Here is a 51,247-nt window from a genome sequence, read left to right as displayed (position 1 = left end):
AACAGCAGAGGTTCATCGTTTACTAGAAAAATAGGGACAATCTACTGTTAATCTCGCTGGCTTAGTAAGAAAACTTTTGACAATGTGTGTCCAGCATATCTTGTATTTCTTTTGACTAAATAAGATTTGAAGAGAAAATAGTTTGTCTTATTCTTTATGCTATCTCTATAAAATCAGTCCTGAAGTTCATCTAATCCGCATCAAGTTTTCATCTCATCTCTATAACTCATCTGCATTCCTTCAGCATTCTCGTTTTAAGCCTTCTATTCTTTTCTCAATGGCTCATTCTTCTAACATTTCTCTAGATCCATCCATGAGGCATTCTGCATCTCAACCTCCTGTTCTTTCTGCAGCTACCATTGGTGCCATGTTGCAGCAAGAAAATAATAATCTGACTAATAAGTCAGATTCTGATGCTATTTATGACTTGGTGAGTCTTGGGACTCGCTACTCTTCCTCTATTGTGGCTTTTTCTCAGCGGCTACAAGCCAAAAATCACGAAGTTGAAAAGCTCAAAGAACAAATTGTTGTACTTCAACAAATTGTTCAAGAGTCTCACACAAGGGAAGGAATCATTCGGCAGAAGAATAAACAGTTGAAATCTTTATTAGATTCTTCATTCCGCTTGCCGGTTCCCATGAATAAGAATGACATGATATTGTATGAAGAGAATGAGCGTCTCAAACATGAGGCTAAGAATCTCAAATTTATGTAAAAGTATTAAAAAAAAAAATCTATCTCTATTTTTATTGACTCAGGTCTATCTTTTAAGAGATATTCATAGCATGCATCATACCTATTTCTCTTCTGATCATACATAATCTATCTTCTGGTAAAGGTTTTGTGAAAATATCTGCTAACTGATCGTGTGTATTTGTGAACTCTAACATTATATCACCTTTTTGCACATGATCTCGAAGAAAATGATACCTTATTTCAATATGCTTAGTTCTAGAATGTTGTATTGGGTTCTTTGAAAGATTTATAGCACTTGTATTATCACATTTGATTGGAATGTGATTATACATGAGTTTAAAATCTTCAAGTTGTTGCTTCATGTAGAGAACTTGAGCACAACAACTACCCGCAGCAACATATTCTGCCTCAGCAGTAGATAGTGCAACAGAATTTTGTTTTTTACTAAACCAGGAAACTAATGCATGACCTAAGAAATGACATGCTCCACTAGTGCTTTTTCGATCTATTTTACAGCCAGCATAATCTGCATCTGTGTAGCTGATTAAATCGAAAGATGTGTGCTTAGGGTACCATAACCCTAGGTTAATTGTACCACTAAGATATCTAAGAATGCGCTTAACTGCAATTAAATGTGATTCTTTTGGAGATGATTGAAAACGTGCACATAAGCACACACTAAACATAATATCTGGTCTACTGGCTGTTAAATATAATAAGCTACCAATCATACCTCGATATATCTTCGAGTCAACTGGCTTACCGGATTCATCTTTATCAAGTTTAGTTGATGGGCTCATTGGTGTTCCAATTTCCTTAGCATTTTCCATCCCAAACTTCTTCAGTAATTCCTTAATATATTTTGATTGATTGATGAATGTCCCACTTTTTGCTTGCTTAATTTGCAATCCGAGAAAGAATGTAAGTTCACCCATCATGCTCATCTCAAATTCTTCCTGCATAGTCTTAGCAAAAACTTGACACATATTTTCATTAGTAGCACCGAATATTATATCATCAACATAAATCTGAATCAAAAGAATATCATCATTTTCATATTTAATGAAAAGAGTTGTGTCGATTTTTCCTCTTGAAAAACCTTTTTCAATCAAGAAACCACTGAGTCTCTCGTACCAAGCTCTAGGAGCTTGTTTAAGTCCATATAGTGCTTTTGTGAGTTTGAAAACATGATTTGGGGAAATATGATTTTTAAAACCTGGAGGTTGCTCAACATATACCTCTTCATTTATAAAACCATTTAAGAAAGCACTTTTAACATCCATTTGAAAAAGTTTGAAATCTTTATAACAAGCATATGCAAGTAGCATTCGAATAGCTTCTAATCTTGCGACAGGTGCATATGTCTCATCATAATCGATTCCTTCTTCTTGATTAAAACCTTGGGCTACAAGTCGAGCCTTATTTCTAGTAATGACTCCAGACTCATCTTTCTTGTTTCTAAAAACCCATTTTGTTCCAATAATAGTATAATTTTTGGGTCTAGGAACAAGTGTCCAAACATCATTTCTTTCAAATTGATTCAACTCTTCTTGCATAGCTAGAATCCAAGATTCATCAAGAAGTGCGTCATCAATATTTTTGGGTTCAATTTGAGATAGAAAAGCAGTATGATTACAAATATTTCTAAGAGATGATCGAGTACTTACACCTTGTGAAGGTTCTCCCAAAATTTGTTCCACTGGATGATCTTTCACAAATTTCCACTGTTTGGTTGCATCTTGTATTAAATTTTGATGATCTTTCCTGATGGCTCCATGTTGAACTTCCTCTATTGCTTTCTCTTTGTTGAGATTGAGACTTTCTGTGTTATTTATACCTTCTATTTCTTCATCAATAGATTTCTTGGAGAGTGGAGAATTAGATTCATCAAATACTACATGCATAGATTCTTGTACAGTTAAAGTCTTTTTGTTGAATACTCTATAAGCTTTACTATTAGTAGAATACCCGAGAAAAATACCTTCATCAGATTTTGCATCAAACTTGCCTAAATTATCTCTGTCATTCAAAATAAAACATTTGCATCCAAATACATGAAAGTAACCAATGTTGGGCTTTTTCTCATTCCAAAGCTCATAGGGGGTTTTATCTAATTTAGACCTTAACATAACTCTATTTATAACATAACATGCAGTACTTACCGCTTCGGCCCAAAAATAACTAGGCAAGTTGTTCTCATTGAGCATTGTTCTTGCCATCTCTTGAAGAGATCTATTTTTCCTCTCTACTACCCCATTTTGTTGAGGAGTTCGAGGAGCAGAAAAATTATGAATAAAACCGTTTTCATCACAAAATGTTTCAATATTTTTATTAACAAATTCTTTTCCCCTATCACTTCGGATACTTGAAATAGTATAGCCCTTTTCATTTTGAATTCTCTTGCATAACTTGGTAAAGGCATTATGTGCCTCATCTTTATGAGCAAGAAAGATGACCCAAGTATATCTAGAGAAATCATCAACAATAACAAATGCATAATATTTTCCTCCTAGACTTGCAACTCTATTTGGTCCAAAAAGATCCATGTGTATCAGTTGCAATGGTCTAGTAGTGGAAATATGTTTCTTAGTTTTAAAAGAAGTTTTTGTTTGTTTACCAAATTGACATGCATCACAAATTTTGTCTTTAAGAAAATATGTTTTTGGTAAACCTCTCACAAGATCATTTTTTGAAAGTTTGGAAATAAGTTCCATGTTGGCATGACCTAATCTTCTATGCCATAACCAACTAGTTTCATTTTGAGCTGACAAGCAAATAGCATCTTGTGAGGTAATTTCTTCAAAATCAATTGTATAAACATTATTGTTTCTAAAAGCAATAAAACAAATATTACAATCATGATCATTCAAAATAATGCATTTATCCATTTTAAAAGTAACTGTAAATCCTTTATCACATAATTGACTTATGCTCAAAAGATTATGTTTTAAACCTTCAACAAGTAGAACATCTTCAATTATGAGAGAAGATTCATTACCAATTTTACCTATTCCCACGATCTTCCCTTTCGAGTTGTCTCCAAATGTCACGTGTCCTTCTTCTTTAGATCTAAGATCAAAGAACTTAGTCTTGTCTCCCGTCATGTGTCTTGAACATCCACTATCTAAAAACCACTTATTTTTGCTTGTGGATGACTTCATGCATACCTATAAAAACAATTAAAATGATTTTTCTTGGTACCCAAGTTCTTTGGGTCCTTTATTTATTAGTATTAGAAGAAACAAGATTTTTAGGTACCCATATGGCCCTAATAGTCATTGTATGATTTCTTCTAATAGGACAAGTATGATAATTATGACCATTTCTATTACAAAAATTACAAATAGCATGTGACATATATGAAAAACTTGAATGATTATAATAATATCCTTTTTTGACAAAATTATTTTTATGAAAAGAATTTTGAATATTAGTCTTTGAGGTAGAATGATTATCAAAGAAATTTTTATAAGGTTTGTATTTTTGTTTTGGCATATATCCCAAACCTGCCTTGTCAAAAACACATCTTTGACTACCAAGAAGTTTTTCAAAATTTCTTTTTCCATTCGTAAAGTTTTCAACAATATTTTCTAAATCGGTTTTCTTCTTATTCAATTCAAGATTTTCATCTTTCAAAATGATACTTTCTTTTCTTAAAATTTCAATTTCGTTTGTTAAAGAAGAATTTTTCTTTTTCAAAGCAGTATACTTGATACCCAATTTTTCAAATTCCTCATAAATCTCTTCTAAAACATTTTGCAATTCTTCATATGAAGGATTTTCAATATTATCAAGATTTGTTACCTCAATGTCATCTTTAGCCATAAGACAAAGATTTGCTGATTCTTCATTGCTTGCTTCACTATCTGAGCTACTTGAATCATCATCCCATGTAGCTTTCATTGCTTTCTTGCCCTTGTTTCGATCTTTCTTTAGCAGAGGACAATCTGGCTTGATATGACCAGGTTTATTGCATTTATAACAAATTAAAGTGTCGTTTTTACCTGAATCTTTCTTGGAAAACTTTTTGAAAGATTTCCTCGGAGGAGTTCTATTTTTCTTCAAGAACCTCTGAATTCTTCTTGTTATCATCGCAACTTCTTCATCTTTATCGTCATTTTCCTCATCTTCATCACTTTCACTTTCATGAGGAACAGCTTTAAGTGCTAAACTCTTCTTTGGCTTTCCTTCTTCTTCTCCTCTTTTCAATGTGTACTCATGGGTGATAAGTGACCCGATGAGTTCATTGACTTCGAGCTTCTTGAGGTCTCTAGCTTCAAGAATCGCTGTAACTTTTGATTCCCAACGTTTTGGTAAAGAGTTGAGAATTTTTCTTACTATCTCTACCTTGGAATAAACTTTGCCAAGAGCTGTCAAGCTGTTTATGATGTTAGTAAAACGAGTGTGCATACTAGAAATAGATTCATCATCATTCATCTTAAACATTTCATATTCATGAGTAAGAATATAAATTTTTGATTCCTTGACTTGCGAAGTTCCTTCATAAGTTACTTCCAAGTTATCCCAAATTTCCTTTGCCGTAGCGCAATTCATTATTCTATTAAACTCATTTCCATTAAGAGCATTATATAATAAATTCATAGCAGTTAAATTTAAAGTATAAAGTCTATCGTCTTCACGATCAAACTCTTCTTCTTCCTTTTTGACCTTTACTCCACCAACCACTTTTGTTGGAATATAAGGTCCATTTACAATACATTTCCATATTTCTCTACCTTGAGCTTGAAGAAATATTCTCATTCTAACTTTCCAGAATGAGTAATTATCTCCACAAAAGAGTGGAGGCCGACTACTAGATTGACCTTCACCAAATGAAGCTGCAATGTTAGCCATAAGATCTTAACTCAAAAGATAGTTAATCTTATAATAGAGCTCTTAGCTCTGATACCAATTGTTGCCCAGATGACTAACACAAGAGGGGGGTGAATTGAGTTGTATTAAAAAAAAATTAACAATTATAAATCAAATATATAATATAAAATATAAACAAAATATGAAATAACAATAAATATAAGGAGTAAGGGTAAGAGAGAAGCAAACTCAGTATGTTAACGAGGTTCGGCCCCACTGCCTACGTCCTCGCCTCAAGCTACCCCTTGAGGATTCCCAAATTCACTATTCAACCTCCTTCAGGTGGAGATAGAAACCTATTACACCTTTGAACAACACCGCTACAAAGGATCCGTGTAGAACACCCTCTACACTTGCAATCACCTTACACGTGGTGATTCAACTATTCCCTGTGTAGAATACTTTCTACACACACAAGGGTTATACACACCCTTTTTCTGATACAAAAGCTGATAGTGGGTAGGTTATCAGAAAACACTCCTCAACGAGTGAAATAAAAACAATACAGCTCAAGCTATATCTCTCAAAATGAACAAGGATTAAGGCTCAATGTTTAGAGAAGAGAGAATGAAAGCTTTGAATGAATGTTGTATGCTCTTGGTGTTGTGAATGTGAAGCTCTCAAATGATCTATTTATAGGCATATGAGACTTCATATTCAAATTTAAAAAGATTCACATGTCAAAGACAACATCATTCACTTTTTCAAAAAATTCAAATAAAAGGTTCTTCTTTTTCAATTGTCAAAGACAACATCATTCACTTTTTCAAAGAATTCAAATAAAAGGTTCTTCTTTCTCAATTGTCAAAGACAACATCATTCACTTTTTCAAAAAAATCAAACCTAATCTTTTACTTTTGGCATATGACAAAATGAGCACACTTTCATTTTCAAAAAATTCAAACCTAATCTTTTACTTTTTGTATAAGTCTAAAAAAGCATCAATCACTTTTGAAAATATTCAAATAAAACATGCACATGTGAAAGATGACAATCAATCATCTTTAATATTTTCAAAGTTCAACCCTTTAATCAAGGCATGCACATGCAAAAGATGACAATCAATCATCTTTCAAAATTTTCAAATTTAATTTTCAAAAATATTCATGCACATGTGGAAAATGTATTTTAATGCTTTATGATAAAATATTAATTTTGAGCATTAATCCTAATTTCGAATTTTGAAGAGATTTACAACATTACTCTATAATTTTAATGTGAACTTGTTCCCTTCTTGCTCATGCTTGTTTCCTTGATGTGCTTGACTCCATTGTGTAGACAACTTGAGCTTGAGACTTCTTTATTCTTTGAATTCATTTGTTATCATCAAAATCCATGTGTAGATTTATAATCACATGAAACTTGAAATCTTGAGTTCAACACTTTGGATGTGTTTTTGGTTGTCTTCTGCATAGGTATGTCTTCTTTTTTATACCCAGTTGAATTCTTAACAAAGCCCTTAAAGGGAAGAGATTGTTGTCGCCCCCTCTAATTTTCTATGTAATACCATTTTCTGTGACTTACCCACTTCTTGAGATTATATCAAAGGTAATTATTAAAGGAAAAAATATAATATATTAATTGTAGAACTTTGGTCGACTCTAACGTTGTAAGTGGCGATTTAGCAGTTGAATGATGGACATGGGCAACTCGTGGGTGTTGATACAGAATAATGTGTTTCTGTTGTATGTTTTTGTGTTGTTTTTGGATGTGTTTTTTATTGGTTTGTTGGATCTATGGTTGGTTGCTAATTTTTTTGTTTGATGCTCAAGGAAAATTGTTTGTACCTAATAAGAGACAAAATAAAAAGTTTGTATAAAAAATGAAAGAGATTGAGCATTAGAGTGCACCAGGCCTTCTACATCGATTTCACCAATCCAGTTGAAATAGCATGGTGGGTAAAGAGGTAGATGGAAGGCCACACAGTCTTCTACATCGATTTCATCGATCTAGGTATGATACACATTGATCATTTGGATATGTAGTTGTGTCTGATATTTTCATTTACTTAATGTATTGTTTATTTCTGTGTTATAGGGACATTATGGTCTCGAATATCCATTCAACTCGTCATTTATGATGCTTCAAAATTAATATCCAAATCTATGCCTTTTATTTTTTAAAAATGTTTTTTCGTACATGCATTTGAGTATTTCTAACACCATGCCTAATTGCAGCATCCATCAACTATGTCACATTTTGGACCAACTAAACCCTATCTTCCCTCGAGTAATATGAAGGAGTTGAAACAATTTCAAGAGCCTATCTAGGTAGATGCCTTTTATTTTTTTTAAATCTTTTTTCGTACATGCATTTGAATCTTTCTAATATCGTGCCTAATTGCAGCATCTATCAACTATTGCACATTTTGGACCAACTATTCCCTACCCTCCAACGAGTAATCCAAAGGTGTTGAGATGATTTCAAGAGCCTATCCAGGAAAATACCTTTTATTTTTATTTTTCTAATCTTTTTTAGTACCTGCGTTTCAATCTTTCTAATACCTTGCCTAATTGCAGCATTCACCAATCATGCCCTACCTTCTATTAAGTAATCCAAAGGAGTTGAGACAATCTGAAAAGACTCATAATGCATAAGTGATTCATCAATTGCGCATAATAGCGTTGAAAGTGAAATAATATTAGAGGTACATCACACAACTGATCAAAGTTGTCATATTACTAACAGTATTAGACTTTTAACCGATAAATTAACATCCAGTGTATATAATATAAATGTTAATCTCAACCATTCATTTCCATTTTTGGAAACTACATCTATTGTAAATAAAGAGGCGAAGGTGGAGGGGACTAATGAAGTATCAGATGATGATGATGAATGAGTTGAAGAGCCAGAATCTTGTGTAGAGTTTGCCACTGAGAAAGAGCTTCTGGGCTATTACAAACGATATGCTAAGTAATCGGGTTTTGGTGTGAAGACATTTAGGACGAAGAGAGAGGTAGATAGGAGTGCAAAATATGTGACAATTGAGCATGTGCATGGCGGCAAATACCATCCTAACCACAGTAACCAGTTGAGGCCATGATCAACAATTAAAATGGATTGTACGGTAAAGGTAAATGCTCACTTGGTGAAGAGGGTATGAGTTATGACCACCATTAAGATTGCTCACAATCATAGTACTGTCAACCCACAGAAGTCCATATTTCTTAGATCTCACAAGTGTTGTGGGATGAAATTGTGGAGAAGTTGTTGTGAAAAATGAAAATGATTTTTTATTTGGAATTTATGGGAATGAAATTGTGTAACCTGTTGATTTCTTTAAAAGATTTTGTAAAATATTATATGAATGTTGTTTTTCCTTATTAATATTATCCCAAAATGATCCAGTACCATTATTAGCCATTTCATAAATCATAAAATTTAACATCCATTACCATACACATCCATAATGATATTCATAGAGAATATAATGTTATAATTACGGTCTAAACCATCCATTTACAATCAGCAGTAACATTATACATCTATAGTCCAAACTAACAAAAAAATTATTATAATAGATAACTACCAGTACAAACACAATAATATATGTGCACATCTATTCTATATGATCCACTTTCGAAATTCATCCTCTTACTTGTGAAGAACATTCTCTCTCTTTATTAGATCTTTTTCTTTATGAGCTTCATACTAATGCAACAATACATCATCCTCCCTCTTTTGAACTACATACTCTCTTGTCCAAGTTTTCTCCTCTATCAATTTTAACTATATATGTCCATATGAAAAATTGACATCTTATTTCTCCTTGCATACAATTCAAAAATTTTAAACGTTAAATATGAAAAATTCAAAAACAATTTATTGTGTTATTCTTCAGGCATGCATAGAATTTCTTTCCAGAATTTTTGTTAGTTTAGGAGGCCTTTTGTGAGAGCTGTGATTTGGTGATTCCATTGGAAGCACATTAACTACACATAATAATTGACTCGATGCCATAGGTGATCTAATTGAGAACAAAACTAAATGACAATTAAAACAAATAAAATGTTCATGCTGGAAAAAACAAATTTGTCATCTCTCTAATCCTTTAATTGCCCCACAAAATTCAAAAAAGTTAGTCATCAGAAATTCAAATGCATAACTTCCAAAATATCCAAACTCCTAAAATCAAAAACTTTTTCAACATGGGTCTTGCAAATTTCCCTAAGTGTGAAACATATGGTTTCATCACATTTTCATAGCATTTTATCTGTCACTACTATTATGGTTAGATATTGAACTTTCAATCTCACAATGCCAAAGAACAACAATAATCTTAACAACAGCAACAACAATCGCACAAACATAAATTTTAAAATGTATGGATGTCAAGTACTTCAATACTACACATCATATTCAAGTATTTGGACATAAAAGTTCATTATTTAAATTTACATCTTAGTTTTATCACTGAAACACTTTTTTTTCTAGGCTAGAACATCTTCTCTGACACAACAATTTATCGACTACTACTAGCGAAGCTCTCTCTCTCTCACACACACACATGCATATACATGCATCAACTGCTACACTATTAGAAACTTTTAAAATTAGAAGAGGACCTCAAGCTAAGAGTTGTGATTTGGCCACCTAGATCGTGTTTGCCACGTCAAGTGTGCGGTGTAGAAAAAAAAAAACCGATAGCCGAATAGATTTTTCCTTAGGCATATAGTAATGGAAAGATCTATTTGAAAGGCCGGTTCCCCACAACACACTACACGCACATGTACGTGGCAAATCTGGTCTACTTAATATGTTAAGTTTTGTGTATTCAAGTTCTCTCAGTTTCAAAACACACTTAAGTCCTCTCTCTCTCTCTCTCTCTCTCTCTCTCTCTCTCTCTCTCTCTCTCTCTCTCTCTCTCTCTCTCTCTCTCTCTCTCTCATTGCTTCCCTTTGCTCTCTCAATTTAGAAAATTGACTTTCCCTTTCGACCGATTTTAGGGCAAACCTTCTCATGCAACCATATCGAAATTCTAGGGCAAACTTCTTTCCCCATTGCTTCCCCCTTCGTCGCGTTTCAATATCACTGGAATTTAAAAAGCCATTCAACCTTTGAAAACCCAGTTGAAACCACTAAGCTGAAGGTTTGTACGAAAATCAATGGTGATAAAAATAAAATAAAAAAGGAAAAAAAAAATCAACTCAATCATGCAAATATATTCAAGTTGAGAATAATAGAAGAAGAGATGAAGCAATGGATGCTCCAAGGGAACTAATAGAGCTAATCAAGATTGAAGAAGCTCCACTTGGAGGAGGTTCACTGATAGGAGCTGGAGAAGGGATTTTTTCAATTGTCTGGCAATAAAGACTCTTCGCTAGTGGGTGCTGGATCTGGGGTTATATCTATTGAGCCCAAAGATAAAGGAGAAACCATCCATGTTTGGTTGCTTCTATCTGCCAGAATGACAGAAACCCCTTGAAAAGATTACAGAAAAGTTGAAAGTTTTTCAATTTTCACCTAAATTTTTAGTCTATATGTACAAAAATGGTAGAAAATCTCTTTCAATCTTTTCCACCTCATACTAAATTTGTAGTCCATACATACAGAAATGATAGAGACCCTTTGAAATGGGGTTACTGTTTCATATTCCAAAATGCGCATTTGAGGTAAAAAAGAAATCCAACTCGCAGGTCATGTGCAGTGTAAGGACTCTGAATAGAAGAACTTGTATAACATCACAATGAACAAAAGTGCAAGTCTTATGACTTATGACGTGTGCTCGATATGGCTTTAGGCGCTCCATCAGAGATAGGCAGAGACTCGCAAGATTCAGGATAGTTTAACCATGATCTTCCATGCTAAATAGAAATAATAAGAACGACAGGTTGGCCTTCCATGCTAGATAGGAACAATAAGAACGTCATGTTGATTGATAATTTAACTAGAATATTCTTTCTTTTATAGTAAGTGATAAAAGGGAGGGTGATCTCGTGAGTTTTACGTCATCTCTTTATAAAAGAGTCATTCTACAGTTATCGCTCGTCCCTCCCGCTCACCCATCTCGCTTGAGGTGTCATGCCCATGTTATGCCACATGTTATTATATTAAAATATTAAAAAAAGAACAAAAAATTCAGTCAGCATCTTCCTTTCTTCACTTATTCTTTTTCCCTTTACCATTAACGGCAGACTGCAACTCCCCTCATCTTCATTCTTACTCTTCTTTTTCTTCTTTTTATCTGTTTCATTTTGAAGGGTGTTTTGGTCCTCTTGTTGCTCTAGCTCCTGATCCATTCTGCGCTTCTCCTCCTTCTTCTTCTTTTCTGATTTAGAATCCTCCAGAGCTTCACCATTTGAAACAGCAGTTGGGTTATCTTCGGACCATAGGCTAACCATTCTTTGTAGCTGCAGCTTTTGATTTCTTTTTCTTACTTTTCTTTCTTGATGCTTATGTAGGAACTTCTTCGATTTCCATCTTTGCACCTGCAAAATGCAATCTTGTTCAGTCACAAGTGGTATCACCAGGAGAACCAAAAACTATTGTAATTAGGTGGGTATCCCAATGTACTGAAACAATATGCTTCAAACACCAAAACATAATGCAAGTGGTGTCCTTCCCTTCACCCTCACACATCTGGATTGGAGCTAGATTAATTTCGATCAATATGAGCTTCTCTCTTCCTACTCTCTCTCTCTCTCTCTCTCTCTCTCTCTCTCTCTATATATATATATATATATATGATTGGTTTGGGAGAGAAAGAAAAACTAGTCAGTATGAGCTTCTTTCTTTCCCTTCACCCTCACGCATCTGCCTTGCGAAGGATTGGTTTGGGAGAGAAGAAAGAAAAATCGGCGAGAGGGAAGAAGAAGTTATGTATTCCGGTGTTTTTATTATTATTTAAAAACAGGTAACGTGGGCATTCCACGTCAAGTGGGAGAGAGGAACGGGAGGGAGGAGCAGTGGAAGTAGCATTTCTCTTATAAAAATAAAAAAAATAGTAATTATGATCTAATCGTTATGAATAATGTGCACATAATACAAAATTTGTTAATGCGTTCGTAACACACAATTAAAAGAAATGACTAAGAGGAATGACTTTTGTCCTCTTGACATTCCACATCTTATTTAAAGTCTATGCAACGAGTTTTACAAATAAACTAAGGGTATATTTAGATAACGAGATGATATGAGAATTCTGTTAATAATAGTTAAATAGTTTGAAAATAATAATTAAATAATTTGACTTAAGATGTTTTATTAAGTTTTAAAAAAGGAGAAATAAAATGCTGAATAAAAATATTATAAAGTTAAAATATTGTTTGAATATAATTTACTAATATGATTTTTGTTTTGAAATTTGAAAAAGTTGTATTATTTTTTGTATTTTATTTAGAAGTTTGAAAAAATTATAATGATTAGGTAATGATCAGATGAAAAAATTAAAAATTAAAAATTAAATTACATTTTATGTTTAAGTGATGTCTACGAAGGAACTTATGAAAAACTTTAAGATGAGTTGATCATTTTATTTTCTAATCAAGTCCTAACACTACCAACACAAATATAAGAAAACAAAAATATTGGAAGTGTATCGTGAAAAATAGTGACTAAACAGGGGTCATTGCTTATATCATTGTTTGAATTCTATATCTTTTTTGTATACATATCATTGTTGATGAAAAAAACATGAGTTGCTACTCGAAATATACATACTCAAAAAACTTTTGTATCATTTTTTCTTAAAGTTTTCTCATAACATACGGAACTTACACTATGGAATTTAAAATTGAAGAAATATTTTAGAAATACGATGAGTATTTTAGAGATAGTTTGAGAATATAAGTGTTTTTAACTATTCTTATGTATTTTCAGATATTTTATTTTTAAAGACAAAATTCACTTAAATATAAAATACATTTTAATTTCAAATCTCTAATTTTTTATTTGATTATTACAATTTTTTCAAGTTTCTAAAAAAATAAAACATATTTTTCAAAATTTAAAACAAAAATTATATTAAATTATTTTTTTAATTTTTTTTAGAAAATAGAATAAAATATTTTAACTAAAAAATTATTAGATATTTTCTGTTTGCTACAAGCCTACAAACCCTTACCGTTTTCATTTTTTTTTTAAAATTGTCATTTTAATTAAGTAATGTTAGATAAAATTATAAAATGTGTAAATATCGTACCGTTGATAAAAATTAAGATCTATTATTAAAAATTAATTTTTTTTTATATATAAATCTATCATTTATACATTTTTTTAAGTAATTGAAAAAAAGTAATCGCAAGACTTGCAGTCATGACTCGAACTATCCGTTCTCTTTGTAATAAGTTAAACAGTTACGAACTACGGCAGAAGGGCATCCACATTTCTTTCCGTCAACGATCGTACCCGTAACACCATAATCGACCAATCCATTCTCTAACCGAACTTCCCGAAGGAAGAAAAGGCGGCCAAAACCTCCGAAAACTCAAAACACTCATCTCAAGAGCTCTTACCAAACAAAACCCTAGTGCTGGAAGGAGGTTCGTCGCATCGGATTTGGCTCTCTTTCTCTATCAGTCGGGTCAAATCCCATGTCTCAGGTACTTTTGGTTCTGAATCTTCTGAGCCTGCTTTCCTTGAGCTCCGGAGCTACCTCGTTGTCTCTAGGATCCCGCTCGATCCTTCGGGCGATCGACAACGAGAACGGTGGTCCTCACGATTACGCCGTTGATTTGAACGCCTCGAATTTCGATTCGGTCATCGGGGACACCCCTGCTACCTTTGCCGTCGTTGAGTTCTTTGCCCACTGGTCAGTACGCAAAAAAATGAAAAAGATTGTTTGTATTCCGTGTAGCAAATTGTTTAACTAACGTTTAAGATCTATAATTTGAAGATTCCCTGGGTTCGTTTGCATTAAAGTATTTAAATTTTTTAACGAAGCTACTGTCGTGGAAATGTTATTTGAGCTCATTGAAGCTATTTTGCGCAATTTCTTGGGTATTACTTCGGTATTACTTCATAGTTCGTTATTTTCATTGAAATCTCCATAATGAAACAGGCAATACGTATTAAAATTTGAATAATTTCAAATACGTTTTGTCGTTTTTTATTATTTTTTCAAAACGTGTTTTACAACCTTTGTCACTCTCTCTAATTCTCTCTATTACATCTTCTTTCTCTCTCTATTTCTTGGTGCGTGTAACAGCAGATCAGTGATTATCTTTTTGTTTATTATCAAAATGACCTTGCCGTTTTTTCCTCTCTGCGTTTATTGAAGAACTTGAAATTTGATATTTTTATTTCATGTAGAGTTTGACTTTAAATTGAACATAATTTGATTGGTCTTTCAGGTGCCCAGCCTGCAGAAATTATAAGGTCTGTTGTGTTAAATTTTGTGACGAATAGTTCCTAAGGAATATTGTTTATCAGTTGAAATTGATTGAGAATAAATTATGCAGCCTCATTATGAAAAAGTTGCTAGGCTATTTAATGGACCTGATGCAGTGCATCCGGGAATCATATTGATGAGTAGGGTAGATTGTGCACTGAAGGTATTTATGCCGTGTTCTCTTGATCACTGTCTTCAGAGTTTTATTTTTTTTATGCCTGCATTGTTTTAGTACGTTTTGTATTTATGAACAGTAGTACTGCCTTTTCCCTGAGCACTAGTAGTTGTTGAACTGTTTCAGCGGTTTGAAACCCACTATAAAGTGATAACATTGGTGAAGATTGGAAAGGAAATACCTAAATTAAGCCTTATATGTGTTGTATGGCTCACGATGTATTATTTTTGAGTGGCAAAGTTCTTGAGTTATCTAGAAGTCACCTATGTGATTGTCATTTTGGTTAATTATGATTTTTATTTGATTTTTTAAGGCATTTGATTTATTAAGAGCACAGAGGGTCAACTGTTCCCTCTCTTCTTACATATACAACCAATTCATCACTATGATTCTCCTCCTCATATTATCCATAGTTTGAATCTTCTCTATTGAGCTGACCAACAAAGATGCCACCCATGATGGAGCTCTATTCCGCCAAATGCCTTTCCAAGGAAAAGGAGTACAGGCGGGTACAAAGCATTATAAAATGTTCTGTACTCAGACTTCCTCCTTTTTTGGATGGGACCCACTAGATCCTATCCTCACCACCACCACCCCCCTACCTGGTAGAGTACCAAAGGTTAAAGAATGAAGAAAATAATCCACTTCACCATCTTATGTTGGTCGAATAAGAATGATACTCCATCAAATGTCTATCTAAATTAAATTCAAAATTTTAAAGAACTTTCAGATGGTTCTTACTTGCCTCATATGGTGTATTTGGAGGGAAGCAATGGCCGAGATTTTGAGGACTTGAATGAATGTTCGATGAGCTCAAATCTTTCTTTTTCAATACTATCCTCCTTTGGACAGCTGCTATAGACTTTAATGACAACTTTCATTAGTTTCTTATCTATTTTTCTCCTTCTAGACATGCCTCTCTCTTGTATTGATAGATTTGTTTGTTAAGGGATAAATTATATACTCAATGGAGGGCTAAAGCAGTGGCCACCCAATTAAAGTAGACAGCTGCCCTTCAGATCAATATTTATTAAACCATGGTTCACCTTATTGATAGATTTTGCCATATATATGATTTTTCATCTTTGTTCTTATCATCATTCAGGTTTTGGCATTGTTCTGTTAGCCCTCTCTTCATGTAGTTGTTGCATTTCCATTATTGTTTGTTTGAATGATACCTGAATCTTAATGTATGGCTTGATGATTAGTCCTTCTACTTTCACTTGTTTGGCAGCACAGATAAACACTAAACTTTGTGATAAGTTTTCTGTTGTTCATTATCCTATGCTCTTTTGGGGTCCTCCTGCTAAATTTGTAGCCGGAGGTTGGGAACCTAAACAAGAGAAAAGTGAAATACGTCTCATTGATGATGGACGGACAGCTGACCGACTGATTAATTGGATAAACAAGCAAACAGACAGGTATGGGGTATTCAGTTGAAGGCAGTATAATTCACCATATGTTTTACTCAAAGGAGTTATAATGTTGGAATTTACTCAATGAGTGTTGTGACGTATGTAATGTGTAGGTAACTTTAATGGTTTTCATATCCCGGGTTTTTGAAAGATCTCATACTTTTTTACGTTTGAGGTCCATGATTTAATTAATGGAAAAACCAGTCCTTCAATTGATGAGCTTAAAATTAAATAAAACTTAAAAAGTGTTCAGACATTCTTGACATGCTTAATCATTATTATTTTTCTTTATGGATATAAATTTTTATGCTTTACCTCATGGCTTAGTAGGCCTTGGATTTTACACCTACCAACCATATAGATTGTACAAGAAATGAGTATCATTTATTTTTATTTTTTAGGTAGAAATGAGTATCATTAGACAAAGATAAAATTGGTAAATGACCTATGTGCCCCTTTGAGCGCCCGCCTCCCCTCGCCCCCAGCCTATGTTCCTCCATCCTTTTGTTATTTGAAGAAGAATAAAAAATCATCAAATTTAATTATGTGGATCATACATTTGATTCCTTTAGGGAGGTAATTCTATGGAATGTAACTATTGCATCATTTGCCAATACATTATTTTCCATCTTGAAAAGATAAAAAAGTAATTGCAACCGTAACAGGTTCAATAAATTAATATATTTGTCTGCAGGGATTAGGAGAAAAAAAAAGTAAAACAAAAGTGAGAAAGAATAAGGTACCAGAACATAAATATAGATCTAAAATTTTTTAATGAGACAATAAAACATGAGAAGGACCCTGTCTTGGCAAATAATGGTATGATCTAGCCTTGAAAAAAAAGCCTTCATGAGTCCTCTGTTGAGCTTTCAAGTAGACTTCTCTTTGCCATCAAAGGCCCATGTGTAGGGTATGCATTAACATGTATTATTATTCTAGCTGTTGAGCTTTTAGGCAGACTTCTCTTTGCCATCAAAAGTCCATGTTTAGGGTATGCATTAACATGTATTACTATTCTCTCTTTCTGAGCTATATGCTAAAAGGTTACTATAGCAAAATGTAGTGTATAAAAATTGAATCACCTCTATGGATAACAGGACTATACATTTACTTGTGTTAGCTGTTGATGGATTAGGCTAAACCACTCCGTACATTTACTTTTGATAACTGTTGATGGCATTACATTTCTTCGTTTCAAATAACTAAACCATAATTCTCATGAACAAATTTGTCCATGTGCTAGTATTTATGAGAAGGTGCCTGATGTTCTATCAGACATGACCAACCAAGCACCGGGGAGATGATAATGGGCACATAACATTTTGTTTTGTAACTTATAATGTGAATTTTAGCATTGAGTTTGTGCTTATTACTGCATTCTCACGTACTTATAATTTTGCAGCTCTTTTGGTTTGGATGATGAGAAATTTGAGAATGAGCATCTTTCATCAAATGTATCAGACCCTGTGCAGGTCCTTAAGAGAACATTAGATATAATTTCTCCAGTTCTATTACAAATTAAAGTTTCTTCTATATAAAAAACATATTGACTCCTGCACCACATGCTTTTGTAAGATTGCACGTGCTGTGTATGATGTCGAGGAGGTAACATCAACAGCCTTTGAGATTATTTTAGAACACAAGGTATAGTTTTTGTTATATAGTCAGGCTTTATTTATTTGGGCCCATGATTGCCAAAGATTTACCCATCTTTTTTATGCCTGTGTTGCAGATGATCAAATCAGAAACCCGAGCTTCACTAATAAAATTTCTGCAACTTTTGGTGGCTCATCATCCTTCTAGGAGGTACCGACGTAATCTAGTATGCCAGTTTTCTTTGCCAAATATGATTCTTCCTTCATTATTTCAATCTAGATATATATGGCAGGTGCCGGAGGGGAAGTGCTGATGTACTGGTGAACTTTGATGATTTGTGCCCATTAGACATGTGGTCACCTAGTAAGCAGGGAGATAATAATGGAGAGGGCACACTGGGAAATTTTCAGATTTGTGGAAAAGGCGTACCTCGAGGATATTGGGTAGATACTCAAAGGCTGTATTTACCCTTTTGAACTTTGATATCATGCTATACTCTGCTTATATAACATATCAGTATCATCAGTTGTTCAGTTGGGGTCTACAAAATAATCTTATACCTAAATTTGGCTGTGGCTGATATCTTTTGAGCCATTTTTACAAACAATAAGATATATACGTGATTTCTTTTTTCAATTACTGATTATATTTTCTTCACAATTATTGACATTGTATGGTGATGAATATTAGCTGTAAAGAAGCACATGAGGCCTTCTACAGCCATAAATATAAATAGTTTAAGCAGTATAGAATGCCCTTCCAGCTAGATGTTTGCCCATATAAGAGATGGAAATATGACTACAGGCAAGTATTGTTTGTCTTCATCATTGATGCAATTAATATTGAACAGAGACTTTTAGATGCAAAAAGTGGATGAAGGGACTTTTCTTTGATTACTTCTAATATAATTAGCTTTTTTCAAGTTAAAGCCAGTGCTGGGTTGGGTTTTACTGTGAAGGGGCTTAAGTTTTATATTAGGGGTCAGTGCTACTTTTGTAGTTGAGTCCTTCTAAGCTTTTTTTTTTTGTTTTTTTTGTTTTTTGTTTTATAAGTAAGTCCTTTTAAGCTTATTTTTGGAGTTAATTAGGTTTGGTTTCAAGTAATATGCTCAGGGACCATAAAATCTACATTTTTTTGCTCAATCAAGGGTTGTGCGTGTAGCAAAAGAAGACAATTAAGACAATGTTTTCTTTTTTTGTTTCCCTTGTGTCTCTATGGCTTCAATTGTGAGCTCCATAGTTACAAATATTCTGCATATTTCATGGCATTAACACCAATCTTGCTGGAAATTGCAGAATATCATATCTGCAAGGTTTTTAGCCATACATTCAGGCATCTTTTGGTCCATCATCACTTCTGGGTGTTGGACCTACCTCCTGGGCTATATCAGTTTATTGTCTATATTGTTTCCTGGGATGTATCAGGCTCAAACTATAAGCTTGTTGATTAACATCTTCTTACCTTTAATATGTGATAGGTGAAGTTAGATTTTCTGTTTGCTGGGAAAGTCAATATTGCATGCCTAAAAAACTATGCCCTGTACCTAGTCCATTCTTTATTGACGCTGTTCCCATTATCTTTCCTCTATTTGGAAAAGTAAATGAGATGCTTGATAAAATCACTTTAGACAGTCCAATTGACTTGATGTTGGAGATTGCTGGTTGGCGTCCTTTGGACTTTCTGTTTAGCAGTGAGTTTTGTCAGTGCTTAATGACTCTTCACATTGTATACAACTTAATAATGACCAATTCTTATATATTTTTTTATGATTTATTCTTTGAAAACTGTCTTTCTGCCCGGTGGTTTATTCTGTGTAGTTGCTAATTTGGAGATGTTGAAGTTCCTGAGGAAGTTGAAATTGCATCCAAATTTGATATGGTTTTCTTGAAGTATATGGATGGTGGATTTATTATATGAGGGGAATCAGTGCTCGAGTAATTTATTAAGTCCATAGTTTGGGATGCTCTTAAATACCTAGACAGTAAGATCATCTAATTACTTCATCTATAGGCTATAGCTGGCCGGTACATTTATTTCTTTGGAAAATTCACCTTTTTCTTTGGGTTGGTTACCGTATTGGCTGTTGACTCAACTTTATCACGATGTAATATTGTATTTGTTGAAGCAAATTCCTAACTTTGTCGACAATCTTTTGTGTTCCCTTCCAGATGTTCTGCCGAGGCAGCAAGAATGATACAAGGGGCTTCAGGTAGTGGTCTCCATTTTTTTAATAAGCAATGGAGGTTTTTTTAGTAAAAGCTAAAGTCATAGGCCAAGTACACAGGTCTCCAAATTTTGGAATTGGTTCAATTTGTTAGTCATCATACACAGCAAGTATAAACTTTCACTTTTTTGTGTGCCTAGAAGTAAGTTTCATATTTTAAGTAGCTCAAAATTACAACATGCAGTTATCTTTGCTCCATGCACAATGAGATATTCTTTTTTCTTTTTTTGCTTCATGATAATGGTGATATTCTAAGAGCGGATTTCAATGACCAACCTTGTTTTTCAGTTTCGGCATCTAGGAGGTAGCTAGTCTATGGGGATAGGCTCATTTTTTTAATTGCAATTATAGCCTCCTCTGCATGATTATTTGTCTCCATAATTTTGCTTTCAGAGGCCATTATCTCTGGATCCATTGTTACAAGTGCGCGTGGGCACGTGCCCACGTAGAAGGCAACTTTAAATTCATCACCGGGCTATGTATTTATTGATATTGACAAAAAAAGGCAATATATTCCTTTTATCTGCACAAGTTTCACTCATCTTATTCATGCAAGTATTAGGCCTTGGCTTTAAACAGCAAGAAGTGTTGTTATGAAGTGACATCTATGTTAGGCCATCATTTGGTGGCTTGCATATGATGTCATTTACGTTCTTGGTTACTAGAAGTTTACAACCCCACTAACTATGTGTTTTTCATATTGACAACCCCAATCACTTGTGCAATTTCAATGTTGATTTTTGTGTTGGGCTTATTTGTGTGGAGCCTGGTTTATTATTGTGGCGGCCCGATTTGATGACCCGGCCTGACAAGAACTTGTTACAGTTTTTTTGGTGAGTTTTCAATGAGGCTTGGGCCGATGGGTCCTAAACCGGTCTGACCTGACCCTTAATCAGGGTTAACGCGCTAATACGCCATATTGATATATATATTGGTTGATATTGCTTATAAAAAAATATATATTGTACTATTCCGTACGGCCGCTCATTGTATTGCCGCATAGTGTATTCAACTTTCAAGAGAATAAAATCCTCTGCAACTCCGTGGATGTAGGCACTTAGCCGAACCATGTAAATCTTGTGTGTCGTGTGTGATTGATTTTGCTTTTTGGGTTTACTTTTTCTTCTTATCATTCCCAATATTTTGTTCTCAATAAAAGCTGCTGCTTTTATTTTTTGTTGTTTGGCTATGCTGCTAAAAGTTATTTTCCTTTTTCTCCCTTTATTTTTTAACTCCTCCCGACTATGATATTTCCATCCAGTGATTCTATTGAAAAGTAGCTTTCTTCTCTTTCTGCAGTTGTGGATTGTGGGTTCTGCTGCATTCACTGTCTGTGAGAATTGAGGATGGAGAGAGCCAATTTGCATTTACAGCTATATGTGAATTTGTACACAACTTCTTTGTCTGTGAGGAATGCCGCCAACATTTTTATGACATGTGTTCAAGGTATGCTACTGAGAATTGTGCATATTTACAGTCCTTTTAAGTTTCTTTCAGCTAACTTAATCTGAAAATAAGTAATCTTGATTTCCAGTGTCTCTAGTCCTTTCAAAACAAGCCGTGACTTCGCCCTTTGGTTGTGGAGTGCGCACAATAAGGTTAATGAGAGATTATTCAAAGAAGAAGCATTTCTTGGGACTGGCGATCCTAAATTTCCTAAAATGATTTGGCCTCCAAAGCAGCTTTGCTCTTCCTGCCGTCTCTCTCAGAGCGAGAAAAATAATGGTATTGATTGGGACCAGGAGGAGGTGTTGAAATTTTTGACTAATTACTATGGAAAAATACTTGTATCGCTACGCAAGGACAAGAAAAATCTTGGGAATGATAGGTTTGATGGGTTTCTTGAAGATTTGGCGGTCTCAGCAAATGCAGTTGCCGTGCCTCTGGGGGCTGCATTGGCAATTGCTGTCGCTAGCTGTGCATTTGGGGCACTTGCATGCTGCTGGCGTTCACAGCAGAAGAGTCGGAAGTATTTCTACCAACTGCACTCTTTTTAAAGAACATATGATAATTAGGAGACTAATGACCTCTTTCAAAGAAGTGTAAAGGATCATCAGACCAAAGAGAAAAAATAATAAAAAAACAGAGGGGAGATAGAGAGAGGGAGAGAGAGTTGGTTGTTAGGGGCTTTCCAATTTTCTTATCTTGTTTACTTTCCACAACATTGCAGGCCAAGGAGAAGCTGAAATTAAGGTGTTAAGAGGACAAAAACAGACAGACTATAAGGTGCACAGCCCGGGTGAATTCAGTGTGTGAATAGGGGGAATCCTGATCAAAGCCTTGTACAAATGCCCTGCCTGAGGTCCTCTTCTGTATCCTCCTTTAAGCTGTATTTTTTTTAACATTTATAATGGACTGTACAGAATTTTACCATATTCATAATTTTTGGGATAGAATCATCCTAGATCTGTGTACTTTTTAAAAAACTTGTTTTTGTTAAGAAAGATGGGAAAAAGTAATATTTGGAGAGAATATATCATTTTAATCCAATGCCCTTTGATGTACTTGAGCATTACATTATTTCCACGAATCAATGCAGTAGTCTTCGGGATCTTGAATGGGCATTTGCTGCCAATTCTCTCTTCATTTTTCTTTCGAAATTTCATAGTAATAAAGTTTTGTATTAGCGCCTTGTGGAAATAATGAGTGCCTTCAAAATATCCCGTCAATTGGCAAATCCTTTCCTATCAACACTGATTATGTAAACATCATCCCTGTGCACTTTCCTTCTGTAACGATGATGAATGTACATTTCCTTTGCATTCCAAGACAAAGCCAAGGCTGCACTCCTTCCGAGCAAATTAACTATGCATTCTTTTCAGAGTTTTGTGAAACTGTATGGGTCAAAATTCTCGAACTTGTAAGGGAGCTCTTGATTTTTAGTGAGAGTGAAGGAAGAAAAAAAAATAGATGTTTTAGCAAGAAAACAAGGTTCAGGAGTAGGGATTTTCATAGAAAAAACCATATCATACGAGTGGATAGTATTGACCTGCTCAAGTTTGCCATTGACACGGATTCCATGGAAGATGCTAGGATTGAATAGCTTATCCAAATTTCTCTAGCCATGTTATGTCCATAACAAAGAAATGATGCAAATAAAGATATTAAAGCAAAACAATAATCCATTGTCTCGCACCCTTAACTTGTATCTACTCAAGTTGGTATTTGAGTCATAATCCCCAAACTTGGTATTTACAGAATGACATATACAAGAACATTCTTCACCTTTACTAGCTTGGCTTCTATTTTCTTGGTATAAAGTCTGTATATTGGCTTTTGGGATAAACTGTTTTTTTTTTTGGGCTGTAGAAAGTATTCAGACGATGAGCAGCAAGAGCAACAGAAGAGAGCACATCTTAATAGCTAGCTACATCATAATTGAAACTTGATCCTCCATTTTTTTCTTTCCTTTTTGGAATTACAGCACACCACACTGATTAAAGCACTGCATCATAATTTCCGTTTTTCTTATCCATCTTGCACACATTTTCTTGTTGTGAAGCTTCTTCAATTCACCAGCTACACGTGAAAATGAATGATATGAGGCTGAGGCTGCAGTGTTGAAGGCTCAGCTTCTTCATCCGATGAAGATGAAATTGAAGGCTCCTCCTAATGAGGAAATTGAAGTTGGTAGATGTTTCATAGTTAGTTGCAATGAACTTTAAACAGTAAAAAAGGAATCAGAAGATCATATGGGAATGAATGTACCTGATGATGATGTCGGCGGCGCTGAATAGAAGTTACTGCTCTCATTATAATGTAGATCGGAAGAACAATCCCAGCAGTTCTTAGAAGTAGCAACTACATGCAAAGAAGGAAAGATGATTGTAATATCTGCAAGGGAAGTTCCACCTTTGTCTTCATGAAATGAATTAGCAAGCCCTAAATTCTCTTACCAGAGATAGTGGGAAAAAGTACTCATTGTTTCCACTTAGAATGAGGGGAAGAGTATGGCGTAGAATCAGTAGAACCATGAACTGCACCGGAGAAAATGAATGGGATTGTAAGAGGCATCGGTCAAGTTAAAAGGAATAAATAAAGAGGATGTATTACGACTTGATCTAAACTATATTGAGCTAAGGTTTCTCGAAAGTGAAAAACTTAATTAGAATTTATGAAGAAAAAAATACACTTTCCACCCTCAAACTATCAAGGGTATTGCTCTTTACACTCTAAACTATTAACATACATTGCACCCGGAGTTTGAAAAAAATGACACTTTACACCCTACATTCAAATCTGATGGTCAAGATTGTACCACATCACATATTTTTCATTGATCTCAATGGGTTATATATTCAATTGGGGTGCAAATTGTCAGTTTTTAATAGTTTGGACTACCAAATGTAAAACTTTTGGTAATTTGAGGGTGCAAAGTGCACTTTTCAACATTTATAGATTAGAGGAATAAAGTTGATCATCATACACAGAGAGAGAGAGAGAGAGAGAGAGAGAGAGAGAGAGAGAGAGAGAGAGAGAGAGAGATTACAATGACAGCAACTGAACGGAAACATATCAAGCTTCTTGTGGTAGAGGCTGAATACTCGTCGTAGTCAGGAGTGAGTAAATTACGGTCAGTTGAAACCATTGCTATGATGCGTGGACGATGCAAGTCCCTCCTAGATATCTCCCAATTTCCCCTGGTTAATCCATCATAGTCAGAAAAACACATTGGTGTGTGAAGTTGAAAAAGAAGAACAACGTATTCCAGATTACAGCCATTGAAATAAGAAGTTTATATAAAGATTACCTGAAGTTCATTGGAACACTCCCCAATTGAAACAGTGGGGGAGGAGCAGTATAACCAGGCTTAAATTGCTGCAATTCAAGAATTTAATCTTAATACGATAGCTTTGCATGTAATGGTTGGCATAAGGCATGGATAAAATGGAGAACAATCCAATAATCCAAAACTAACAGTGATGTAAAAAAATCTTGGATCACCTGTTGGCATATCTCACAGATAGTGTCACCCTTCTCATTACACCACCTCTGTACGCATCTGCGGTGGGCATACTGCAAAAATCAGGTAACTCATGACCAAGTTTCTCACAATAAACTACTCCTAAAGATGGGAATTGAAATCATCACATGAATGCCACAAGAACAGTTTGCAGTGCAACCAGTTATACCAGTTGCATTCAAATAATATTATAATCATTTGAAGAAATCATACTATTACGTGATAAAATCAGCCATTGTTGAGTTTGTGTTCCTCGCATTCTATTAAAGAGAAATAAGATAACATCTGTGAAACTTCCCAAACACCAATTTCCGAAGAAGAAGAGTTAAGGAAGAGACCAGATTGAAAGCTTAAAGAGCATTATGGTCAACTTACACCATGAGGTAGGTAATTTAGGCGCAAACTTGCAGCTAAAACAATTGATCTCGAATCAAATCACCATGCTTTAACATTTCTCTTTGATGATTTTAATCGAGGCAAGTGGCAATGCACCTCTATCCAGTGCATGCTAGACTGTCTTAACCTCGATCAGTAACAAAACAACACGAAGGCCCTATATCAATCCAAGAAAGGGAAGTATTGATGCTGAGGCTTAAGTGGGATGGTGTATGTGATCATTGTGATAACAGTGTGCTACATTATGGGATAGTTGCATTAAGATTTTGTTGTCAACAAGCACATACATCTTAAGCAGGCAGACCCAAGAATGGTGTTCCTTGAAAGTCAAATTGAAGCCAAAGTTTCAGGTTCAGTCAATCAAGACGGGAATTTCAAAATGAATATGGATAGACTTTTTTGTTCTTTTGCTTTTAATGTTTCTGGTTGGTACTTGGTAGGGTCAGTGAGGTTGGAGTTGACTGTGTCAAAAATCTGATGATGTGCTCGCGTTTTTTAAAAACTAGTAGACTAAAACCTGATTGAATCAAAATCATAAAGAAATTCTACACAATTTTGGTATTGACGTTCAGATGGCTTCAGATGCAGAAAGGTACTGGATGGTGACAATTCATCTAATATATGATCAAAATTCTAAAACAGACCATACGAAGAACATAAAAGGAAAGAATAGGATGCTTGTATACAATATTGACGTTATCAAGTTGGAATTAGAGAGAGCCCAACTGACCTTCAAGCTGCCACAACAAGAGCAGGGCGTCTCCATATTTGAATCCTCATCCTCATCCTGGCATATCCTGCACTCCACCAATTTCCCGGGAGATGATATATTTTCACCAACCACCTTGGAAGCATTATCGATTTTCTTCTCGTCAGTTACAGAGGATGCGGCTTTCATGGACCAGTTTCTGCTCTCAATTGCAGCCTCTAACGTAGACTCGGTGAGCAAACGATCAACCAGCAAGACAAAGTGATCCCCCATCCTCGAATTCTCAACACCCCCACAAAAGACTTAAAAAAAAAAAAACTCAAGAGGAAATAAGCTTATATCCAAGCCTTAAACACTCCTTGCACAGGCTCTTATCTTTTCGAAGAACTCCTGAAAATCAGAACCATCGCAGTTAAAAACAAAGCAAGTTACAGGAACATGCAATTACGCAGGGATAACAGTATCTATAACAACGAAGAAACCCCTTTTCTGTTTTTGGATTCGAAACCTTCATCTCCCTGCAAACAGAACAGGAAAAACTATGGCCCCACTACTGCTATTACAACTACAAAACGAGAGGGCAGTAAACAGAAACTGAGAGACTATTGAAACAGAGAAGAGAAAGAGTTGGCCAAACCAGAAACCATGATAAACAGGTTTCAATGAAATAGGCTACACCATCGAGAACATATAAAGCTCAACAAAATTGGCATAAGAGGAAGAAAACCAATAAACACGTGAAGTTTTAGGAGAAAAGTTTGAAATTTAAGGAGGGAAGAAGGGGAAAAAATTAACAAGGTGTTGTATATCTATGAACATCAAAAGACTTTAATTATCAATCACAGAAAAATGAAGGAAACCCAATAAAGAAAGCGTCTCCAAAAACTTTCGAAGGCAAAAAAAGCAAGGAGAAAGTACCCAGAAAGGGAAACATGAAGAAAAAGAAAGGGAAAATGAGAGAGACCTAGACTCATATAAAAGGACAACACACTTTATCAGACCAAGAACTTAAAAAAGCAAAGGTATCAGCACAAGGCAAGGAATTTAACACAAAGATGCGGAGGAAAGGAAGGAGGAAGAGACTTACAGGATGGGAATCGTATTTTCTTGAAGCAAAGACAAAGGTCTCTCTCTCTCTCTGTTTATCTATGTTGTTTGTAGGAAATCTCTGTTTTGGAACGAAGCAAGAGATTGAGTGTCATCCTCCTCGGAACCCAATTTATAAGCCGAAATTTACATCGACGGATAACCATAAAATTTTGTATCTCTGGCGCCGTGTATGCAGATTGCAGCATACAAACATTGGTTTACTATATTTATGATGTCTTGTCTTGCAAGGGAGAGAGAGAGAGAGATTCCAAGTTCGCCACTGCAACGATCGTCCTTTTTACTACACCGTTATTACCGTTTAGACCGCCAGAGTGTATTATTCGATTCTCGAATCTCAAACCTTTTTCTTAGCTTTTTTCTTTGATGTTTTTATATTCTTTTTTAATAATCCGTTAATTTACATAAATATTAGTAAATGTTGTAGCGTCTACTTAATATGTTTCCGTCTCTCAAACCCGGGCTCATTTTTCTTGTTTTTCTTCACTATAAATCTATATAAAGCAAGGAATATAAGATCAAGTCAATGCAATGGAAAAATGTTGTGATTTATACGAATCTTAATGAGGTGATACTTAAGAGAAAATGATGATCATCATCTTGCATCACTTACTCGTTACCATTCATAAAACTTGAAGTGCAATTTTAAACTGTGGTGTGTGCATGCAGCCCTTTAAGTGCAAGCCTACAGTTCAGAAAATATCATACAATGTAAAGGAAAACTTCTTGTATATGTATATATATGTACATATATGCAACTTCGTACGTATTATAGGAATCTATGAATCTATCCTTTATATATCGTCAAATATTTCATTCAGAATTCACGTTTTTCATGTGGTTGATTTAGGTATTATATATGAGGTCCTCTTTATCTGATCATATTAATTTTTCCAATTCCTATGGTGCAAACATGGGAAAAGTTCAAAATTTTTGGCTTAGATACCCAAATTGGACCTTTGACTGCTGACTACTTGGATTTCTCAGAAGTTTCCGTACTATGCCACGTGTTTGGTTGGGTGGACTCTATTTATTTTTTCTTTTCACAAAATTCATTGATCTGTATGACTTCTTTTGATTGGTTTGGTTGGCAACCATGGAAAAGGATAATAGCATATCTCATCGATGAGGTCAAGATCATAAATATAATCCCCACTTTTTTTTTTTCTAATATCTTTTACTCTGATTATTTTCTTTCTGCATTACACCTCACTCTAAAGTACAGTTTGGACGGTGAGTTAAGATGAAAATTGAATAAAATATTATTATAATATTATCTTTTAATATTATTATTATTTTAAATTTTGAAAAAGTTGAATTGTTTATTATATTTTATATAAAAATTTGTAACTATAAGATGAGATGAAACACTTTTAGTATCCAAATGGGTCTAAATTGCATCCTCACAAAAATAAATAAAAAATATATATCTTAGTACGTCCTAAGAGAGACACATGCCATTACTTCATATTTGAGTTGTGTCACAGATCGGATCCCCTTAATATTAAAACATATATTTAAGCTGATGAGATGTGGTTGAACAACCACTTAGAGCTTGTATCATTGCATGGGAGCAATCAGCTGAGAAAGGTGTGTTTTCATAGTATAATAGAAATAGGCTTTTGGTATATGTAAAAGACGAACATCATGAGGGACGTATGATCAATATATAGAGTAGGTGAGTTTGAGATCCATTATTTGCTAAAAGTGGAGTATTAGTTCTGCCTAACATTTTTTCCAAGCCTAAAGATTCATCTCCGAAGTATTTTCGTGATGGGTATTGATTATGATATCTTACCAATTATACCATCAATACCACTAGTAAAAAAGAACCATATATAGTAATAGCATGTGTTAAATAGAGAATAAATATTTTGGTGATATTTTCAATATAGGGCCATATTTTCAAATAAAATGGATTGGAAGTCTTATTTGCAAATAATTAGATTGGAATTTTTTTTAAAATGTTTGGAGTTAGGCCTCCTTGTTGATGTATGTGGCAATATGTGACATGAGTCATGAATCTAATATGAATACGACATTATATCATGAAATTAGTGAGTTTGGTTTGATTTTAATAGGTTTAGGTTAAAACAGATTGATTCATTAAAACATGATTAATAAACGAATCACCCGCTTAACCCAAAATCAACCTAAATACATTTATTTTAAAATTACAATTATACCCTCTAAACTATAAGAACTAAAAAACCCTAACTTATCACTCAGCTCTCATTCTCTTTCGCCATCACCACTTCCCAATATGCTTATGTTTTTATTGTTAGGATTATTCTTTTGGATCTGTGTTCATATTTATTATTGTTAGGCTTATAATATTTATAATATTGATTTTATTATAGGTTAAAATTTTTTTAAAATATTGATTTTTTTTAGTAGTTAGTATTATTTTCTTTGAGATATTGTGACTACTAATAAATATAGATTTTAACTTTTACGTGAAATTATGTTAATCTAGTCAAATAGGTTAAGTAGGTCAATTCAACCCATTTACATAAAATAGATTGAGATGAGTTGTGTTGTGTTGACCAATTTTAAATAATTATTAAACAGATCATATCATGTCATCCGTTATTTAAATGGGTAGCGTTAGGATTTAAAGGTCTGACCTGTTTAACTTAACGGGTCGTAATCAAGTTGACTCATATAGTCAAATATCCATAACTTGGCACGATACGAATACAACTTGTGAGCATGAATTGCCACTTCTACTTGTTGATACACTTAATATACCATTGATGTGAAAAACTTTCATATAAGTCAATATAACAAAAGGGTTATTTCCAAAATTAGCAACCAAGTTTTTATGTTTCTATAACTCCATACTATAGTTATTAGTTTTTGAAGTATTAATACTGAATTTCAAAAAGCTTGCAATTAGACACTTCTATTGGTTTCCCGTTAACAAATTAACGGGAGACTTACCACATGGCATACCAATGTCATGTGTCAGTCTGTAATTGGATAACACATGGCATCAAGGCAAAGATTGACACCCTAGTCAATCTAAAATTGACAAATGGCATTCCTCCCATCAGTTTCTAACCAGAGATTGATGGAAATACGTAAAATTATGAATTCTTTATAATTTAGGTATCAATTTGGCAAAAATTAAAAACTTTGGCCTCCATTTGTAAAAACCAAAACCCTCATCTATTGATTTTACAATTAACTCAAAAAAAATTTAGTGTTATGATTTTTTATGTAATTATAATAGTTCTCACAGTAAACTGTATGCTTACTCTTTGTGTGTAAACACAAGAACTCGACTGAAATATCCTTCAAATATGCGGCTGCTCCATCTTCCAACTCATAAAAAATAGGTAAGTGAAGAAAGCAGCAACAACTACAGCCAGAACCATGGTTGCGAAGGTAATGGAATTCCAAATGAAACCCCACCTTGTGAGAGCATTTACATTGAGTTTTCTGTAAAATTTCTTATAATTTAGTTAAAAATGATATTTTCTAAAATTTTTTCCTAAACTTAATCATTTTTAAAAAACCTCATATATCTCATTTCCTATACTTTCTCTATTCTATTAAAATAATAATTTTCTATTATTTCTTTATTACTTTTTTCTCACTTTTTATTTACAAACTTAACTACTCAATATTTTTTTTGTTATATTTTGAACTATTACTCTAGTAAATATTTTAAACAAAAACTTAAATTATTTTTTTGTGGGTATGATAATATTTTTAAAATTATTTTTTTATATTTTCGTAATTATTTAAATTATTTTTAAAATTATAATTTAAAACTATAATAAATATGAGTATGATAGAAAGTGTAGATGATTGAAAGAATAATTTATTTTATGTATTAGAATAAACTATTGATAAAAAATAGTTTAGGGAATAAATAGTAGTTTCCCAAATATGAAGAATTACTGTTTATTTTTAAACTTTTTATTTAAAATAAGGATCTGGATGTAGGGATATTTTGATCAAAACCTTATAATAAATCTCAAATGATAAGAAATTTAATACTTTGTAATATGAGATACCGGATGTGAATGCTCAGATAAAATACTGATGGGTAGCTTACCAAACTGATAGGCACCCATGTACTCTTTTTGCCTGTCTATAACTCTATTTGCCTGTTTTTATAGACAAAGAGCTGTGTTCATAACTTGACTTTAATATTCACAATGACTTTTGAGGGAAATTCGAAATGCCACTCATGCATGTACATAGGCTCAAATTCCCAAAAATACCCATACTTTGTGTTGGCTGCATGATTCTAAACCGGTGCTTGATTTATTAATCGTCATCGATTCAGAAAGTGTGGCTAATGGTTGTTGTTTGCTGCTCTCATTTTTCAAAATAAGCACGTCAAAAGAAAGAATAATGCTATATATAATCATGGAGTACGTAAATATCGCGTAATTATTTTGAAAAAAAAAAGATTTACTATTAAAAAATTAGATTTTTTAATGTAGATCTCATATTTACTTACTTTTTTTAATGTATTTAGATTAGAGATTGCAAGACAATTGTGCACTCCACGATTGTAAATATTATTTCTCTACTAAATATAGCAACTCTTTCTACATCAAAAAAATTGATCAAGTGTTTATTTGTTCTTACATAATTGTCCATTTTTGTTTAGATATAATCGAAAATGATCAGAAGAGCGAGGATGATAGGAGGTTGGTGTATGATCAGTATACAACAGGTGAGTTGATGGCGTATCATTAGCTAAAAGTGGAGTATTAGTTCAGTCTAACATTTGTTTTTGTAGGTTTAACTATGATTTCCCTTAAGCTAATAACGTCAGAATGAAAGAAATTCAAGCCAAAAATTAAGATGCCGTTTTGATAGTCAATTGAGATGAAAGTTAAAAATTAAATAAAAATATATATATTCAAGAGTTAGGATTTCTCAGACGGTCCTAAATATTTCTAGAGAGAGAAGCTCTACCTTCTCTCTAGAAACCCAAATCGTATATCATCCCAGAGGGGAGTGGGAGCTTCATCTCCTATCTCACTCCCTCCTCCCATATATAGTTTCTCCAAGTGTTCAATTTTCCAGTTGATGTTTTGATTTTTATTTTTGTTTTTCCAGTCAAAGCATGGAGAAGCAGCTTTTGATATTTTCCGGTGGCTAGCAACCACCACGCATCCCACCGCATGATTCCTAAGCCGTCAATCTTTCAGACTGTCGAAGGTTTTGCCAAAAGGAGCAGCGCGTAATCCACACACCCGGGTCAAAGTGTGTGCATGGCCCCCACATGCCACCACACAGAGGGCTCTGCTGCCATCATGCGAGACATTTCTAGGACCAGCGATTTTGGTAGCTTCAAAATTGACAGTCCGGCACACTCCTAGTGTGGCACGCCTCCTAGTGTGGCACGTCTCCTTCACGCACCACTACAGCCACCTTGCTCAGTGTTTTTTTCGTTTTTAGTATTATTTCAAGTTTATGTTTTGTTGTTTTTTTTTTTTTTTTCAAATTTTCCTATGTATTTATGTTCTGTTGTTAGGTAAAAATAAAAAGAAATAAGTTATTAGACATGTTGTCCATAGCAAGAGAACCCTCTCCTCCTTTGGAAGATGGATGATGGTTTTCTCACTCCTCTTTTGGAAGATGGTAAGTGGATTTCCCTCTTCTCATTTGGAAGATGGAGGTTGGACACCTTTCTTGCTTTGAAAGTTGGGGAATGGTTATCTCTATTTTTACATGGTGTTATATTCTTAGACAAACTGGAATTGAAATATCTGTTTTTACAGAGTCTCATATTTTAGAAAGTTTTGTCATTAAAGAGCTTAAAAAAATTAAGACAATATCCGTCACAAAGAAACTTGTGTGCGGGGAAGCTCCAAACAGAGGTGTAGTTTGACTTGTAATCTAAATTTTTCTCTGTATTTATCAATTACAGCTGTAATTTTAGTTTCAATGAATGAAATGAAACCTATTTTCTATTTTAAAAAATTAAATAAAATATTGTTAAAATATATTTTTTAATATTATTATTGTTTTTAAATTTAAAAAAATTAAATTATTTATTATATTTTAAATAAAAATTTAAAAAAAATTATAATAATGAAATAAGATACAAGAATAGATGAAACACTTCCAACGAGCCTTAGCTCCCTATTTTCGAGAAAATAATTAAAAATTAAAAATTAAAAAAACTCTCAAATATATGAAGCAAAGCCTAAACAGAATGTCAATGTTCTGCTATTTAGTAGCAGTGGGTGTGGCGGTGCCCCGGGGGGGGGGGGACCCTCGAGATGGGATGTTTTACTAACATGGAAATTTGAACAAGCCATATTCATTGCTTCGTTTCTTTTCTTTGTTTTTTATCTGAATGATGGAGACAGTATGTGATGTTGTTTCGTACATGAGATGGAATTCTTGACGTGAAACATTGAAAATGCTTCCTATGAGGTCATGGGCAACGGCCCGGCTAATAAAATTGTGCAATGTATAATTGACAATTGTGTGTATCTTCTGAGCTAATCAGGAAGATTGTACGCTGTACAATTGAACTTGGGCATAGTTCTTCCATGTCCATCCTGACAGGCACTATGATCTTATTTTTGTACCAACACAGAAGTTCAACACAGATCATGTTGGTGCAGTTGACACGATAGATTCAAGATCAAGTAATGGATATACTTAAAATATAGACATAACAAACACTACGATATTAGCCCCTCAACTCAAAATGGAGCTTTGCCCCACTTTGGTTTGTTCCCCTAATAGGGGTACAATCAAACTCAAAAGATGAGCCTAGCCTTAATACTGTTTTTCTACTTTACGGACTACACTTCACTCGTTGGGTTTGATACAGGTACCTCACGCTTGATGTCATTAGTAAAGCAGTTCTTGAAGTTCCTGCTGCCTTTTACTGGTAATGATAGTTTCGCAAACACTTCCTCCCTTTGGGGGTGGTTTGCATACAGTATCCAAAGAACGAGGCAGAGCAAGACTCCTACTGAAATCATGCCCAATCCTGCATTCACCATTTTGAGATAACGACCCAGCGGTGGGCAGTAAGTTGTGATGATCGTTTTGAAAGTGTCTCTGACAAAATTGCAATCCTGGAGGTTAAGTAAAGGCGGTGTGTAGTGCTCAAGGGCGTAGCTCTCGTTAACTGCAGCCACCAACTGTGTGTAGATGTTCGGGGTCACCCTCCCTACGGTGGTGCACAAGCCAGCTGGTGACACTTTGCATGTATAGTTCTGCCATACCTGAAAAGTTTACACAGCCAAGTAAAGTAGAGCTAATTAAATCTGTGACATGTTATTAAAGAGATAATAAAGAATTTTCCACTACCAGTCACTCGGAAACACTAAAAAAATACCAAGGTCAACTTCCTTCTTCAAGTGCTGTTTCTTCTTACATTGGCTAATGTTTTATTGGGATTTCATATATGGAAGCCTTCATGCCGTGTTAAGTAATTTACACCTTTATGACATTTGTATCTCTTTCAATAGCTCCTAGGCGAGGTTCATTTTGGAGAAGGGAACACATTCCATTCTATTGAAGATGAATACTTCTCTAACCATCTATCTTACTTGATTACTTCATAGAGGTCAAAGTTTTGAGTACGTTATATGCTAAATACTTCATTTCAAGCAGAAAGCAGGTAATGACACCCACAAAATTTTAGAATGGGACTACAAAACCCACATTTATTAAACCCTTCCCTGTCATAGTCTCTTAACATGCCCCAACCTCCGTGCTTTCTTCCCTTGCTACCTCTGATATCATTTTTAAGTTCACAACTAGATCGACACTTCAAGGTAAGATTAAAATTGTGAGAGATAGAAAGAGCGCGAGAGATTCATAAAAACCTTCAATATTTAAGAGTCTTTTGAAAAGAAGAAAAACAATTACAATTCATTCAATTTCAACAAGAGCTGATAATGATAAACATAGTTAAGCAACCTAGATGGTGAGAGCAAAGCAAAAGGCCTTTACTCAGTTTATCTACATTTGTACATAATTTGTGATGTTGCAAAAGAAAGCCACCAAAAATTCATATGCAGAAAAAGCTATTAGCCTAGTAAATTATTAGGGGTTGCTTATTAGATGATTAGTTGTTATAATTTCATCTCGGTTTTAGATTCCCTAGAGCCCCTATCCAAATTCAAGGGCCTAAAATGGAGAGAGAGAAAGACACAAAGTAGTCCAATTAATTTGTTAAGTACTTAGTCCTACAACATTCACTCGAACAACTATAAAAGTTGTAGGGGCCACTCATGTATCTGTCTCTCTCCCATTCTTAACATCATGTTTCCCATACAGAATTTTAACTTGGCATGTCATGGGAGTTAAGCCGATTCTACAGTTTTAAGGGCCTAAAGTGAATAGAGAGAGAGAGAGAGAGAGAGAGAGAGAGAGAGAGAGAGAGAGATGAAGTGGTCTAATAATATTTGTTGAATATTTAATCCTGCAGCATTCACATGGACAGCCACTCTAGTTCTAGTGTTTGGGTAGAACATAGAAACTCAAACTCTATGAGATCTAAATCCTTTCATCTCAACATGATGTTTCCAGCTAAAATTCTGTACAAGATTTTTCCAGTACATAATTTAAACTTGACACATCAATGGTGTTAAGCCAATTCTACAGTCTTAAGTAGAGTTCTAATGTTTGTTTCCCTCAATAACCAAGTACTGTCCAGATACATATTTAATAAGTAATGCAGATTGCAGATTCTCATAATACAAAAGATAGCAAATAATCAGAATTGATAAAGCATACCGCAGAAGCATTTGCCACAGACACCTCTTGAGGCCCACATTGGCGATCTTGCAGTTCAGAGTCATATGGGTAACAGAGTGGCGGCATCAGAGGACCAGATTGATTGTAATAATAAGAATTTTCCCGGGAGGGATATGTGTCGGCATATGTATAGATAAATTCATTTACAACATTTACAATTTGATTGATAATCTTTTTACTCTGCACAAGTGTCTGGTTTGTTGTTCTTTGGTCAACGCATGGGAGGATGTTGCTAAGAGCTGTTTCTGCATGTGGATATTCTACCCATTCCTCCATGGCCATACAGGTGTCAGAAACTGTACTGAAATGCCAAAAGTAAAACACTACTGTCAGTAAAATATCTTGGCAAGGATTTTTCTTTTTTTGACCCAGGCTGAATCATACATAGAAGAACTACAGATAAGAAACACAGAACTTGAACTGTTTATGGCAAGCAACTTTCTCAACATCACCTGTGAAAAGAACTTAGAAACTTGGTGTTGCTTTATTAAGTTTTTTGTACATGAACAAGTAAAAAATATAAAAATAGGGGGAAAGAAAAAGAACATTTAGTAGAAAGAATCCAAATGAAAACCAAGTCTTACTTGTTGAGGACAACAAAAACTCCACAAAGCACAAATGTAATTGCAACGAGCAACCAACCACTTATTACGAATCTGCAACATTAAGTATGTAACGTCAAATACAAAAGTGAAAAGTGTCTTGCATTTTGAAGGGGGAATAGTACTGAATGTGGCACATGACCACCAAATTGCAAAGGAAACTTACATATGAATTGCATGTTTGTGCCCAAGGATAGACAGGACTGCCACAATATAAATCAGTTAGTTAAGAAGAGGGAAGAATCTAATAGAGGAGACGAATAGATAAAATATTTTCAGTGATACATACTAAGACCAATCAGAGCCAGAAGAAGCATTACTGCTGCCACAGTTATTAAAGCAGAACGCCTGCAGCAAAGAATAAAATATTAGCCAATTAATATCCTGATTTTGGAAAATAATTCTAGATATAGATCTTTTGAAGCAAGGTTAGTGTATACATACACGGCATTGAAGACTCTCTTTATTTTGACAGAATTTTCGTTTGTCTTGTCGGTTAGTGTATCTGCTGCGGTGTTGACGTCCAAATTCAATTTATCAATGTCATCCATGACATCAGAAGGAAGGAACACCTGGGCCACACTAATAGTTTTTGCTAGGGATAGATATTGTGTGACATTTCTTAGGGTCTCCACGGTGAATTCTGACTGGTTTACAACATAATTCAAAGTTTGCAACACTTCACCATGAAATTCATCTTGCCCAACAGAAAGAAGGATACATCCAATCCTGTGGGAGAAAAAGACGGCATTAGCAAGAGTCATAGAAAAAATATAAATTCACCAATTTTTCAGCCTGCTCAACAGAAACACGCAAATGTTTCAATATGGAAGGTCAAAATAAAATCTAGTTCTGTGAATAGTTTTTCATATCAGTTACATAAATTACAGCACTACCAGTCCATTTTTAGATTTATATAGGCAAGGGAAAGGAAGAGATTAAATACAAGTACCAGCAACCAATGGGTCAGTGGAAAATTGAAAAAACAAAATAAGGAAGATCTCCACATACAAAGAGAATGATATTTGAAAAGTTGATAATGTCTGAATTTTGAAGTTCAGAATCTTACGCTGCTGCACATGTGAAGACTAAAAGCAGTACAAGACAAATTCTTTGTGAACGGTGTGATCCTTTTCCTTTTATGTTTATCCTCCAACCACAGCAATGATGAACCACGAGGCATAAGCCAAAAGAAACAAACCATAGGACAGCAAGAATGAAAGCAGAAGCACCTGTAAATCCAACAGACTGCAGATGATGGTTAAAATAATAATGAATACAAATCAACAACAACAAAACAAGAAGACGGAAGAAACATGCAGAAAATACAAACTGAAAATAGAAGACTTAAAACCAAGGGTAAAATACACTGAGTGGATAAAATACCAATTAAAAATTTCATCTAATAACTTGTAAAAAAATGTAATACAAACCCAGAAGTTAATATGCGTTGAGTTTCATATGAATCAGGCTCTATTAGACAGGATTTTGCATGCTATTACTCAGCCAAATAATATCATGAGCCTAATATTATTAGACAGGATTTTGCATGTTATTACTCAGCCAAATAATATCATGAGCCTACAACGTTTTCAACTACAGCTATTGCAGAAACACCAAGACGCCAAAGGAATTGTTTCCCATTGTCATATCCACAACACTCTCATACTCTTCTTCTTTTTTGATTGGTAAGCAACTCACACACTCTAGGGTACTTGAAGCATCGAACCCAATAGCTTATCCACTCCATTTAATAAGGGGTGAAAGTAGCATTAAACCCAAAGGGCCTTGGCCCTTCTTCTTTTTGTTTTTTGATAAGTAGGCCCTTGTCCCTTCTTAAGAGATATTGTGGATATGCTCGAGTCTTTGATTGGAACCAATATTTTATACACCAGTGGATGAATTATTTGGTAAGAATATGTGCATTTATAACTTGGTTATTTTGATAATTAAAATATGTTGGGTAGTGGTACATTCCCTGATTTCGAGCAGTTCAACATGGCAACACTTCAGAAAAGCAATAAAGGATTGTCATAGAAGTTAATACAATCCTCTTGATTCATTATACTAATCAGGGGTTTTTTCCATTTTGGTGCCGATCCAAGTTATTACTTATAAGCAACAGTCGAATTAAGCTTCCACAGCTTTGATTCATTCTGTAATTTTTCAGCCAAAGAATACCTGGTTGACAGGAGAATAGTATCAGAAAAAATAAACGAAGTAAAAGCAGATGTATTCCTCTTCAAGTCCTGAAGATTTTCATATTTTTCATTAAAAGCTTTGGCTTTCTCTTGGAACCGGACAACATAAAGAAATTAGTTTTCAGCATGATGGTAATGCATTAACGTAATAAATAATTACGAAGTTTCCTGCGTAGCCCCCAACACGGAGAAAAAACCAAACTTGTCGGGCATTCAAATTTAAACACATAAATCTTACTACCACTGTATTGTAATAGGGGAAGCAGGACTTTTTTTTTTTTTTTTTAAGTAATAGGGGAAGCAGGACTTACTGCCCAGTAATGCCGATTCGCAATGTCCCAACCACCTTGGTAGCGTCGAAACCCACGAAGAATGTCCAGCCTATTCGTCCTGTTTGCCGCCAAAACAAGCGTGCTTTGAGTGGCATCATCGCTTGAAGGCCCTGGAGCTTGTGCGGCCTCCGATATTCCATTCTTCCATGGTCCTAGATTTTCTTCTCCTGCATGTACAACAACATGAATATACCCTCGCAAGTCGCAACTTACTTATTCAACTCAAAAACAGAAAAAGAACGTTTCTTAAATCAGACAGAAATTAATTTATAAACCGTAACACTCGCAAAAGATGAAAGGTATGTCTCATTTGTTTGCTGGAAAATGGTTCTCTTTTGTATTTTAAACAGAAAGAATTCTCATTAGCTGGATTCCCCCCGCCGCGGGCCCCGGGGGGGGGGGGGGGGGGGGGGGGGATATTTTTCTTTCCTTTTCCTCCGTTTTCACAGCAACCAAACAAGAAAACGAAACGACACTTGTGATCGAGCCACTTACTCTGATCAGATACGAAAAACTGAGAAAAGAGAAAAGCTAATACTACATAGACGGATAACAATTGTAAGAAGACGAGAGGACGGACCTATAATGAACTTAAGAGAATCCGAGCGCGGTACATTGCTTGGCAGAGCTGAAATCGAGCTCAGAGAGACCAAAACGAAGAAGGAAGAGAGCCCAGCAACCAAGAAAGCCTTCATTTCATAGGAAAAAAAAAATCTCCCTCTAACTAGCTCTCTCTGTCTGTGTATCACTCACTGCAGCCACCGCGCCAGAGCAATCGAGCTCATTTCTGAGATCTTGTCCGTCCAAACCTTTCACAAAGCTTCAGACCCTGATTAGCATTTTCTGTTTACTGGCGCAAATCATTAATGGGAAGGGAAGGGAAGATTTATAGGACAAAGATTTGGAGGTAAAAGAAAGAGGGAGTCAGCAAAAGAGACAGCAAAGAAAAAAGACTCACATGGTGGGAGTCACCCTGACGCTGATTACGGGAGTCCGAGTGGAGGAAAGCCAAAACAGCGGGTTACCATTTTTTTATTTAATAAAGTTACTTAGGCGTCGGCTAATCTCCTTCTTTCCTTTTTCTTTCTTCGTGTCTTTTACTTTCAATCAATATGACTCTATTAAGTAACCGAAATATCTTCGCTGCAAGTGGACTTTGTGTATGTTGATTAAAATAATTAATATTAATAGAGTTTGTAAAAATATATACAAAAATATTAATATATAAAAATTTTATTATCGAAGTCATCCATAAGTATAAGGTAATTTTATTATAAAATAAATTTAATATATTATATAAAATTACGATTCAATATTTTATGAGTAATGTATATCATATTTTTATTTTATTTTCATCATATTAAGTAAGATGTAATTCATTTATCATCATTAAATAAAAATGAAACATGTAATAAATGATTATTCAATTATAATAAATGTATTACATCATACTTAATGAGATGAAAGTTAGATAATTTTGTAGTATATAGAATTTTTTTAGAAGTAATAATCGAAACCTATTATATATTTATTACTCCAAAATATTTTTTAATTTTATAAAACTCAAAAGTTTTTATAAAAAAGTGTTTTAGGCACAAAATTTTTTTTATAAAAATAAATTTATAAATTAACATATTTAATATAATACGTTATATTATAAAACCATTTTACTGTAAAATATATTTTACGGGATACCTTTGCCATTATAACAATTATCTTTTATCATAGGTTTTAAAAAGTTTTTGACAGAAAAAGTAGTTAAGCCACGAAGAAAGGAGAAGAAAGAAGGCGATTGATTACTGTTGCATGTGTATGCATTCGTTGCATGGCATAGAAAGTGAATGAGAAAATGATTCAAAAGCTCTAATTCAGGTGTTCATTAATATTAATATCCCGATAGAATATTGAAATTCGATTGGAAAAGATTACAAAGTCGCCTTGGTAGGAATTTATTTTATAAAAATGGATGAGGTGAAAGCACGGAAATTGCCGACTACCTACGCTGCTGCATTTACAAGGGTCGGCAGCGCCAATGCTTTTCGCATTAAAGGCAGCGGCCAATGCCTACTCCCTCTACCACACGCTGCGCGAACGCCGCTGATTCTGTTGCTTCTGTCCTTTCAATTAATTAGTCTTCAATTCTAACAATTATGTCAATATCATAAGTTTTATTTTTTAAACTTTATATATAGAATTAGTCTTTTTTATTAAATTAATTAATTAATATAAATAAATTAATTCCATAATATTCAAATACACATAACAAAATTATGAGAGGATGGTGATAAACGAGTAGTATTACTCTATTTTAAAAGATTATGCATGTCACATTAAACCAAATAAATTTATAAATTACTTATCTTTTAAGACTTGATTTGTTGCTTTTGGACAATTTTCAAATCTTAAACATCAAGTCCAGCACCCATCCAGAACTTTCGTTGGAGTTGCCATGCTTTGAGCCTTGGACAGGAAAATAATAATAATAATAATAATAAATAATATATATATAAATTATATAAAAATAAATTCATAATTTTATATGATACGTTATATCTAGTTTATATTAAACATAATTTTATAATTTGACACATAATATTAAATTATGTTAGTTTTTATTTTTATGTAATTTATTTATAATTAAATATATAATTTTTTTTTTAAGAAAAGAAAAAAAAGAAAGAAATGAAGGGTGGGCCACCATTTAGGTCGTGAAATGAATGACCCCGTACTTCCTTCTAGGCTGAGTCCAACTTCGAGAAAGGAGAAGAGAAGGGCTGGGCCTAATGATCTGTGCGTACGTTATTGTTTCTGTTGGGTATTGCTTGGCTTACCCGTTTCGTTTTAATAGGAGTAGTTTGAGGTCTGCATCAAAGGTGGGTCGGTATATCAATATGTTGGCATATTACATGGTTTTTAGTCCTTTTTGGAGGCAAAATACCAAAGCGCAAGACAAAATTAATAAGCTGGTTCAATGCAAAAAGAAAAAAGAAAGGTTGCTCCTACGTTAAATTATCGAAGTAGGTTAAAAGAATGCAAAACTGGTACGTAACACCATTGTGACAATGATCTTTACTTTTTAAAGCGTAATTAAAGAGAAAATGCATGCAATTGGTTTCCATAGACTCAGAGTTGTATAATGGTATTGGATAACTCCATCTTTCTGAGGGTCAAACCTTGGAAAGATCTTGTCGTTTTCTCTAATTGTTTACTTGTTTATGACGAAACATGATCATGGGTCGTCTCATGGGAATAAAAACTCGTAAAAACTACTGATTGGGAAAGACAGAATAAGAATCAAAAGAAAAAAGGAAAATGATCTAAGAACTAGGAACTTGGCTTCTTCTTCTCCAACTTCATATTTCTTTTTCCTCCCACTCCATCTTGTAACAAAGATCAAGATTAATGAGATAAGAGTTTATATCTTTTTGCATGCATGCATGTACGTATTGAGTACTGATCGAGTACATGATATATATATATATATATATATATATATATATGTATGTATGTATGTATAGTCCATCATGTAGTGTATCTAAATTAGCAAAGGTTTTTAGGATTTGATTATGTTTTTTTCAAGAGCTCTAAGATATGATTAGGATTGATAAGATGTTATCTTAAAACATTAATTAACTTTGGATTTTGATGTTTGTATAACAACCTTGATCAGACATTGCAACAACCAATGTTCTTTCATCACAAAATTACTTCACTTTACATATGGTGTAATAAATTATGGAGAGGGGTGTCGGCAAGCCCTTCAACCAGCTTTTAAATTGCCAGGCTTAACGCTTGGCATTACTCAAGTTGGTATGCCTAGAATTAAGGGGTAATGAAGGTTAGCCTTTAAGGATGATCATGTGTATATTTTCTTGAGTTCTAACATATGGACTTGGCGGCCTCTTTATGTATGAATTCAAATCCAACAAAAAAAATTTCTGTCTCTCTCTTCCCCATTTTAGATCTTAGAATTTAGATAAAAAAATAATATATAATAAGGAACCAAGCTTAAAACGGTGAGTTTTTTAAGTGAAGGGATTGATAAAAAAAAAGTAAGCACAATTTGTGCATTCTTTCGACCAAAAATTGATGGATTTAGACTTAAATGCGATGAAAAGGAGAAATCGACATGAAAAAGAAAGTTGGAAATGTTGAGTTGCCATTTTGTCTTTCTCATGGTTAGGTCGTAGTTAGAATCATTTGATGGGATTTGTTGATCTTGGCCATTTAGCTCTTAAGAACCTAACGATGATCTAAATTCGGAGATTTCACTAATTTTCCATAAATATTATATATATATATATATATATATATATATATATATATTTATATATATATATATATGAGCGATGCTAAACTGCCGTTCAGCAATGACTCCTGGATGTGCCGTCTAATATAAATTTGATTTTTGATTTTGATTTTCTAACATTTTTAAATATTTTTAAAAAAATAAAAAAATATATACTAATACATTAAAAATTACTTTTTTAATAATTAAATAAAAAATATTTAAATATATGAGTGATTAAAATGAAAAAACAAAAACAAGTAACATACTAACATTTTTCTATTTATTTATTTACGAGGGAGGACTCTTGGTATCATTAACATTACCTTTCACCTTTTGACAAAGAGAAAAAAGCGACCAAAGGGATGATGCCTAGCAAAGATAAAGCAATAGGAAGAGATAAGTAATTAGGAGATCGCCTTTTTCCTCTTTTTCCTCAACTTAATAATTCTTTCTATACCTTTTTATGAACTTACAACCTCTTTTATTTTTTTATTTTTTTCTTTTTGACAGAAGAAGGGTTCCTTTTATTTATTTACTTGCATTGGTAGGAAAGGGAAAAAAAAAAAAGTGAAGAGCAATATTATTTCATTAAAAAAAAAATGAAGAGAAATTTTTTGTGTAGTTATTTTTGTGTATTTCCTGTACACTCTATTAATATGATTGATTGCATTATTTTTTAATATAAAATAACTGTTTTAGATAATTACATCAATTAAGTGTACAAAGAGTATATAAAAATAATTATATGTATCAAAATTCATTAATATTACCTTAATATTTATATTTGGTGGTACGAGTTTCACGGGTGACTATAAAAAGTTGTGAAGGAATGATTAAAACTAAATATAAAGATGAATATGTTCAAAATGAACCTGCAACCACCATTAATATTTCGGCAATACTACATACAGTCGTGGAATTACAAACGTCATGCAATCGCTTTGAAAAAGAATGAGGTTCACGATTAAAAATTTAGTTTTTTTTTTCATGTGGGTCCCATATTAATTCATTTTTTTCAAAATAACTGTATACCACTTGTACAACCACTACTACAAATATCATTTCTCTTTATATTTTAACCATCTTTCTTTTGTGCAAATCATGTCATTATTCTCTTTTTTAGGTTGGATTCTTTCGAGTTCCCTTTTGTTTTATTGGACTTATTGTGTATCTATCCGTGAATGCAAGGCCATTGGGCAGGATTTTCTACCAGCCCAAGGAAATTAACCCAATGTTGGTCTTTCAGAATAATATAATATAAACCCAAAAGATAATCCAGAGTTGACATTTTGGGTACAGTTCGTTTCTCCGACTCCGAGGGCCCGACTTGATATGACCATTGACCCAAAAACACCTATATTTATTTTACATAAATGATATTTATAACTAAAGAATGTGCAAATGTCATATGCTACACATTTGCTAAAGAAAAAAAAAAAATTTATGTGTGATATGTGGTATAAGAAAAATGAGTAAGAATTTTCAGAAAGTTAACCAAACAAGACTTGGTTTGGTTTGGTAGGGAGGCCTGGTTTGGTATGGTATTCTCATCTTATCTCATAGAAATTTAGAATCATTATAATTTTTTCAAATTTTCTCACAAAATATAATAAATAATTTAACTTTTTCAAATCTTAAAATAAAAATTATATTAAAAAATTATATTCTAATAATATTTTATTCAACTTTTATCTCATCTCATGTATATCCAAACGAGACTTAGCTTCGCAGTCGAGGCACGACGATCCTACTATCACCACCTAAATCCATCGTTAATCTCGTCAATACTAGCGGTAGAACAAACTTCCCGCACACCACCTCAGCAATGTCTCTCAGAGAAAACCGCCACATGCGCTATTTAATGAGGTTGAAAACGGAATCAGCCTCATTCATGGCGGCCACCGTCATGCATAAGAACCGCACTAAAACTGAAACCAGTAAGATATACTTGCTGAAGAAATATTTTATCTTCTGCAATGTGGAAAAAATTCTAATTCTTGTAGTTTAATTTCGGCTCAATTTGAAGTAAAATAGAAAATGGGATCGGTGAATAAATGCGTTCCCAATGAAGAAACCATAATACCAGTCTCACTTCAGATTTCCCAGACCAACTAAACTGGAATAATACTAATAATAATGAAGGAAAGGAATAGCCACAGTAGAAATAGAATAACTCTATTACAAGGCCTTTACACCAAACACGCCATCCACAGGCCTTAAGATAGCATTGCTCGTGGAAATATGATAGTGGTTTAGTGCTACATAGTACATACAGATTCAATACAAAGTGCGAAAAAGGTTGGGTGCTGCGTACAGAACGAATGCTCTGTTTAAACTATGTACCAAACTACGTGAGACAGAGCATGCACTCCTAAACCACGAGTAAAAACAAAGTTAGATTTGGAAATGTTATAACTACCAGAAAGTAGTGTCAAGTGTCCTGAATCATTAGCATGCCTCAAACGCATCATCATCTGAATGTAATATTGTAACCAACATACTTAAATATTAGGTGAGCAGCTTGTCTGCCAAGAAAACGAGTAGCCAAAAGTAAATCTTAATCATCTCAATGATATGAAAAATAAAAGATAGCCATATACAAAAGATGACTTAGTTCTCTGTAGATTCATCCCAATCAAGTAAGATACAAGATTTCAATCCATGGATACGAAGAAATTCGTCTGTTACACAGCAAAGCAAATGAATTACTCCAAACAACTTTTTGAACATTTCATATATCTTGTACTAACATCCCCAACGGTCCAAGACTCACTACCATGAGCAGAACCAAGTAAATCAGGCAGCTGCACGTTCACATATCAGAATGTCCCAGAGCATGGTTCACAGAGATCTCTCAGAAAAGTAAAGGTCACAAACTAATGTTACTAGATGTGATAAGTTTAATTTACTTTATGGTAAAAAGAGTTTTACAATCTGACCTAGCACAACAAGCTTACATTTCTCTTTATGCAAAACTATACTAACACGGAAATAAAAAAGAATCTGATAACATATCATAATGAAATTTCAATCTCCATTGCAACCAAGAAATCAAGAGATCACAAATGGAGAAACATCATACCTCCTAAGGTCAATCAAACCTCTATAATAAATTTATTTGACATGTGTTACATATACCACGGATGACAGTAGCACTCACTTCTCAGTTGACACAGGCAACAGCTCCCCACACCCCGCTTGTTTCTTCACTATAGTTGAGCATAACCTTCCGTATTCAGAACAGATGCATAATAGACTCCAGACATTTGCAAAAAGAGTCAAAACAAAAATGTTAGCAAAAAAATGAATGCAAAAATATTTTGAGAAGGATCAACCCAGCAATTACATTTACAGATTCTTCTCCAACCTACACGAATAGAAGAAAAAAGGGTGAATCATACCAAATATCTCTTCATGAAGTCAAAAGTGGCCCAGTCCGATTACAAAGATATTGGAACTACATTAAATTAGCATATGCATCTATTCACAAAAACATATGTGCCAGATCCGCCGAGTTCCACATACAAACTATAATATGAATACCTATGCGGAATTCAACATTGAAGGGCAACAACTATGCAATACCACTTCTGTCCAAAGAGAAGAAAACCTCGTATGCAAAACAGACAAAAGCAGAAATTCCAGGGCATCGATTGCCAACAGTTCTGAGCAACAAATGAGATAAAGAAGCGGAATTTCATTTCTAATAGAGCATTACAGCCGACATTCCAAAGGCCGTTCATTCAGCTGTCGACAAAAATTTAAAAAAAAAAAAATCCTAATTCTTTCTTCCTATTCTTTAATCTCAAAATTTGAGGAGATCCTCCCCCCCAAATTTCTACCATATCAATGGTTCTAAAGAACCAAAAGGGCCAAAATTATCCCCTGTTACAAATAATAACTGCCTAAACTTTTCCCCAATTTGCCTCGAAACAAAAAATTTCCAATATTCCTCCCTAAATAAAAATAAAGTTAATCAATGATCATAAAATCAGTTAAACTTATTCTTCACCGTCACGCCAAGCTCCCCCGCTACAATGACCGTGGTGGCCAGGTCAAGGAACATCCCGTGCTCCACAACGCCAGCGAGCCGCAAAATCTCATCGCTCGCAGCCTTCAAATCCCCAATATCCTTCTTAAAATATAATTCCACAATGTAATTCCCGTTATCGGTCACAAAGGGTTCGCTGTTTTCTCCGGAAGTCCTGAGCTTTGCAACGCAACCCGAATCAGCAAACAGGGTCTGCAGTCTATGCGCCGTGAATTTCCAACAAAAGGGCACGATCTCGACAGGCATGGCGAGCCCACTACCACCCAGATGCTTAACGAGCTTGGACTCGTCCACAATAACGACGAATTTACGACAAGAGCTCTCCACCATTTTCTCGCGGAGAAGGGACCCACCACGGCCCTTGACAAGGTTGAGGAAAGGGTCAACCTCGTCGGCGCCATCGATGGCGAGGTCGACAACAGGGTGGGTGTCGAGATCAGATAGAGGGATGCCGAGGGAGACGGCCTGTTCATGGGTCATCTTCGACGTGGGGATTCCGACGATGTTGTGGAGCTTGCCCTGGCGCAAGAGCTCTCCGATGCGATTCACAGCGTGCTTGGCAGTGGAGCCAGTGCCGAGGCCGAGGACCATGCCGGACTCCACATACTCCACGGCCTTATAAGCCGCGATCTTCTTGAGCTCGTCCTGGGTCAGAATGACCGGAGACACAGAAGCAGAAGATGGAGAAGAAGGCATTAAAATCCCCGTCTCCATGGGAGATTTCTCTGAACCAATAAAATGGGGATAAGCGATAGCCATCTCCTTGAATATCTTTACCCCCACCAAACAAATTGGCTAAAAAAAAAAACCGGAATTGGGTTTCTAGACTATTAAAGTACAAAAAGAACTTATTGTTATCTAGGGTTTTGATGTGTGAAGGAAACCCAAAAACTCGAATGGGTTAGAGATGGCTTTTATTGGGGTGCGCAAAATCTACAAAAACGAAAAAGGCAATAAGGAATATCTGAAGAGATATGGGTTATCTTGGAACGTGTGGTGAAGAGAGAGAGAGGGGGGGCGTTTATGAGGAGGAGGAGGAGGAGGCGCAGACACATGGGGTTTGTGTGTGGTTATCATTATATAGAGGGAAGGCGGGAGGTAGGAGGCGGGGTGTTGCGGGGAAGATGGTGGAGAAAATTAGGGGAAAAAAGGGAGTGTGGAAGGGAGGAAAAGAGATTCCTCCAAATGCAAGGACCAGAATCCTAATTAAATCCTATGGCTATGGGTGTTTTGCACTTTCAGGATTAAGGATTTTACCTGTATTTTGACTCATCGGAGAATTTCTTCAAATTAGCCGTGACATTATTATTTTTACATATATTTTTAAATTTTATGTTGAATAAATTAGATCCTTGTCGTATGAATTGGTAGTATCCATTCTTATTGCATTGACAAAAAATATATATATATATATATATATTGCCAAATACTAGTATAATACAGCTATATAAAGCTAAATGAAATACTACACAAATATTTATTTACTAAAATACACAAATATTATAATGGTATTATCCAAGCATGAACAACCCACATTTATATGAATATGGGAACATTTTTAATTTTTAATTTCAATTTCAAAAAGATGATAATTATATTTTTAAACTATTTTTTCAAAAAATATATCGTATTCTATATTAAGGAGGTTGCATGTATGGACTTGATCATGAACATGATCCCTCGTGAGTGAGAATAATACATAGATTAGAGTAGTTTTATACATCTATATGTTAGTACTTCTTCTTTCTTTTTAAGCCCCCGGGGGGATGTTTAGAATATAGGGAAAATAAAAGCCAAATCTGAGTAAAATCTGCAAAAGGTCAAGAAAAAGTTGAAAAGAGTGGTGGGGTTGGTTAATATGGACCATCCATCGTGTCGAGTGGTGTCTATTAATGGAATCGAGGTTGTCTTTTAGGACACGGCCAATCCAAATCCATATTTGATATGAATGAATGAATGAAATCATAGACTTCTTTGTATTATTTTAACAAGTTTAGTGGGAAACAAGGCGTGGAGCTCTCTCTTATCACGAATCTCCGCATATACACCCCATCGCTCCACTCCATTCATTTCCCTGCCATTTATTTGTCCCCTTCTCTCCCTTTTTCCTGTGCTATAAAACCAGATGTTATTTACTTTTAATGTGAAAATATATTTGAAAAGTTTATTATTTTATTTATTGTTATGATATATTTTAAATAATTTAATATATTATATTTGCTCCGCTTTAAATTTACAATATATATAAAATAAAATAAAAACCATCTTGGGAAAGTGAATTGCTAGGCTATGCAGCTCTACACGTCCGCCATTTTTGTCTTCACCAGCCACAAAATTTGGGAACCAGCGCAGCAGTGGTGCTCTTGGAAATAAACACAACAAAACAAAGAACAAAGAAATTGCTGCAACATGCATGCATCATAATTTACGAGAACTGTTTTTCTTTCGATTTCAAATAAGGAGTTTAAAAAACAAAAATATTATCAAATAAGGAGGTTGTCACCCACCGAAGACCAACCGGGGTTGTCTGCAATTCTGCAGCTGAATCAAAGGCTCGAAGCAGTTAGGCAGAGACCGGTAGGTTATTACAGAAAAAATTAATTTTACTATAGAAGCCTTGTTCACACGTAGTCTGATAGATGTCGGTGGTGAATTTCTACCTTTCATCTTCTCTTCCTTTATCGATTTTTTTTATTCAAAAATAATAAAAATTCTACACACCATACTATCCTCCCACTTTCATATTATTAAATAAGATGTAACATATTTATTACTATTGAATGATCATTTATCGCATACTTTTTTATCATTCATCACTTGAATATATCACATCTTACTTAATAAAATAAGAGTAAGATATATAATAATATTTAAAAATAATTTATGTAAACTACAAATAAATAAATCTCGTTTTGTAAAAAAATAGACTCCACTTTAAAAATATATAAAAAAATTTATTTTTTATTAATAAGACCTATTTTCTTTACAGAGAATTTAAATAAAACTTGTCTATTTAAGACGGTACTAGTCTTACTTTTTTTTATTCACCGGTCCTCTGTGTATAAGTAGCCAATTTGTGCAATTTGATTCAAAGGATAAGATGTTATGGACAGATAAGCAACAGACAAGTTCAATTTGACCACGTAAAACATACGAACGACATGCTTTTCATGTGCACGGTTCCAAACATGAAACAAACATGGGATGGTATTCTCGGATTTGCCAGTCAGTCTCGGTCTTGATCCACATTCCGCTTAGGAACAGGTTTGGTCAGGAATTGTCATTTATCTATCTAGGACGATCGAACAACCTTGACCATGCAGAGAATATTAGAAGTTTAAATGCAATAAGCATAAACCAATATTTGAATCGAGTCTTCAAACCCAAAAACCACATTCTCTATGAATTCAACCTCCGAATCAAATAAATCTTTCGAAAGAGTTCAAACGACAATTCCCTTATTCCTATGTCAAATAAATCTCTCGAAAGAGTTCAAAAGACAATTCCCTTATTCCTATGTGGATGGTAA

The 51,247-nt window shown here is 34.3% G+C and overlaps 5 protein-coding genes across 10 annotated transcripts; 1 reads left to right on the top strand and 4 right to left on the bottom strand.

The window, feature by feature from the left end:
• Positions 1 to 839: 839 nt before the first annotated feature.
• Positions 840 to 5,517, bottom strand: LOC122313675 (the record flags this gene model as incomplete). The annotated part of the gene is made up of 3 exons (XM_043128849.1): positions 840 to 2,039; positions 2,580 to 3,824; positions 4,918 to 5,517. Coding segments are annotated over 3 exons (3,045 nt in total), but the record flags the coding sequence as incomplete, so codon positions are not given.
• An 8,308-nt stretch (positions 5,518 to 13,825) lies between these two features.
• Positions 13,826 to 24,375, top strand: LOC122313091 (sulfhydryl oxidase 2-like). 3 transcript variants are annotated; one of them, XR_006243282.1, is made up of 13 exons: positions 13,826 to 14,320; positions 14,862 to 14,886; positions 14,970 to 15,062; positions 16,314 to 16,495; positions 17,892 to 17,961; positions 18,065 to 18,133; positions 18,222 to 18,295; positions 18,378 to 18,528; positions 20,254 to 20,294; positions 21,609 to 21,755; positions 21,844 to 22,278; positions 22,480 to 22,611; positions 23,812 to 24,375. XR_006243282.1 is itself a non-coding variant. In XM_043127819.1 (12 exons), the coding sequence occupies exons 1-12, from the start codon at positions 14,103 to 14,105 to the stop codon at positions 22,493 to 22,495; spliced, it is 1,521 nt and encodes a 506-aa protein (XP_042983753.1). In that variant the 5' UTR covers positions 13,826 to 14,102; the 3' UTR covers positions 22,496 to 22,799. The 3 variants fall into 3 exon arrangements, 1 of the variants encoding a protein (XP_042983753.1); XR_006243281.1 differs by having other exon boundaries at positions 23,619 to 24,375; XM_043127819.1 differs by lacking the exon at positions 23,812 to 24,375 and having other exon boundaries at positions 22,480 to 22,799.
• LOC122313092 lies at positions 23,397 to 27,756 on the bottom strand. Of its 4 annotated transcripts, none has more exons than XM_043127821.1 (8): positions 27,465 to 27,756; positions 26,399 to 26,767; positions 25,254 to 25,325; positions 25,060 to 25,127; positions 24,799 to 24,949; positions 24,206 to 24,286; positions 24,018 to 24,110; positions 23,397 to 23,918 (listed from the first exon to the last, which is right to left on the bottom strand). In XM_043127821.1, the coding sequence occupies exons 2-8, from the start codon at positions 26,648 to 26,650 to the stop codon at positions 23,829 to 23,831; spliced, it is 807 nt and encodes a 268-aa protein (XP_042983755.1). In that variant the 5' UTR covers positions 26,651 to 26,767; positions 27,465 to 27,756; the 3' UTR covers positions 23,397 to 23,828. The 4 variants fall into 4 exon arrangements, with proteins under 4 accessions (XP_042983755.1, XP_042983758.1, XP_042983756.1 ...); XM_043127824.1 differs by lacking the exon at positions 27,465 to 27,756 and adding an exon at positions 27,296 to 27,312; XM_043127822.1 differs by lacking the exon at positions 27,465 to 27,756 and adding an exon at positions 26,886 to 27,260.
• Positions 27,757 to 34,102: 6,346 nt separating this feature from the next.
• Positions 34,103 to 40,303, bottom strand: LOC122314056. The gene is made up of 9 exons (XM_043129438.1): positions 39,957 to 40,303; positions 39,356 to 39,543; positions 37,913 to 38,091; positions 37,288 to 37,572; positions 37,133 to 37,191; positions 37,010 to 37,046; positions 36,826 to 36,897; positions 36,221 to 36,542; positions 34,103 to 34,701 (listed from the first exon to the last, which is right to left on the bottom strand). Exons 1-9 carry the CDS (start codon positions 40,069 to 40,071, stop codon positions 34,273 to 34,275), a joined length of 1,686 nt encoding a protein of 561 aa, XP_042985372.1. The 5' UTR covers positions 40,072 to 40,303; the 3' UTR covers positions 34,103 to 34,272.
• Positions 40,304 to 47,344: 7,041 nt separating this feature from the next.
• On the bottom strand, positions 47,345 to 48,899 carry LOC122313951 (probable ribose-5-phosphate isomerase 2). Its single transcript, XM_043129295.1, has one exon. It carries the CDS (start codon positions 48,475 to 48,477, stop codon positions 47,659 to 47,661), a length of 819 nt encoding a protein of 272 aa, XP_042985229.1. The 5' UTR covers positions 48,478 to 48,899; the 3' UTR covers positions 47,345 to 47,658.
• Between the last annotated feature and the right edge of the window lie 2,348 nt (positions 48,900 to 51,247).

Source organism: Carya illinoinensis, chromosome 6 (genome assembly GCF_018687715.1).
Source record: "Carya illinoinensis cultivar Pawnee chromosome 6, C.illinoinensisPawnee_v1, whole genome shotgun sequence".
NCBI lineage: Eukaryota > Viridiplantae > Streptophyta > Magnoliopsida > Fagales > Juglandaceae > Carya > Carya illinoinensis.
This window is presented reverse-complemented; position numbering and strand designations above follow the sequence as displayed.

What these genes read in the sequence shown, in the direction of transcription:
- LOC122313091 (XM_043127819.1), top strand. Translation starts at nt 14,103, where the DNA reads ATGTCTCAGGTACTTTTGGTTCTGAATCTTCTGAGCCTGCTTTCCTTG. An exon ending in ATAAACAAGCAAACAGACAG is followed by an intron (nt 16,496 to 17,891) that starts GTATGGGGTATT and finishes ATAATTTTGCAG; the next exon opens with CTCTTTTGGTTTGGATGATG. An exon ending in AATGATACAAGGGGCTTCAG is followed by an intron (nt 20,295 to 21,608) that starts GTAGTGGTCTCC and finishes CTCTTTCTGCAG; the next exon opens with TTGTGGATTGTGGGTTCTGC.
- LOC122313092 (XM_043127821.1), bottom strand. Translation starts at nt 26,650, where the DNA reads ATGGGGGATCACTTTGTCTTGCTGGTTGATCGTTTGCTCACCGAGTCT. An exon ending in CTTGTTGTGGCAGCTTGAAG is followed by an intron (nt 25,326 to 26,398) that starts GTCAGTTGGGCT and finishes TGATTTTTGCAG; the next exon opens with TATGCCCACCGCAGATGCGT. An exon ending in ACTTTTTCCCACTATCTCTG is followed by an intron (nt 24,111 to 24,205) that starts GTAAGAGAATTT and finishes CTTTGCATGTAG; the next exon opens with TTGCTACTTCTAAGAACTGC.
- LOC122314056 (XM_043129438.1), bottom strand. Translation starts at nt 40,071, where the DNA reads ATGAAGGCTTTCTTGGTTGCTGGGCTCTCTTCCTTCTTCGTTTTGGTC. An exon ending in TTCTCTTAAGTTCATTATAG is followed by an intron (nt 39,544 to 39,956) that starts GTCCGTCCTCTC and finishes TTGTACATGCAG; the next exon opens with GAGAAGAAAATCTAGGACCA. An exon ending in TCTGGCTCTGATTGGTCTTA is followed by an intron (nt 37,047 to 37,132) that starts GTATGTATCACT and finishes ATATTGTGGCAG; the next exon opens with TCCTGTCTATCCTTGGGCAC.
- LOC122313951 (XM_043129295.1), bottom strand. Translation starts at nt 48,477, where the DNA reads ATGGCTATCGCTTATCCCCATTTTATTGGTTCAGAGAAATCTCCCATG.